Consider the following 72089-nt stretch of genomic DNA (forward strand, 5'->3'; position numbering starts at 1 on the left):
GTTCAGTTGTGGTGAATAGTGATCTGAAAATGTCACTGTATTCTGGGAAAATAACAAAAATGCATCCAACAATAATGGCAGGATCTTAGTAATTATCTTTGTGGCAAGTACTTAAAATGTAATCCAAGATGAAATTCCTCCTATTTTCAGGAAAATTTCATCTGTTGCTTCTGGTGAAGTAGCCAAAGATTTAGATTCATTTTGGAGTGAATGTGAAGCAGATCTCATGATACTAAGACTTACTATGACAGAAAAATGATAAAAACTATTAACTTATAAGAATGGCTGACAGAGTGGGTATCACTGCCCTAGCAAATAAGACATTAAATGCAGGGGCTATTTATTTAGTGGTTAAAAATGTAGTACGAAAAAAAGCTTTTATTGGAATTTTGTCACAGAGAAATTTATTACTAAAGTTAGCAGCTGCTGCAATTAACAGAGAGAACTTCTTACTAAAAGTTTTTTAGCCTGGTTGTCTATGCAGGTGACGGAATTCCACTTTGTTTTATAAAAATAGTACCAAATGTTTTTTAAGTAATTTTATTATGAAAAATAATTACTCATAATAGGAATTAATGTAAATAATAGAAAACTGTAAATTCAGAAGTTCACTAGAGCAGTGTTGCACCTATAAGCAAATTTTACACAAGGAAAAACTTCTTTATCCTTAACTATTTGGGCTCTCTTGATGGATAGAGTATATGCATTTCTGCATATTTTGTAACAAGAAGGAGGGGAGGAGGAGATGACTGAAAATTTTAATGCTGTTCCTACTGAAATTACAGTAAATAAGTACCTGTACATCCAGCATTTCACTTCATTTGGTTTCACCAGACAAATGTACAAATTCACTGTGAAATATTTACGATCGGATTTTTCATAAACAGAAATCATCCACAGATTGTTCTGCCAAATACAGTGGGCAGACCATATGATTAGATTCCGAACCTCACCATAGTAAGAGAAGTGGAATGTGTAAGATTATACAGGGTGTCCCATTCAAACCTCCCTGATTTCAAAGACCCATGGGAAAAAAACCGCAGTAGATAAAACAATGAAAAATGCATCCCATTGTAGAGCATCTCAAAGAATTTACTTATTTATCATCAATACACCTCTACGTGTGAACCATTTTTAGCACAAAAAATATTGAGTCTATATTCAATTTATTGCCAAGTTCTTAGTAACATTTCCTCTGTTATTGTTGCAATCACATTGGTGACACAATGTTGCAACATAGAAATACCACTCTGGTCACATACACGCTTCACAGATCCCCACATGAAGCAATCAGGTGGCATAATGTCAGGTGAACGTGGTGGCCAGACAATGAGTCCTCCGTGTCCGATCTGACGATTGGGAAATTTCCTATCCAGGAACTTGCGAACAGCCGTTGACCATTGCAGCAGGACTCCATCTTGTTGAAAAATGATGTTGGGTTGCAAGTCTTGTATCTGAGGGTACACAAACTGCTCCAACATGTCCAGATACACTACCCATTCACTGTTTGTTCCGCAAAGAAGAACGGTCCAACAATCCTGTCGTGCATTAGCCCGCACCAGACATTTAGCTTAGGGCTATCACAAACATGTTCAATGACAAAGTGTAGATTTTGCGAATTCCAAATCCAAATATTGTGTTATGCCTATTAATCCTTCCTGATAGATGAAAGCTTGCCTGATCTGAGAATAAACATCTTTCCAGGATGCTGGCACCCATATCAATACGCTGCAGCATATCCGCAACAAATTGTTGTCAGCGTAGTTTGTTGTCAGCGTCAGATGTTGCAGAATGTGCACTTTGTAATAAGCACACATACGAAGACATTGGTGAACTACACGATTCAATGTTGATCAAGCTACGTCTAGTTGCCTAGGTGCTTGACAAATTGACTTGCGTGGGCTTCTGAGAAACGTTTGTTTGATTTCCTCCACTGTCTCTTCTGAAACTCCGTAATGTGCACCGCCAGAATGTTTCAGAACGCTTCCTGTTGCCAGAAACTTCCTATATCGTTCCTTAATTGTTTTCACATCAGCTGGATCACTTTCATACAAACGATGATAATTTCTTTGCCCAGTAATCGGCAATTTTGTTTCTGCAAACCACACTACTGCTTGCGTGCGCTGCTGTGGAGTTGTTCACTTCATGCGACCATGCTGCACTCTGGTGACGATACTTTGCACTTCTGATGCTGCAATGTAAATTCTTTGAGATGCTCTACAATATGGTGCATTTTTCATTGTGATATCTACTGTGGTTTTTCTCTCTTAGGTCCTTGAAATCGGGGAGGTTTGAGTAGGACACCCTGTACTTCCGAATGGATAGGCGTATCTGCTGCGCATCTCCTGGCAATGATTTCATGCTAAAACTGCATGAAACCAGTATTACTGCCTACATTATATACTGCCAGGTTGTAAACAGAATGCTGCCATTGATAAAATACAGAAAATGGTTCAATGGTGGACAGAAGAGTACCTGCTGAAGATTGATACACAGCCACATTCATAGCCATTGTTTTGCTTTTTCCGGTATCGGCAGGGCATACACTACATTTTGGCAACACTTCTACACTTGCAGTAGTGGCTTTCTTGTTCTGGAAACTATTCAGTGTGTTTCTTTGCTAAGACTCTCATTATCCATGATTGTGTGAGGCCAGCTGGAATGCTTTCCTCTTTTGTCTTCAAAGGGTAAATTGCTCTTTAATTTGTTGATCAAAACTTGTCTTTGCAAGGTGTAATATGCAAAACATTAAAAAGTGTCTTAATATACGTGTACCTTACCAATTTCTAAAAGCAAATAATATATAAGTGGACAGTGACAATGAGACACACACTTCTGTCCCACATATCTTCATATTGACCATCTCAATGCATGAAAGCTCCGGAAGAGCTGTACCTTATCGTTTGCCAAGAAATCTCCACATGAAAACTTAAAGTGGAAAATTTTTCCTAGAAGAGAAAGAAATCTCATTCACAATATTTTGAATATCTCCCACAAAATTTGTAATATTTAATCGTACATTCAAATGAAAGGAATATGTAAAATGGGAATCATGTTCAAAACATTACAGTTTTGACTAAGTGTTACACTGCTGTATTACTCATAGAACTTGACAATTGAAAACCTATTTGAGGAGAGGCCAAAAATATAACAACTGTATGAATTGCTCACTTTTATATTCCCTGCAAATTTCAGACACTTGGAGTGTATATTTGAGGGAAAATGATTAACACATAGTCATGAACTTGGAATGTTTTTTATTGCATGGTAAAAAGATAGACATTGGTGAAAGAAACATTATTTTTAATTATATTTTTTTACATCCTTAACTTGGTTTATGGCATTGAATACAAGGTGACTATAACTGAACTTTCAAAATGCTGTATAAATAACACCACTGGTCAGAATAATGTCAAATTACAATGGAATATTATCAGAGAAGGGGGAAGACACATAGCGGAAGAAGAAAAAAGAAAAAGCAGTGCAAAAAGAGATCAATAGGTGGCACTGTATGTGTCAGAATACGTAAATGAAAACACCTGTTATGCGCACGACCCAGTGAAGTTGGTATAAACATGCCGGGTACAAGGCTTTTCCTCCTTTAGTGTCAGCAACGTTCGCCATGACTATCTCAATGCAGGTTCATGCTCCGCTTTTAAAGCTGTATTACAAGAATGATAACTGTGCACACATCACTGTGCAGAAGTTCTGGGCACTGAAGGGGTTTGAAAAAATGCGTGGGTCCAATGACTGCCATGGGTCTGTAGAAAATAATTCGGAAATTCGAAAATACGGATTCTTTTGGTGTGCATCTCGTAGGGGAAGGAAATGAATTGATTCGAAGTCAGTGATAGCAGTGGCCACAGCAATGCAGGAGATGAGTGGTGGTGTGCAAACGTGTAGTGCATGGATAATTGCCCAAACTTTGGACTTAACCCGTGAACACGGTGCATAAAATCCTACGAAACATCCTCCTTTGCTTCAGAATGGCCCATGTGCACGAGTTGCTTCCTGTAGACCTGCCAGCAAGAGAGACCTTTGCTTTACAATTTCTTGCTCTCATGGAAGTGGACAAGGATTGGCCATGGAAGGTTCTGTGGACAGACGAAACCCACTTCCATCTGACAGGATATATCAATACACAAAATTGTCGAATGTGGGCAATGGAATCCACAGCAGTACCACTTCATCCTGAAAAGGTCACTTTGTGGTGTGGGTTTACGGCATCATTTATCATAGTGCCATATTTCTTCGAAGAGACAGGTGCTTCCGGTCCTGTTACCTGTACCGTCAGTGTTAAGCACTATGAGTGTCTGTTGCGCAGCCACATCGTTCCAGCTCTCAACAGCATGGATGTGTGGATGGGATCATTTTTATGCAAGGTGGCACACCTCCGAACATTGCAAATCCAGCTAGACAGCTGCTGAAGCGCCGTTTCGGAAATGCTGGAATAATCAGCTGCCATTTACATACAGCCTGGCCGTCCCAATCACCTGCTCTTAATCTGTGTGACTTCTGGCTGTGGGGTTAGCTGAAAGATGTTGTGTCCAGTGTTCCAATTGCAAACTTAGCTGCAGTGAAGGCATGCATTGCACAACACATTCTGAACGTGATCCCAGAAACGCTTCAATCAGTCGTGGAATGTGCTGTTTCTCGATTTCAACTTGTTGCAGAAAACGGTGGACAACTTATGGAACATGTTTTGCCACAGTCACACGGAAATTAATAATCTGATTTGATTTTGATTGATGCTTTTTATGCGAATTTTGGCCACAGGACAGTTAAAAACTGACATGATTGATGCTTTTTATGTGGTTTTTGGCCTCAGGACAATTAAAAACCGATTTTTTCCATCCGATGTGATATGACCTTGCCACGTTCTTACATAACTGACAGTATCACACCTGTACACCCATGTACACTGAGTAGTACAGTTTGTTTAACATCAAACATACACCTTACGCGTTGTTGTATGACTCATTTGTCATTTGTAGTCAGCCACTATTAAATTGTGATGCTTACAGCGCCATCTGTTGCTACATTTTGTAACTATTTCTTCTGCCATACGTTTTCCCCCTTCTCTGGTAATATTCCATTGCAATTTGATGTCATTCTGACCAGTGGTGTTATTTCAATAGCGGTTTGAAAGTTTAATTATAATCACCCTGTATATGACTGAAACTTCATAATCTTTGGAATTAAAGAAGTATAAGGTATATAACTTTTATTGCAATGAAAAAGAACTAATTTTTCTTTCATTATGTTGTTTCCTCTTCTTCTGATTGCGATGCTGTCTCTTCAGGTTGGGAATATCCTGTGAGTAATAAATAAAATGCTGCATCCTCTGGTGATAAGTACTATGTTAGATGTTTCAGATTTTCCAGCTTTTCTGATTTTATGGGTAGTGTATTGGTGTAAAATGTCAGAGTGCTGAAAGTGATCTGCTGGGAGGGATCTTTCATCAAGGAATATATTATGAAGCCTGTTCCTCCCATTGCTTTTGCAACTGCAACTTTTTCCCGATATTTGTATGTGTATTTAAATATTTTATACTTAGAAAATTTCTGACCTCTCTTCTTACTGACATTTTGTAATACTGACTTAAATGTCATTAGTATTCCTGGAAATCACTATCCACATTGAAATGTGCCTCATTTTCTACAGTGTCTTTCTAATCTCTAGGAGTTTCTACCTTTTCTTTCTTTCTTTTAATTTTTTCTATTTTTGCAAAGTTGGCGTCACATGGAAGAAAGCTATGGCCTTTCGTGGGAAAGTAATGACTGATGATGTACTTGACTCTTCCAGAAGCAACTAAAGTTGCTGGATAATGAATCATTGCCATATTTTTGTTCTGCCCAATACAGCCATCAGAGAACAAGTAAAATGTATCAACTTGTGGCGATGATGTACTTGTCATGTACCTGTTTAGACGCAAAATAACTTCATTAACACTCTTATGACCGTGTGTTTCATCCCACATAAACATTGTACTTTTTGTTGTTTTTTCACTCTGAATACTAAAGTTGAATTCTCATAGTTGACAGAGGTATAATATTTCATTCATGGGGAGTAAAGGGTGTGGCAGATTTTGTTGGAAGTCAAAACTGGGAATATCCACCTTATTTTTTTCCTGGCAAGATTTGAGAACTTTTTCTTGTTCTTATGTGTTCACCATCCTGTTAGATTGTTTGAAGGAAAAAAATTGCTACATGTTGAACTGCACTAACTGTATGATGTATCGTGAAAATTAGTAATCCGAAGAGAAAAGACATTATCTTACTTATAATTTCCGAAGATTTTCTATGGGGTCTGCTCTTTGTCTAAGTCCATCCTGGAATATTGCTGGAGTGTCTGGGACCCATACCACAAAGGAGTAATGAGTATATTGAATGGATACAGAGAAGAGCAGTATGAATAGTCACTGGTTTTGTTCAACCTTTGAGCGAGTGTCATGAAGACACTGAAAGAACTAAACTGGCATGTGCCTGATGACACAAACTTGCCCATGAAAACCTACTCATTAACTTTCTAGTACCAACTTTAAGTGATGAGTCTAGGAATATGTTACAACCCCCTATGTATTGCACCCATAGAGATTGTGAAAACAAGATGAAACTAATTACAGTGCATACAGAGGCATTTAAAATGTCATCCTTCTCGTGCTGTACACTGATGAGCCAAAACATTATGACCACCTGCTTAATAGGCTGTTTGTCCTTCTTTGGAATGGAAATACATCACTGATTCTGCGTATCATGGATCTGAAAGTTTGTTGGTAGGTTTGTGGAGGTATGCGGCATTAGATGTCTAGGCACAGGTCACGTAATTCACTAAACAAAGGGCCACTGATGTATGTACATGGTGACGCCCAGTAGCGACACAGTTGGGTTCCATAGAATTCACTTATGACGCTCCTTAAACCACTGCAGCTCGGTTTTAGCTCAGAGACATGGACAATTATACTGCTGAAAGATGATGATGCCGTCAGGGAAAACATCAAGCATGAAGGGATGCAGGTGGTGTGCAACTGCCAGTGTGTCTTTGATTACTACCACTGGTCCCATGCAAGCGCTGGAGAATGTCTCCCATAGCATAATACTGCTCACACCAGCCTACATTCTTGGCGTGCTGCCCGTTTTGAGCTGCCATTCACCTTGATGACAGCATTTGTGGAGACCACCATCGACCTGTTCCCATTGATTGACAGTCGAATCTCGATGTTCCCATGCCCAGTGTAATTGTAATTGACAATGTCGTTGAGTCAACATGTGAACACAATGGATGGACTGCTGTAGGTGCTCCATCTTCAACAATGTACAATGAACAGTGTGCTCCGAAACATTGGTATGTGCACCAGCATTTTGCTCTTCCGGTAGAGGTGCCACACATCACCATCTGCCCTATTTTACAAAGGAGACAGGCCTCCGAACGCTTTAAGTTTTGTGAAGAGCTTGGACGTCCAACTTTTCAGCGTCTTGTGGTAGTATCACTGTCCTCTCTCTTTCTGTAGACGGTAACGACAGTAGCACATGAACATTCGACCAGCTTCGCCGTTTGAGATACTCGTTCACAGGCTTTGCGTGATAATAATCTGCTCTTTCTTGAAGTCACTTATCTTACAATCAGTGGGTTTCCCCATTTGCAGCCCATACTTCCCTATGGAGATCCCCCATCTCTCTCTGCTTCGCTTGCATACTTTTGTTACTGCATCACTTGTCCGCAACGCATCATTCAACGTCACAGTGGGCAGTGGTCATGCTGTTTTGGCTCATCAGTGTATAAGTGAATGGAACTGTATGAAACCATAATAACTGGTACAATAAGACATATCCTCTGCCATGCAGATGTATTTGTCTGCCTTCCTCGCGCAAATAAGCTGCGGTCAGTCAGCACCAGAAGTACCTCAGCAGTTTTAACTTCTTTGACCATCAATGTTAATTTTGTCGCAGGAAAGAACAGATACCTCGTACAAGGCTTTAAACAGATTTGTTCCAGTTCTAATCAAGATTATTACCCGTCTTATCACACACAACTTGTTTCGTGCTTTGTCGAGGCTTTGAACGGCAGGGAAAACTGTGTTTGTCTCCTCAGATAATTGGCTGCTTGGGGAGAAATTGTCCTTGATGTTAGTAGCTAAGAATCCAGTTCAGATAACAAAATTTTTCTTTCCAGTCGGGTATGTATCAAACTAGGCGCCAATTTAATCAGTAATAGTAGGATAGACAGAAGCAAAGATAACTTGGTTCTAAATATTGACTTTAACCATTCAGAATTTCTCGCTGAATATGTGCCACACGGTACCTGAGCCTTGCGTTCAAAGGCAAGAACATTGTCAGTTCACTGAGAGGTCAAACAGTAAGTTGTCAACTCGTCGCAAAAGAAATTGCACATCAAGACTGAATTATAATGATTTCTAAAGGAGGTCTCACATCCATTTCCTAAGCAGTGGCGCACTGTGTTGATAAAGTTCGAGCACATTTTCCCTACTTTCCACGGAGAAATTCCAAAAAGGTGATGGAAAGTCACATATGTTATCAATTCGACAAAATTAACAAAACAGTCATTTAAGAAAATGTGAAGACAGTACTTCTTTTCGGATTATACGTCTAAATAGAAAGGCGAAATGGAGGGCTGTTAAGAATGCTGCAAGAAGAAATCAGTTCTGGACTGCGTCTCTTTTTTTTGGCATTCACAGATTAAACAAACTGCTCTAACAAATATGATGTAAAACATAACTGTTGTGAAAATAGTATTTATGTTGATCTGATAATTATTTTAATTGTTAAACGTACGCAATTCTGTGGGATTAGTAGGCCATCACTGCAACGTTCTTTTAATTTGAGAAGTCTCATTCTATTTTTAATATTGTTAGTTTTGCGTCGGATTCGAAAAACTAGACTCACAGGAGAACGACCATAAGGTGACCGAGGCAGCAATAGACCCTTGGAGACAAGTCGGCTGGAGGGCGATGTATTGAACAATGTAACACATTAGATCCACTGAGGAGAACCGTAGTTAGTTTTAAAATGTATCAGAGCTAAAAGGTATAGCGTAATTGATTATGATCGGGACGACAAATAATTAGAAACATCATGGTTGCCGCCTATAAAAAAAGGACAACAGTGAATTGTAATTCGCAGCACTAATTCTCTGGTGACGTCAACGGGCGCTACCAATGGCAGAGTATGAACCGGGAGTGGTCTACCTGTTGAATTTGTACTGCCTACCTTACGCAGCATAGTAGAGGCATATTTTCTAGGACTAGTATTTATAGCCAATCTGAAATGGCTACCACCAGAGGTCAGCTTTTAGCAGAAGTGACATTTAAAACTCAATACCTTTCTCCAGTAGGTTGCAGTAGATACTGGGAGATGAAGAAGCTTGCACAGGATAGAGTAGCATGGAGAGCTGCATCAAACCAGTCTCAGGACTGAAGACCACAACAACAACAACAACAAACCTTTCTCCAGGCCTGTGTGTCGGTACCCTCATCAGCATATGACTCTTAGAATCGACATACCACTGTGGGACCATATTTATTCTGGTTCCTTTCGGACGAGCCCTGTAGACAGCCTCCTAACGCAAATGATTGTCCTTTTATAGACCGCAAGCGACCAACTACCACTTGAGTATACTCTACACGTTTATTGTTACGTGGAACGTCAGAAACACTATTTCCTTTTCCCAGTAAGGGGATACAAACCTCACAGAAGCGACGCTGATCCAGAATTCTGACATCAGTCTGTGTATAATCTACTCGTTCTGACATACATCTACCTCCACCGAATCCTCACATTTGGCCATTCTCGCAAAAACCTTATGACGTGTACACTGCACATAATGAATCTGGATATATACCTTGTACCGATGGATATTATACAACTATATGCTGTTATGCTCACCGACAATTGTTCCTTTCTCTGTTCGGAAATCATATATACAGATTGCCCAACAGTTCTGCACCGCGTAGGTTGTGTCTTCACATACATCTGCCACATAGATACATATTTTCACAGCAGAATTGCTAGCCATTATTCATTTTCTTTGACATATCCGTAATCAATGACATGAGTTTGTCTGGGTTAGTTCCAAATTCCCTAGATCATATTCACGATAAAATTTACGATAATTAATGATTCAATTGAACAAAGGATTACAGAGGCGTTTATTGTGGCTGGAAATTTGTGCAGAAAACATGGAACTGTCAGGGAAATTGATTTCACTAGAGAAAGTCGCTGAAATGTCGGGTATTCTATAAGGGAACTTCAAAAAGTAAGTTACAGATTATTATGGCAAGCTGAGTAACTTGCTGCATTCTGTACTACACTTCACATTGACAGATACACTACACTGTTTTTCAGCACAGCCACCAATTGTCGGGATGTTGTAAATCGTTCAGTTCCTCGACAACAGAAATCAGCGCCTTGGTCACGGGACCAATCTTGAGCCACTGTGTCAACGCCCTCATCGTCCGAGCATCTACGATAGTTGTAAATCGGTTCCACGATTGCCTGGATATTGTCTGTCGTAAATGTCGATGGGCTTCCTAACCGATCACCATCACCCAAGTCTGTGCGGCGTTGGTCAGGCTGTTGGTACCATGTCACTACAGCTGGTTGTGACGTTACGTTTGGACCATGCGCCACCAGAATTTCACGGTGAATCTGTGTGCAATTTAGACGTTTTGCCCACAAGAATGGTACTGTCCCGCTTACTTCAGCTTTGGAGTAAGTTTCCAGTTGTCGCGACGTTTCATTCCCACGTTGTGATGCACCTGTTTTCCGTACCGCATCAAAAGTGATTCTTCAGGAAACCCACAACATGACAATACGCCACTCTTGGGTAATGGCCTTCATGGGACGACATGTCGTAACTTAACTTTTTGAAGCCCCCTCGTAGGTGACTCCACGAAATTGGAGACACAGGGGCGTTTAGAATCGTTGTTCGTTGACGAAGGAAACGTATTATCATTTTGATATAAATCTGTTGAGATTATGCTTCGTAAACAGTCTGTTTTGTAGTCGCATAGGAAAGGTGAAGAAGCACATTGAATTGTTATATTTCTCGCTTGTCAACTTCGGTCCGCACGCTGACTTCGGGAATCTTCGTGTTAACCCGTCGAGTTCTCCGGCTCCAAGACCGATTCTAGTAGTATGATAGTGAGTGTGAAAAGTTAGTGTGAGAAACTGTCATGTATCGTAGCTATCATTCACATAAAAGCGAGGTAGGCTTTTAATTTTTTTAAATAAAAATACGGATCGTTATCTGAACTTGCATGTTTTGTACAACAGCATTAAATATCCAGGATTCTCACTTCTTTTGCTAATTTATCTTCAGTTTAGTGCTTTGCTATTGTCTCACAAACCATTGCTCACAGATAGCAGTGATCATGGTATGAAAAGCATGTGATTTGAAACATGGTGCATCATTTGCTATCAAAGTCTATTGATGTTTCATTTCAGTGACAACAGTTCGAAGCGTATTCCTGCTGTAACTTCTCATGTAGTTTGTTACCGTATCTCATAGTGACATGGCATGGAATGGCGGCAGCCCACGCTAACGATGGGATATCTAGGGGACATAAGCTTAAGCATGCAGAACTGCTGATAAAACTGCAAATATACTGTTGTTTTGTAAAATTTTTGTACAGCATTCAGAACATCTCGATGATGATTCCGCAGCTGTTGTAGTGGTTTTGAAGGAAACGTCGTCATCAGTTGCACTTTTATTTTGGACTACTATCGGTTTCGACCCCCAAGGCCATTTCTAGTTAACCTGTCAGGCGTCCTGAGACAGCACGGAACCTTAAGGACTGAAACGGATCGTGGCTAAAATATTGTTTTGTATTCATGTTTCAGTATCTGGATGATTATTTAGACACAAACTGCCTCAGGTACTCAAGAATCTAAGTCATCGGTTTTCCAGTCCTGTTTCGAAATGCCTCGTTTTGACAGTAAGGCTGAAAAAATCCTACAGCAGAATTGTTTTTAACGTCCCTATCTGGCGCGGCTCTGTTTGCCTTTGTTGCTCTATGTTTCAAAATGCTTACTCATGAATGCGTTTAGTTTTAAAAATTGCGTAAAATGTCTTATTTTTACCTATGTTCTGAAAAAAGGAAATTGCGTCTGCTGTTGGCGTGATTATTCAATGCTCACGACGAAATTTGGCTTACTTATGTAAAGAAAGTACTTCGGAATGTTTCCAGAAGTGCCTTGAGAATGTGGATGTAAATGGAAAGTTTCAGCATCTGAGCAAAATAACCACAGATCCCTCACGAGGAAATGTGCTTAGAATGCATGAAAAAGAGTCGTGTGACACGCCTGTGAGGCGGCCGCGTTCTACAGCCCCGATTCGGATTAGAGAACAACGGGTGACGCCCGCGCCTGTCTTACTATGCCGGGCCGCAATAAATTACAGTTGATGCCATAATAATCTTGTCCAGGTCTAGACCATGCTGTGCGAGAACTTTAGCTTGGGGCGGCGCACTTAAAAAAGGACACAGTGGACATCCGTATGTGTTAATTAAAAAAAGTAGATATCGTTTTACCCTAACGTACTTTTACCTACAGCACAATAATACTTTAAATCGCTTTTTGAAGCATTAACTAACAAATTAACGTTTAGAAAATGTACCGTGTAGACTACTTTCACGTACATTACTTTTTAAACAAGGCTGACAGAAGGAAAATCAGCCATAAGGACATAGTTCCTGCTATATTCAATACATTTCATATCTGCTTTTCTAAACTGTTCGTACGATAATGCAGTTTATCAAACATTTACTGTTCTCTGTAGTACTTTTAGTCCAAGATCAGGTCATGGAGGAAGACATAATGCAACGTACTTTGTCAGCTCAGAGTTTTGCCACTGAAGAAATTTATGTTAAAGTTGGGCTGCCTCAGAGGCTTTCTTTTTAACAGTTGTGACATAGTATTACAGAATTATTGTAAATTCATTTATATTAATATTTCTATATTAATCCCAGCTGAACTTTGAACAGACACTAATAAATGATGTGGCAACTCCAGAAAAAGAAGAGAGAGAAATCATATGTGCCCATGAAAACTTAGAGTAAAACTTGCCCATATATATTACATAACTTTTTCAGCAAAATTCTGGATATCAATCAGGAAAAACTATTGGTGAGACTAAGTGGCCATCCTATACATATCCCCATGGAAATAAAATATCTGACCAGCAGCAGAAGTGGTTGTAAATGAAGATGTTTCTCCGTATCTAGTATTTGCATACTGCAGAGGAAATCTTTTTAAGGAAAAAAAACTGTAAATAGCCATCATATGCTACATTTATAAGAAGAATCCTCTATAGTATAGGAGTAGTCAAGGAGAGATTACTGTAATCTGCATTTGTGAAAACACTTCCAGTCTGTGGCAGATGTATTTTTGTAAACCCTCGTCCCCAGTTTTGTAAAGGCCTCGTCACTACTGCTGTGGAGGCCGAATGTTGCCATTGTTGTTACGTTACGCCAAGTTTGAGAGTTCGTGAAATGGCTTCTGGTGCAGAACACCACTAAGACAATTTCTACCTGCCGCTATTAGACAGCTATGCCCCAAGGTCGGGTAACAGGATACGAGAGCAAAGGTTGTACAACACTCCAACAAATTAGTAACAAAGTCACACAATTGAGTTAAAAAAGTGAACTTATCTTTGTGATCTGTCGAATAATGAAGCCTGCAACATTGTATGTATGTGGCTAAGTGCTAAGTACATAACAAATGCAATTTACAGCAACTGTCTGTTCACTTCTAAGAGTTCACTAAACAACGTTCCTTGTCTAAGTCAGTCCTGGACGATGATCTATAACCAAGTCGGCGAGAGCTGCTCTTCTATCATCCAAGTAGGCTTCTGTCCATTGTTGTCTGGTCATTAGCAGATTGTACTCAGCTAGTAACTGGCCGAGGCAAAGTTAATATTTTCATCCTCAGTACCACCCGTGGCGCTGGTGGAACTTGCTCAAGTGACGAGTGTCTTTGGCACTGGCACCAGCTTGCATCTTTGCACTTGTGGTGCTTTTGCTCTGTCTGTGTCTTGTTTGAAAGACACAGCACATCTAATTTCTATTAGAAGATTGTTAAAAGTTTATACCTGTGTACTTCCCTTCTTTCTGTGCCAAAATGAGATTCACTAAAGGGGTAACTAATTTATAGATACCCATTAACAGCTTACAGGCTATAACTAACTATTACACCAGAAACTTCTTGATGATGACTATTCATGATCATCTCTCCAACCCACATGTTAACAAGAGGTACATTGTATTCCTCTGGAGTCACTGTTTCATTGGACTACTTAAATCATTTAAGGATCTGTTTGGCTGACTATCCTGTTCCTTCTGGTGGAACCATATTGGTGTGATATCCTCTGCATGTGGGGACCAGTGACCCTGTAGGCTAGCTTAATTAATTCAGGTGATCACATGAGTGACGTGGTGCAAATTTTGTGGAAAAATAAGGCTGGCTTATGGCCCAGTTTTTATTGGCAATCAGCTAGTGACATATATTTTTTTCTTAGTAACAGTCAGATCTGGATTGACATACATACCGGGTTGTTCCATTGTGAAATTTGCCATGCAGGAGAGATCATTATGATACTGAAAAATGATCTCCTTACTTTACAGAGATTTACCGTTTATTGCAAGATGAAGACTGCACAGTTTTTCAAACTGAAGCTTGGTATTGATGTAATCGACATGAGTGGGGATACCCATGTAATCATGGGGTTGCAGAATTAAGAATATTTTGTAGGCTGATCTCAGTGGCAGTATTTGAGTCCATAAAAATGTTCATCTTACGTTCCCTTGCCCTTGTTGCTGCAACACACTGATCAGTGAAGATATTCTACTATTATCATATAATGTAAAATAAATAAGAAACTTGACTGTTTACATTAAGGAACTGTTTGCCATATCTTATTAGTGCAAGGCTTCATAGTAGTTTGTAGAGTATAAAGTGGACATAGACAACATCATATCCCACATTATGGACACACAGGTATGCTGAATACATGTCAGAGAACAATTATTTTACCCATGAGGCAGGTTGTGTGGTTGAAACATATGGTATTCCCAGCAACCAGCCTGTACTTAAATGAAAACATTTATTTTATAATGTGTGTTCAATTCATTTGAACTTTCTAGATAAAGTTCTTGATTTCTTGAAGTTATCTGTTCTGTTCATCACTGTGCTACATTGTGTGGATACAGCTCCACCATTTAGTTTTAGTTACTCCTGGAGGACATAGACAGTGTCCACCAATACACCCATTATTATTTCACCTACAAATAATGAAGTGAGGTTGTACAAGAAAGGAGATAAAATAGATTATGACTATTTCCTCCCCCATTATTACCATCACCACCACCTCCATATACGTTGCCATTATTTCATGCTGATAGCCAGCGTCTAGTGGTGTGACTTTTTCTCAGTCTCTGTGGGAAACAAAGTAAAAGTGGAATATAAGGAAAAGAGAAATGTTACATAGACATTTATACTCTCCAAACTACTGTGAAGTGCATGGCAGAAGTTATTAGAGTTTTTCCCATTCCATTCATGTAAGGAACAATACTAATAAAATTGCTAGAACCATCATTTAAAGCCAGTTCTCGAAACTTTGTAGGTAGGCTTTCCTGAGAGCACTTGCAAGTTTAGTTTCTTAATTGTCTCTGTGACACACTCCTATGGATGAAACAGATCTGTGACCATTCATGTTGCCCTTCTCTGAATGTGTTCAATATCACCTATGAGTATTCTGGGATGGACTGCGCGAGTGATTTGTAAGCAATCTCCTTTGTAGGCTGGTTGCCTTTCCCCAGTATTCTACCAATAAATGGAAATCTACCTACCACCTGCTGTATCCATGACTGAGCATGTGTGACCATTCGCCTTCATATCCCTACAAAATGTTACACCCAGATATTTGTATTAGTTGATGGATACTAATTGTGACATTGATATTGTAGTCATAGGATACTGCATTTTCTTGTTACATGTTTCAAATACGAATTCTTCTATAGACTTGGCTTTTACTGTCTGAGGTTAAACCTGGAAATCTGGTGAGTTTATACTCAAAACAAATTTTAAAATTCGTGTTACACGACATAGTTGAACCATTCAGTGATGTATGAGGTAGAGTGACAGTCATGCCTGTTTGGTAATCCACCTCCCCCCTCCCCAATGAATTTTCTGTGTTGGACACTAAGTCCATGCACTTCTGAACACTGTAACACAAGAGGCTTTACTGAGAGGAAAATGATCTTACCTTCGCCAGTTGTCACCTGTCCTCCTCCTGTGTACACAGTACTACAAGGTATAATCAATAACTATTTATAGTGTACCACAGTGGTATAGAGGAAGTCAAGACAATCGGTTTCATAAGGGACATTTGTAGTTTGTCAGGCTGGGAAACAACCTCAAATTGGCCAACAAAAGATACCTAAGCTGCAGTGCATGCACATTGCTTGAGATTTTGAATATCCTCTCACAGTCCTAAGCCACTGGCGTAGTAGATCGTACTTGTTTGCAACTCATTTATTTTTCTTGCTAAAATCATCCTTGAATATTAAACACAAAGCACAAATGCATGTCCACTAATTCACTGACTGTGAATAATTTATTTTGGTGCCACACTTTTTAGTGGCTCACTCACCATGAGAGGGGCTAATTCGCAGTTTGTGATGCTAACGGGAGAGCTTAGTTTGGACTACTCCATTCTCTCACTCTTTGTAAGGATATTAATGGCATGAAGGCAGAACATTGTGCCACTGTGGTATGTTGCAAAAAGTTATCGTTTACTCCCTATATACTGAGTGGTGATGTTGCAGGCTTGTTCACAACATGGTTTTATTCTGTAAAGCCTGGTGAAAATATTTTGCCAAATACTTGCTTACACAGAGAAATATCTATCAAACCAAACTGACAGGAGGCAGTTTACTAGTTTTGATACATTATATTTTAATTGCACAACTTCATTATTTTAAGAAACTGATATCATTTAATCTCGCTGAGGATGTACACACTCTTTCAACCAATAATATGTGTGTTATTCGCTTTAATATTTTGATCAGTTTTTGTCCTTCTCCATTATTTTTATATATTTATGTACCAAAGTGATAGGATCATCTGTTTTTTTTGTGTGATTTGTCAGCTTCATTTATTTGGCTTTGCATTATATCTTTAGCTCATTCAGAATGGTAGACAATAAAATCTATGCTTAAAGATATAGTTCCATTCAGCCAGAGATGATAGGTGACAGTTCAAATGTGCATTGCATAGTTGCTGTATGTACCTACTACGGCCAATCACATAATGCAATTATGTTTATGTTTCTATAATAGCACAGCCCCACCCCCCATACCATAGACCTTGCCGTTGGTGGGGAGGCTTGCGTGCCTCAGCGATACAGATAGCCGTACCGTAGGTGCAACCACAACAGAGGGGTATCTGTTGAGAGGCCAGACAATCGTTTGGTTCCTGAAGAGGGACAGCAGCCTTCTCAGTAGTTGCAGGGGCAACAGTCTGGATGATTGACTGATCTGGCATTGTAACACTAACCACTAAAGGGCATGCAGCTTTACTGCATGGTTAAATGATTATGGCATCCTCTTGGGTAAAATATTCCGGAGGTAAAATAGTCCCCCATTTGGATCTCCGGGCGGGGCCTACTCAAGAGAACATCGTTATCAGGGGGGGGGGGGGGGGGGGGGACTGGCGTTCTACAGATCGGAGTGTGCAATGTCGGATCCCTTAATCGGGCAGGTAGGTTAGAAAATTTAAAAAGGGAAATGGATAGGTTAAAGTTAGATACAGTGGGAATTAGTGAAGTTCGGTGGCAGGAGGAACAAGACTTCTGGTCAGGTGAATACAGGGTTATAAATACAAAATCAAATAGGGATAATGCAGGAGTAGGCTTAATAATGAATAAAAAAATAGGAGTGCAGGTAAGCTACTACAAACGGCATAGTGAACGCCTTTTGTGGCCAAGATAGACACGAAGCCCGCGCCTACTACAGTAGTACAAGTTTATATGCCAATTAGCTCTGCAGATGATGAAATGGAAGCAATGTATCATGAGATAAAAGAAGTAATTCAGATAGTGAAGGGAGACGAAAATTTAATAGTCATGGGTGACTGGAATTCGATAGTAGGAAAAGGAAGAGAAGGAAACATAGTTGGTGAATATGGATTGGGGGAAAGAAATGAGAGGAAGCTGCCTGGTAGAATTTTGCACAGAACATAACTTAATCATAGCTAACACTTGGTTCAATAATCATAAAAGGAGGTTGTATACATGCAAGAAGCCTGGAGATACTGACAGGTTTCAGATAGATTATATAATGGTAAGACAGAGATTTAGGAACTAGGTTTTAAATTGTAAGACATTTCCAGGGGCAGATGTGGACTCTGACCACAATCTGTTGGTTATGAACTGTAGATTAAAACTGAAGAAACTGCAAAAAGGTGGGAATTTAAGGAGATGGGACCTGGATAAACTGACTAAACCAAAGATTGTGCAGAGTTTCAGGGAGAGCATAAGCGAACAATTGACAAGAATGGGAGAAAGAAATACAGTAGAAGAAGAATGGGTAGCTTTGAGGGATGAAGTAGTGAAGGCAGCAGAGGATCAAGTAGGTAAAAAGATGAGGGCTAGTAGAAATCCTTGGGTAACAAAAGAAATATTGAATTTAATTGATGGAAGGAGAAAATATAAAAATACAGTAAATGAAGGAGGCAAAAAGGGAATACAATCGCCTCAAAAATGAGATCGACAGGAAGTGCAAAATGGCTAAGCAGGGATGGCTAGAGGACAAATGTAAGGATGTAGAGGCTTATCTCACTAGGGGTAAGATAGATACTGCCTACAGGAAAATTAGAGAGACCTTTGGAGAGAAGAGAACCACTTGTATGAATATCAAGAGCTCAGATGGAAACCCAGTTCTAAGCAAAGAAGGGAAAGCAGAAAGGTAGGAGGAGTATATAGAGAGTCTATACAAGGGTGATGTACTTGAGGGCAATATTATGGAAATGGAAGAGGATGTAGATAAAGATGAAATGGGAGATACAATACTGCGTGAAGAGGTTGACAGAGCACTGAAAGACCTAAGTTGAAACAAGGACCTGGGAGTAGACAGCATTCCATTAGAACTACAGACAGCCTTGGGAGAGCCAGTCCTGACAAAACTCTACCATCTGGTGAGCAAAATGTATGAGACAGCCAAAATACCCTCAGACTTCAAGAAGAATATAATAATTGCAATCCTAAAGAAAGCAGGTGTTGACAGATGTGAAAATTACCGAACTATTAGTTTAATGTCACGGCTGCAAAATACTAACGCGAATTCTTTACAGACAAATGGAAAAACTGGTAGAAGCCGACCTCGGGGAAGATCAGTTTGGATTCCGTAGAAATGTTGGAACACGTGAGGCAATACTGACCCTACGGCTTATCTTAGAAGCTATATTAAGAAAAGGCAAACCTACGTTTCTAGCATTTGTAGACTTAGAGAAAGCTTTTGACAATGTTGACTGGAATACTCTCTTTCAAATTCTAAAGGTGGCAGGGGTAAAATACAGGGAGCGAAAGGCTATTTACAATTTGTAAGAAACCAGATGGCAGTTATAAGAGTGGAGGGACATGAAAGGGAAGCAGTGGTTGGGAAGGGAGTAAGACAGGGTTGTAGCCTCTCCCCGATGTTATTCAATCTGTATATTGAGCAAGTAGTAAAGGAAACAAAAGAAAAATTCGGAGTAGGTATTAAAATCCATGGAGAAGAAATAAAAACGTTGAGGTTCGTCGATGATATTGTAATTCTGTCAGAGACAGTAAAGGACGTGGAAGAGCAGTTGAACGGAATCAACGGTGTCTTAAAAGGAGGATATAAGATGAACATCAACAAAACCAAAATGAGGATAATGGAATGCAGTCGAATTAAATTGTGTGATGCTGAGGGAATTAGATTAGGAAATGAGACACTTAAAGTAGTAAAGGAGTTATGCTATTTGGGGAGGAAAATAACTGATGATGGTTGAAGTAGAGATGATATAATATGTAGACTGGCAATGGAAAGGAAAGTGTTTCTGAAGAAGAAAAATTTGTTAACATCGAGTATAGATTTAAGTGTCAGGAAGTCGTTTCTCTGAAAGTATTTGTGTGGAGTGTAGCCATGTATGGAAGTGAAACATGGACGCTAAACAGTTGAGACAAGAAGAGAATAGAAGCTTTCGAAATGTGGTGCTACAGAAGAATGCTGAAGATTAGATGGGTAGATCACATAACTAATGAGGAGGTATTGAATAGAATTGGGGAGAAGAGGAGTTTGTGGCACAACTTGACTAGAAGAAGGGATCGGTTGGTAGGACATGTTCTGAGGCATCAAGGGATCACCAATTTAGTATTGGAGGGCAGCGTGGAGGGTAAAAATCGTAGAGGGAGACCAAGAGATGAATACACTAAGCAGATTCAGAAGGATGTAGGCTGCAGTAGGTACTGGGAGATGAAGCAGCTTGCACAGGATAGAGTAACATGGAGAGCTGCATCAAACCAGCTGCAGGACTGAAGTCCACAACAACAACAGTGGCACCACAATGTTGATGGAGTTGTAGGTGGCTGTTTTTTCAGTCAGTATTGATGGCAGCCTTATGCACTTTGCAGTTGAAAGTTGACAGCAATGTTACCAGCTGTCTTGGGCTTTCTCTTGCTGTATGGAATGGAGTGTCGTCAACAGTTTGGTTAAATGATGACCACTTCACTTATTTCTGGGGGTAGTAACTGCAAGACTACCCAAAGGGGAATTGCTTACTACACAAATTGGAAGTTGATTGCTGGGCATTCACCACCTATATTGTGCAGTGGTATGCTGCACATGACAATACCAGTTAGAAATTTGTTAGTAACCAGCTTGTGACCATTTCCAGGCAACTCACTGCGCAAGTTGCCAGTGAGTTTAATTTCTCTGTTTCAAGAGATCATATTTTTATTGACTCTGCATTTAACATTAAATTGATGATGAAAGTAGAAAAACATCTCTAAATGCACATTCAATCGTTTTTCTTCTTCTGCTTGACTTGTACTTAAGCATTTTTTTCGTATTCTGTAGAATTTTTTTTAGAGATAGATCTCATGAAAAAGAGAACACTTCATCTACTACTGAATAGAATGAAAATGGATGTGACTGTCATTGTACATTAATCTTTATGAAGGTGGAATAACGAGGCCTACATGTGTTATGCACTATTGGATTGTGGAAGCATGAAATTTTCCTCTGTCACTATGTCTTTCAGCATAACCAGTCTGAGTAATTGTAAGTCATCTCGTAGCACTGCAGCTTGCAATTGCATTAACAGAGTAGAGTGGTATGATTTGTAAACAAAGTTCTTACATGCTTGCTGCTCAGTGCATCAATATGGTTTGGAAGAATCCATAACTTATTTACATGTCGTCATTCTTTTGAGTCATCTCCTTTTGGCATGGACGTGTACATTTTGCTGTTTATATTCCAAAATATTTTTGTTGTCTGCGGTGCACTGCATCAAATAATGGTTACCCCTCGTGTGCATCAAATAATGGTTACCCCTCGTGTGCATCAAATAATGGTTACCCCTCGTGTGCATCAAATAATGGTTACCCCTCGTGTGCATCAAATAATGGTTACCCCTTGTGCAAAATACAATGAAAGTGAAACAAATGTGCACTGTTTGGTCAAGTGTTTTAAATGAAAAACTTTACATAAGGTTATATTATATTTATATCAGAATTCTCTATTTTTTTTCCTTTTTCAGTTTATGCAGTCAAAGTTTTGCCTAAATACAAAGAAAAACGGAAATTTTGTTCGGAACATGAAAGCTACACTTATGTACTCTGTATTTAAATTAAGTCAACACTTTCTTAACTCTGAGTAATTCTATGCCTCTGCTATTGCATTCTACATCTACATTTACATCTACACTCTGCAAACCACTGTGAGGTGTATGGCAGAGGGTACGCCCTGTTGTACCAGTTATTAAGGTTTCTTCTTATGAGGCCTGTTCAAACAATTCCAAAACTTTGCCCACAAATTTTTTTCTATGTTGAGCTTTTACGTATTGTGCATTGTTTCTTTCAAAATACTCTCCTCCCAATTGATACAAAACTCCTAACGTCATTTCCGCTTCCAGAAGTAGTTTTGATACGTTTATTACTGGATCACGTGAAGCACAGTCTGCGAATTTTCTTCTGTATTGTCTATCTTTGCAAATCTTCATCCTTCCAATGGGGTTTTAAACTTTGGAAATAAAAGAAAGGCGTCCCCAGGGGCAAGTTCTGGAGAGGACGGAGGATGAGGCAGCACGACTCGTGAACCATCAGACGAACTTGGCAGCAACATAATGCATGCAAAGATGCTGTGTTAGGATTTCATGACATGATCCAACTGAACTGTTACATTCTTCTGCAATCTCTTTAATAGTCAGTCTTAGATTGGCACGCACAATGTCATTGTCGTTCCTGACGTGAGCATTGTCAGTAGACACTGAAGGGCATTCTGAACGAAGGTCACCTTTAACTTCCATCTGGCTATTTTTAATCAATGTGAACCATTCATAACACCGAGTATAGCTTAAGCACTCATCACCATAGGTTTCCTGCATCATTTCATTCATCTCTAAAGGTTTTCTTGAATTTCATACAAAATTTAATGCAGACACGTTGCTCTTCTAACTATGCCATCTTGAAATTCACAAAATGTGCAACACAGCGTTTTACTCAATACAACACTGAACAATAACTAACAGACATACAATAATGGAACTTCCAGCATTTACACATTAAACACAGGCATGTGCAGGGATGTCAATCGCATTTCGCCCCAACACACCATTGGTGCAAAATTACAACTGTTCTGGAATTTTTTGAACTGATTCATATTCCATTCACATTTGGAGCAAAGGAAGAATAATTGTTTGAATGCCTCTGTGCCTGCAGTAATTATTCTAATCAATCCTCACAATCCCTATGTGAGCAGTACATAGGGGTTGTAGTTTATTCCTGGAGTAATCATTTAAAGCCAGTTCTTGAAAATCCCAATAAACATACTGAATCACAGTATGTTATATAGTAATTCTATGCAACACAATGAGTTTCAAATCTGTGTTGTATCACTTACCATGCAGTTTGTTTGTAGTTTGTCCGTATTGATAAACTTGAAAATTTTCATTTTTTCAATAAAAAATTGAAAATCCAGGCTGGAATAATGACAATATTCGAAAAGGGTAGATTGCTTCTCACCTTATAGATGAGATGTTGAGTCCCAGACAGGCACAACAAAAAGACAATTAACATACAAGCTTTCAGCCAGAAGGCCTTATTCTGAAATGGACAACATTCACACAAAACAGCTCACATACACATGACCACTGTCATGGCTGCCAAGGCCAGGCTGTGAGGAACTGTACATGATGGGAGAAGCAGTCTCGATTGTGGGGATAAGGATGAGCTTAGGGTGGGGAGGGGGAGGGATGGCAGTGTAGGGACAGGGAATGATAAAGTGCTGCTTGTGGGAGCATACGGGAACAAGGTGGACAGAGGTAGGTCAGCTGGGTGCAGTTGGGAGATCAAGAGGAGGGCGGGGGGTGGGGAGGAGAGAAGTTAGAAACTTTGGGTGCAGTTGGAATTGAAGACTGTGTCGTACTAGAGTGAAAACAGGGAAGGGGATGGGATATGTGGGTGAAGAACAATGATTACTGAAGATTGAGGCCAGGAGGGTTACAGGAACATAGAATACATTTCAGGCAGAGTTCCCGCCTGCAAAATTCAGAAAAGCTCGTGTTGGTGGGAAGGAACCACATAGCACAGGCTGTGGAGAAGTTATTAAGATTAAGAACATTGTGTTGGGCAGTGTGCTTAGCAAGTGGGTGGTCTAGCTGTCTCATAGCCACAGTTTTGTGATGGCCATTCCTGTGGACAGACAGCTTGTTAGTTGTCATGCCATCGTAGGAAGTCGCACAGTGGCTGCAACGTAGTTGGTAGATCACCTGGCTGCTTTTGCAGGTGGCCCTGCCCTTGATGGGGGCAGATGCTTGTGACAGTGCTGAAATAGGTAATAGTGGGAGGATGTATGGGACAGGTCTTGCGTCTAGGTCTGTTGCAGGGATATGAGCCATGGGACAAAGGTTTGGGAGCAGAGGTGGGCTAGAGATGGACAAGGATATTGTGTCAGTTCGATGGATGGTGGAATACCACTGTGGGGGGATGGTGAGGATAGTGGGCAGAACATTCCTCATTTCAGCACACAACAAGTAGTAGTCAAAACCCTGGTGGAGAATGTGATTCAGTTACTCCAGTCCTGGGTGGTACTAAATCATGAAGGGAATGCTCCTCTGTGACTGAATGGTGGGCTTTGGGAGGCAGTGGCTGACTATAGAGATAAGTCACAAGAGACCTGTTTCTGTACAAGGTTGGGAGGGTAGTTACAGTCAGTGAAGGGTTCAGTGAGTCTCTTGGTATATTTCAAGAGAGATTGCTTGTCACTGAAGATGTGACAGCCATGAGTGACTAGGCTGTATGGAAGGGATTTCTTATTATTAAATGGATTGCAGCTGTCGAAATGGAGGTATTGCTGATGATTGGTAAGTTTGTTGTGGATAGCGGTAATGATGTAGCCATTTTTGAGGCGGAGGTCAACATCGAGGGAGGTGGTTTATTGGGTTGAGGAGGACCAAGTTAAGCAAATAGGGGAGGTGTTGATGTTCTGGAGAAATGTGGACAGGGTGTCCTGATCCCTACTCCATATCATGAAGATGAAGATGTCATCAGTGAATGTGTACTATGTGAGGAGTTGAGGATTCCGTGTGGTTAGGAAGGACTCCTCTATATGGCCCATGAATAGGTGGGTATAGAGTGGTGCCATGTGGGTGCGCATTGCTGTATCACAGTTTATTTTCATTAGTTTGTCATAATAATCTGGTACAATAATTTACTGAGCAGTACCTTGCAGCAATGTCTGATGTACAGGTGATCAATGATCAGCTATTTCTTTCACAAGTAAACATCTTATACTACTCAAGAGTGTGTACATAATATAACTGGAGAAACATGTATTTCACAATCACATTTCAAGTGATGTGAAGTGATCATGTGATAGGCCAACCCAGCTCTGAAACAATGTACCTAAAATTAAGAAAATCAAACAATGGAAAATCTAGGATGTAACAATATTATAAAAAGGATAGTTGCTACTCACCGTATAGTGGATACGCTGAGTCACAGATAGGCACAACAAAAAGACTGTCACAAAATAAGCTTTCAGCCAACAAGGTCGTTGTCAAAAAAATACACACACACACACACACACACACACACACACACACACACACACACACTTACACAAATGCAACTTCTTACACACATGACTACAGTCTCAGGCAGTTTGTGCGACTCAGCAACTATCCTTTTCATAATATTGCCGTATTAAGAAAATTAACAGTGAAAAAGAAAATGCACTCAAAAGCATTAAAAAGTGCATGTATTGTAGAACTGAAGATCAATGTAAAGGAACTAATTATGCAGAAACTTCATTCTCCATTATAAAAATCCAGAACAGCTCTGGGTAAGAACAGTGGTTTGGAGAAAAAACAATAAACAAACATTTATTGCTTGCAAAAAGGCAGATTTCAAACTGCCATGGCCTCGGAACTCATTACCATCTTCGTTAATAAACTATGTTATTAAAGTACTAGTTACCAGGCAGTGATTTAACATTGCCTTGCTTTGACTTCTTAAAATACTTTCTTGTGAATCTGGGTTCTCTCCCCTATTTATTCTGATAAATTGAAAAATACGTTTGAAGTATAAAAAAATAATCACAAATTATCTGAGAGACTTTGTCATGGATATAAAAAATGTTGGTGGTGGAATCAACTAGCCGTAGTTTTGAATATAATTTAATTTAATACTAGTTCTAGTGCAGGATGCTGTTGAATGTATGGGAATGAAGCAGAAAATTGGATTATCCATTACACTCTAAGCTAATGCTGAAATCTACAATGAAATAGTTCATTTTTTAATTTACTTTCCAAGTACCAAGCTGATGCCTTCATAAGAATGTACTTGCTCTTACTACATTTGTGTTCCCTTTTGCAGAAGGTTATAGCTGATGGCATTATGACACCCAGACACTCAAAACGTGTGGCAAGAACTGTACCAAAGACAGTTGCATTCATTGATCTCACAGACAGTCCTTCAAAAATCAATAAGTAAGTAATCACTACAATAGGCGTTACTTAATGTTCAGAGATAACCTTCCTGCATGAAAGGATGAAATAGCTTGTAGAATTTATTTATTATGCTGTGGGATTAGGTGTGAGGCCCTATTTGACCCACATTCTTAACAAGTCTTCAGATGTAACCGCATTTTGTTTTTTTCTTTCATTGCTATTGCAAGGCATGCATTTGTAAGCTTTATAATTCCAGAAATATATACAGTATTTTCTCCTCCTTGGGTGCATACCTATTAATCTGTAATGCTATGCATGATATTTGTGTAGTGTTTCTACAAAAAATGACGAAATACTGTAGACCTGTAATAAAATAGATTGCGTAAGTCAGAATGTGAAACATCTGGTGTGTGTGTGTGTGTGTGTGTGTGTGTGTGTGTGTGTGTGTGTGTGAAGCAATTCCCGGGGCATTGCAAGTGCTACCTACAATTCCTTCTCAGAAAAGAAAGCTAACTACTCACACTGATGGTACACACTGCTTGCAAGACACAAGACATGCTGCCTCTGCACCACTCCTCTCCCTAGCAGCACTTCTACACACGTACTCTGCACTGCCATTTAAAATACACCAAGTTAAAATGTGTACCCTATACTTAGTGTTTGTAAATCGGTTGATTAATGATCTCCTTATAGAAACTAAAAGATTTCAGGCTGTCTGCGCGTTGTGTCCGACCACTGCTAATAATGATGATAATAACAATAATAGTAGTAGTAGTAATAATAATAATAATAATGTGTAGGTACTATAGCAATGTAGTAGTCATTACATATTTACTTTTATTATGCTGTCTATTAGTTCATTTATCTGTTGAGATATAAATAATGAAGCAATTTTTGGATCATCATGAGAGATTTAAGGATACGTGACGTGTCTCACACGGGGAGGCCGCCAATTGTGAAATTCAGATTCGATTCATACAGAGCATAATAAAAGCTCATGGCCAGAGGTGTAATGTGGCAAAGCACAAAGATGCACTTCTCAGCCGTTGTCGAGAAAATCGACAGTTAAAAGAAACCGTTGCGGTGAAATACTCTCTACGATTAGTAATTTTCTACAGCGTGGTGAGGCAGCGGTAAGCGCTGGGGTTCGTAATCCGAAGGTCGCCGGATCGAATCTCGCGCCATGCAACTTTTTTTTTTAGTATTTGTTTTTTGTAATTCAAATGTGTGTGTGTGTATATATATATATATATATAATAGAGGGAAACATTCCACGTGGGAAAAATATATTTAACAAGAAAGATGATGAGACTTACCAAACAAAAGCGCTGGCAGGTCGATAGGCACACAAACATACACACAAAATTCTAGCTTTCGCAACAAACGGCTGCCTCGTCAGGAAAGAGGGAAGGAGAGGGAAAGACAAAAGGATATGGGTTTTAAGGGAGAGGGTAAGGAGTCATTCCAATCCCGGGAGCGGAAAGACTTACCTTAGGGGGAAAAAAGGACAGGTATACACTCGCGCACACACACACATATCCATCCGTGCTTGTGTCTGTGTATATGCGGATGGATATGTGTGTGTGTGTGCGCGCGAGTGTATACCTGTCCTTTTTTCCCCCTAAGGTAAGTCTTTCCGCTCCCGGGATTGGAATGACTCCTTACTCTCTCCCTTAAAACCCATATCCTTTTGTCTTTCCCTCTCCTTCCTTCTTTCCTGACGAGGCAGCCGTTGGTTGCGAAAGCTAGAATTTTGTGTGTATGTTTGTGTTTGTTTGTGTGTCTATCGACCTGCCAGCGCTTTTGTTCGGTAAGTCTCATCATCTTTCTTTTTAAATATATTTTTCCCACGTGGAATGTTTCCCTCTATTATATATATATATATATATATATATATATATATATATATATATATATATATATATATATATATATAAAAACAAAGATGATGTGACTTACCAAATGAAAGTGCTGGCAGGTCGACAGACACACAAACATACACACAAAATTCAAGCTTTCGCAACAAACTGTTGCCTCATCAGGGAAGAGGGAAGGAGAGGGAAAGACGAAAGGATGTGGGTTTTAAGGGAGAGGGTAAGGAGTCATTCCAGTCCCGGGAGCAGAAAGACTTACCTTAGGGGGAAAAAAGGGCGGGTATACACTTGCACACACACACATATCCATCCACACATATACAGACACAAGCAGACATATTTAAAGACAAAGAGTTTGGGCAGAGATGTCAGTCGAGGCAGAAGTGCAGAGGCAAAGATGTTGTTGAATGACAGGTGAGGTATGAGTGGCGGCAACTTGAAATTAGCAGAGATTGAGGCCTGGTGGATAACGGGAAGAGAGGATATATTGAAGAGCAAGTTCCCATCTCCGGAGTTCGGATAGGTTGGTGTTAGTGGGAAGTATCCAGATAACCCGGACGGTGTAACACTGCGCCAAGATGTGCTGGCCGTGCACCAAGGCATGTTTAGCCACAGGGTGATCCTCATTACCAACAAACACTGTCTGCCTGTGTCCATTCATGCGAAAGGTCAGTTTGTTGCTGGTCATTCCCACATAGAATGCATCACAGTGTAGACAGGTCAGTTGGTAGATCACGTGGGTGCTTTCACACGTGGCTCTGCCTTTGATTGTGTACACCTTCCGGGTTACAGGACTGGAATAGGTGGTGGTGGGAGGGTGCATGGGACAGGTTTTACACCAGGGGCGGTTACAAGGGTAGGAGCCAGAGGGTAGGGAAGGTGGTTTGGGGATTTCATAGGGATGAACTAAGAGGTTACAAAGTATGTCTGGTCTTCAAAAGTGAAGAAGTTGTGGGTCAGGATGAAGGTAATGAGGAAAGAGGTTTTAGGTAGGGTGGCAGGTGATCGGCGTGAAAGGAAGTGCTCCATCGAGGCCCTGGATGTGCGGGATATTTGTGTATAAGGAAGTGGCATCAATGGTTACAAGGATGGCTTCTGGGGGTAACGGATTGGGTAAGAATTCCAGGCGTTCGAGAAGGTGGTTGGTATCTTTGATGAAGGATGGGAGACTGCATGTAATGGGTTGAAGGTGTTGATCTATGTAGGCAGAGATACGTTCTGTGGGGGCTTGGTAACCAGCTACAATGGGGCGGCCAGGATGATTGGGTTTGTGAATGCCAACAATTAAAGGGAACAGCCATGGGTACCAGGATGGCCCCTTCGTACGCCAACCTATTCATGGGTCGCTTAGAGGAAGCCTTCTTGGTTACCCAGGCCTGCCAACCCAAAGTTTGGTACAGATTTATTGATGACATCTTCATGATCTGGACTCACAGTGAAGAAGAACTCCAGAATTTCCTCTCCAACCTCAACTCCTTTGGTTCCATCAGATTCACCTGGTCCTACTCCAAATCCCATGCCACTTTCCTTGATGTTGACCTCCACCATGGCCAGCTTCACACGTCCGTCCACATCAAACCCACCAACAAGCAACAGTACCTCCATTACGACAGTTGCCCCCCCATTCCACATCAAACGGTCCCTTCCCTACAGCCTAGGTCTTCGTGGCAAACGAATCTGCTCCAGTCCGGAATCCCTGAAGCATTACACCAACAAACTGACAACAGCTTTCGCATCCCGCAACTACCCTCCCAACCTGGTACAGAAGCAAATAACCAGAGCCACTTCCTCATCCTCTCAAACCCAGAACCTCTCACAGAAGAACCACAAAAGTGCCCCACTTGTGACAGGATACTTTCCGGGACTGGATCAGATTCTGAATGTGGCTCTCCAGCAGGGATACGACTTCCTCAAATCCTGCCCTGAAATGAGATCCATCCTTCACGAAATCCTCCCCACTCCACCAAGAGTGTCTTTCCGCCGTCCACCTAACCTTTGTAACCTCTTAGTTCATCCCTATGAAATCGCCAAACCACCTTCCCTACCCTCTGGCTCCTACCCTTGTAACCGCCCCTGGTGTAAAACCTGTCCCATGCACCCTCCCACCACCACCTATTCCAGTCCTGTAACCCGGAAGGTGTACACAATCAAAGGCAGAGCCACGTGTGAAAGCACCCACGTGATCTACCAACTGACCTGTCTACACTGTGATGCATTCTATGTGGGAATGACCAGCAACAAACTGTCCATTCGCATGAATGGACACAGGCAGACAGTGTTTGTTGGTAATGAGGATCACCCTGTGGCTAAACATGCCTTGGTGCACGGCCAGCACATCTTGGCGCAGTGTTACACCGTCCGGGTTATCTGGATACTTCCCACTAACACCAACCTATCCGAACTCCGGAGATGGGAACTTGCTCTTCAATATATCCTCTCTTCCCGTTATCCACCAGGCCTCAATCTCTGCTAATTTCAAGTTGCCGCCACTCATACCTCACCTGTCATTCAACAACATCTTTGCCTCTGCACTTCTGCCTCGACTGACATCTCTGCCCAAACTCTTTGTCTTTAAATATGTCTGCTTGTGTCTGTATATGTGTGGATGGATATGTGTGTGTGTGTGTGCGCGCGCGAGTGTATACCCGTCCTTTTTTCCCCCTAAGGTAAGTCTTTCCGCTCCCGGGACTGGAATGACTCCTTACCCTCTCCCTTAAAACCCACATCCTTTCGTCTTTCCCTCTCCTTCCCTCTTCCCTGATGAGACAACAGTTTGTTGCGAAAGCTTGAATTTTGTGTGTATGTTTGTGTTCGTTTGTGTGTCTGTCGACCTGCCAGCACTTTCATTTGGTAAGTCACATCATCTTTGTTTTTACGTATATTTTTCCTACGTGGAATATATATCTGTGTGTGTGTGTGTGTGTGTGTGTGTGTGTGTGTGTGTGTGTGTTTGAATTGCAAAAAACTGATAATAAAAAAAGTTGCATTGCGCGAGATTCGATCCGGCGACCTTCGGATTACGAACCCCAGCGCTTACCGCTGCGCCACGACGATGTAGAAAATCATTAATCGTAGAGAGTATTTCACCGCAACGGTTTCTTTTAACTGTCGATTTTCTCGACAACAGCTGAGAAGTGCATCTTGGTGCTTTGCCACATTACACCTCTGACCATGAGCTTTTATTATGCGCAATATGAATCGAATCTGAATTTCACAATTGGCGGCCTCCCCTTGTCAGTTTTACTGTGGTAGATGCATGGCACAAAGTATGTGTGTAATGGGTAGACTACCTGAGGAAGATATTATTACATTTGTTTCAGAAGCTGTAACTTCCACCTCATTGTCGCACATTAATGTCAGCATTTGAAAAAAAAAGTAATTATTGGTAATTGTGTAAACAGTATTACAGTCATTAAACAGCAACAAGTGGTGTTTTAAAAAATATTTAGTATCGTGACCGAAACATAACCAAACCCTTTTGTTTTTACCCTTGAGAAAACTTCATTTTACCCCTTAAGGGGTAATTAACCCCAGGTTGGGAACCACCAGTTTAGGAGAAGTTTGATAATATTTTGTATGCTACTGGCAAAAGTGATACTCTTCTAATCGTTGACACTTCATTTTGACTCCTGTCTTATGTAATCGGTGGATTACTGGTATTTTCCACTTTCCTGGAATCTTCACCATTTTCCAGATGCTCTTAGAGGGCCAGTGCTGATCACTAATCTCTTTGGTTCTGATCATTTCAGTAATTTTGCTGTAATCGAGTCTTGCTCTTTGGTTTTGAGTGATTTGGTTGCTTCATGAATTTCTACCTTTATTGATGGCGGCAAATCTGCCTCAAGATTTTCTGGTATTGCTGGAATTCCAATTTAACTGTTCGAACTATACAGTTTTAAGATCTCGTCAAAAAATGTTACTACTATTTCATAATTTTTCCTGTTATTTAACCTTGTTTTACCATTTTTATCTTTGAAACAAATACTAGATATCCTTTAAGTAAGTGTTTAACAGTTTTGTAACAATTTCTAGTATTATTTTTGCTGTACGTTTCAAGTATTTCTAAAGGCTGAGAGTTTTCAAATGTTCCTGTGATTGTTTGTATTTCTGTTTTTCCCGTAGCTGTTCCGTTGTAACATCATCATTTTTGAGCTCTTTGTTCCAGTGCTTCTTCATGCTCCTCATGTCACATGTCTTCTTTTTATTCTTTGGCCAGTCCTCCTGTTTTCTCTGTTTCTTTAGTAATATGTATCTGGATTTCATAGCAATTACCTTTTTAGTTCTTTCAAATTCTTCTCTGGTTTTTTTAAATGTACAATATTGGCTGTCCTGGGTTCTATATCTACATGATTACTCTGCAATTCACATTTAAGTGCTTGGCAGAGTGTTCCTCGAACCACAATCATACTATCTCTCTACCATTCCACTCCCGAACAGCGCGCGGGAAAAACAAACACCTAAACCTTTCTGTTCAAGCTCTGGTTTCTCTTATTTTATTTTGATGATCATTCCTACCTATGTAGGTTGGGCTCAACAAAATATTTTCGCATTCGGAAGAGAAAGTTGGTGACTGAAATTTCGTAAATAGATCTCGCCACGACGAAAAACATCTTTGCTTTAATGACTTCCATCCCAACTCGGGTATCATATCTGCCACACCCTCTCCCCTATTACGTGATAATACAAAGCGAGCTGCCCTTTTTTGCACCCTTTCGATGTCCTCTGTCAATCCCACCTGGTAAGGATCCCACACCGCGCAGCAATATTCTAACAGAGGACGAACGAGTGTAGTGTAAGCTGTCTCTTTAGTGGACTTGTTGCATTTTCTAAGTGTCCTGACAATGAAACGCAACCTTTGGCTCGCCTTCCCTACAATATTATCTATGTGGTCTTTCCAACTGAAGCTGTTTGTAATTTTAACACCCAGGTACTTAGTTGAATTGACAGCCTTGAGAATTGTACTATTTATCGAGTAATAGAATTCCAACGGATTTCTTTTGGAACTCATGTGGATCACCTCACACTTTTCTTTATTTAGCGTCAACTGCCACCTGCCACACCATACAGCAATCTTTTCTAAATCGCTTTGCAACTGACACTGGTCTTCGGATGACCTTACTAGACGGTAAATTACAGCATCATCTGCGAACAACCTAAGAGAACTGCTCAGATTGTCACCCAGGTCATTTATATAGATCAGGAACAGCAGAGGTCCCAGGACGCTTCCCTGGGGAACACTGATATCACTTCAGTTTTACTCTATGATTTGCTGTCTATTACTATGAACTGCGACCTTCCTGACAGGAAATCTCGAATCCAGTTGCACAACTGAGACGATACCCCATAGGCCCGCAGCTTGATTAGAAGTCGCTTGTGAGGAACGGTGTCAAAAGCTTTCCGGAAATCTAGAAATATGGAATCAACTTGAGATCCCCTGTCGATAGCGGCCATTACTTCGTGCGAATAAAGAGCTAGCTGCGTTGCACAAGAACGATGTTTTCTGAAACCATGCTGATTACGTATCAATAGATCGTTCCCTTCGAGGTGATTCATAATGTTTGAATACAGTATATGCTCCAAAACCCTACTGCAAACCGACGTCAATGATGTAGGTCTGTAGTTCGATGGATTACTCCTACTACCCTTCTTAAACACTGGTGCGACCTGCGCAATTTTCCAATCTGTAGGTACAGATCTATTGGTGAGCGAGCGGTTGTATATGATTGCTAAGTAGGGAGCTATTGTATCAGCGTAATCTGAAAGGAATCTAATCGGTATACAATCTGGACCTGAAGACTCGCCCGTATCAAGCGATTTGAGTTGCTTCGCAACCCCTAAGGTATCTACTTCTGAGAAACTCATGCTAGCAGCTGTTCGTGTTTCAAATTCTCGAATATTCCATTCGTCTTCCGTGGTGAAAGAATTTCGGAAAACTGCATTCAATAACTCCGCTTTAGTGGCACAGTCGTCGGTAACAGTACCATCGACACTGCACAGCGAAGGTATTGACTGCGTCTTGCCGCTTGTGTACTTTACATATGACCAGAATTTCTTCGGATTTTCTACCAAATTTCGAGACAATGTTTCGTTGTGGAACCTATTAAAGGCATCTCGCATTGAAGTCCGTGCCAAATTTCGCGCGTCTGTAAATTTTAGTCAATCTTCGGGATTTCGCGTTCTTCTGAACTTCGCACGCTTTTTCCGTTGCCTCTGCAACAGCATTCAGACCTGTTTTGTGTACCATGGTGGATCAGTTACATCTCTTCCCAATTTGAGGTATGAATCTCTCAGTTGCTGTTGCTACTATATCTTTGAATTTGAGCCACATCTCGTCTACATTTGGATAGTCAGTTTGGAAGGAATGGAGATTGTCTCTTAGGAAGGCTTCTAGTGACACTTTATCTGCTTTTTTAAATAAAGTTATTTTGCTTTTGTTTCTGGTGGATTTGGAAGAAACGGTATTGAGCCTAGCTACAACGACCTTGTGATCACTAATCCCTGTATCAGTCATGATGCTCTCTATTAGCTCTGGATTGTTTGTGGCTAAGAGGGTTGTGTCCGATTATTCTCTAGATTTTCTTTTTTGATTTAGGTGGGAGAAATTTTATTTTAATCTTCAAGAGGATAATGATCGGAATAAAATTCCCTAGTTCTGAACACTTAAACATCTATAATTTCCTTGATATTTCTTTGACATTGCTGTGTGATCCATTTGAAATTATTGTAGATTCAGATTTGAAGGCATGTATGTTTGCCTTTTCTTTGTAGTTTGTGAAAATGTGTTATCAGTTTTAACTGGAACATTTTACACATGTTGATCAATCTTTCACTGTCTACTTTGGTTTGTAAGTGTGCTTGATATTTCCTTACATTTATTCTTAAATTGATTTTCCTTCTCAACGTACATGTTTCTCAAAACTTGGCATGTTTTATATTGTTGATAGTGCTGGTTTCCCTTATAAATTCTGTAATGTTGCATATCAGCTACAGTCTAATCTAAAACTCTTGACTCCTAAAATTGGTATGCGGTTTTTTTGTAGAAATAATTTCAATTCCTTCTGTTTCCCAATTTCAGAGGAGAATTTACATTTAATGTTCCATACTAACAATACTTGTTGAAAAACTCTTAAATCATTTCATCATATTCCTTTTTTTTACTGTGCAAATACTGGGACTTCCCAGAATAATATCTTCAAACGCATTACAAGATGTAATGTTGGATTCGTCATCAGTTACAGCCTGGGGTAGTGCATCTGTTATGCATACTTCCTTGTGTTTTGAACTTGGTGTACACTTCACTTGCAGGAAACTGCAAACTGGTGCAGATTTCAGTGCTGGACCATCAACAAGTGTCAGTGTGCAAAGCATTCAATAAAACTCGTGTACCCTTGATGACTGCATGACACGAAGGTTTATGCCTCGCCTGGATCCGTCAATGCAGACATTGGACTGTTGATGACTGGAAACATTTTGCCTGGTCAGACAAGTCTCGCTTCAAATTATATCGAGTGGATGGACTTGTATGGGTATGGAGGCAACCTCATGAATCCCTGGACCCTGCATGTCAGCAGGGGACTGTTCAGGCTGGTGGAGGCTCTGTAATGGAGTGGCATGTGTGCAGTTGGAGTGATGTGGGACCCCTGATATGTCTAGATATGACTCTGACAGGTAACACATGCGTAAGCATCCTGTCTGATCACCTGCATCCATTCAGGTCCATTGCTCATTCTGACAGGCTTGGCAATTCCAGTTGGACAATGTGACACCTCACACATCTAGAATTGCTACAGAGTGGCTCCAGGAACATTCTTTTTAGTTTAAACACTTTTGCTGGCCACCAAACTCCCCACACATGAACATTATTGAGCGTATGTGGGATGCTTTGCAATGTGCTGTTCAAAAGAGATCTCCACCCCCTCGTACTCTTATGGATTTATGGACAGCCCCCAATAGCACTACTTCAGACCTTAGTTGAGTCCATGCCACAATGTGTGGCGGCACTTCTTGCTTTCAGTCTCTACATGATATTAGGCAGGTGTACCAGTTTCTTTGGCTCTTCAGAGTATTTTTATGAAAATTATAGAGTGCAAACTGAATGTGACATGAAACTTTGAAAAGATATGTTGCTGAATGGGATATTTTGACGATAAAGGAAGAAAGGAAGTATTTCAGTGTCAAATGAGTTCAACTGTTTTTGCAATATGACATGATAGCTCCGAAAGTGTTTCCCAGCTAGGAAAATCCCATCAAGAGGATGGGAACATAGTTCCACCTGAAACTGAAATTAAGAACAGATCTTTGACATGCTTAGTGACACTATAGAGATCCAGAGTCCACAAATTTCTTATAGAGGGCACAGTTCAGTGATGGCAGACAATATTTGTCTTAATAACAGTGTTGTAACTTTGGACTTCCAATGTTAGATGCCATCTAAATTAAATTAGATTATGCACTTAATTATTTAGTTTTCATTTGTTGGTCTGTAAGTGATGGTTACTGTTTTTGCAGTCCCTGGTGATGTAAAAGTTGTCTGTTCAGTACAGAGTGTTCGATGCAAAGATAGTTTTATATCATGTTGAAATTAATGCCCTCAGAAATGGAACAATGATTAAGACAGGTGTGATGATAAGGTTTGGCCATTGTCTTGCTTCCACATTAAATGATTTAGGGCAACCAATGAAAACATGGAGTTGGATGGCTGGGCAAAAATTTGAACTCTACACTTTCCAGATACCTTAATTGCTGCACTCTCTCACTCAATATGGCTGTAAAGTCATAGTAAATCCACTAGAATTATTAATCATTCTCAACAAATGTCTCTTCCATGAAAATGTGATGAAAGTTGAGTTTTTTAATGTTACTTTAGGAGACATTATTTCCTTAAAGTGATAGTATCTGAAAGAGAAAAGAAATATGAAAGCAGGCATAAACATTATTGCTTAGGAACACAGTGAGTTCACAAAAGGGTGTTTTGTGGCAGGTATAATGAAACTAGAAATTACACTGCTAAACCAAAACCACTGTCTGCCATGACACTGGATGACACCTGGTGGCATTGCTGGCATGTGACATAGTAACAAAAGCATATAAGTGTGTGGAGCAGACACAGTTGGGGGTCACCATAATGACAATATGGCTTTCAAAGGGGGAAGTCCATTGAGATAAGTGACTTTGACAAAGGGCAGATTATTATTACGCAGAGCCTGTGAACAAGTGTCTCGAAAGTGGCAAAGCTGGTGGAATGTTCATGTGCTACTGTTGTGACCATCTACAGAAAGAAGTAGGAGGAGTGACACTACCACTATGCACTAAATTGTTGGATGTCCATGACTCTTCACAGAACGTGGGGCTCAGACGAGTGTCTGCTCTGTAAAGTAGTAATTGGTGTTCTGTGGCATCTCTGCCAAAAGAGCACAAAGCTAGTTCATGCACACATTTTGGAGCACACTATTCATCCTACATAGTTGAACATGGTGCTCCACACAGACCACCCCTACATGTTCACATGTTAACACAGCAACTTCGTCAGTTAAGATTGCTGTGGGCAAGGGACCATCAGGACTCGAACGTTCAACCAATGCAAACTTTTTGGCTCTTCAGTTGAATTACATATTTCCTACACTAGGTCATCTGATTTGATCCATTATAAATGGTTTTGAAAGCCTGCGACTGTGAAAGCAATAGTTTTATATATATATATATATATATATATATATATTTATATATATATATTTATATATATATATATATATATATATATATATATATATATATATAAAAATAATTCTTCTGCTATAAGTCAAGATTTTCTTTATTTACTTTTCAGGCGACATGTTTCAGGAAATGATACCCATTTTCAAGTGTGTTTTCTGTATGTATTAGGCCATTCCTATGTGATGTTCCCAATGTGAGAGAGTTTGCTTCATTTCGTTGACTTTACTGCAACATATAAGAAACACGCAAGTTTTTAGTTGGTTATCGATCTTTTTGTGAAGTTAGTAGCAAAATTTAGAGGAATGTTGGTCCATTTGTGCAGAGTCTCACATACACTAAACATCACACACAACTTGCTGTACACTTTAAACATGGAAAATATCTTACATAAACAAAATGGTTACAAAGATGTTCCTACAAGTAGTCCACAGAGATAACATTATAGGTCTTTCACAGAGTATGATGTGCCTTTGTATAGAGGTTATTTATCTTAACAATTTGGATCATAATTCACTTATATCGATTTTACAATTGTGCTTATTTCTGTGTGTTACTATTTTTATCTAAGTATACTATCAAAACAATTGAAGAAATTCACTTTCAAGTTTTTTGTTTAATATTTTATCTTCATATTTTCTCAAATGTGAATATATTTCCAGTTCTTCTAGCAAATCCATTTTATGTCCTTAATTAGGCGGTGGAGTACATTGACATTTTGCTCTATTTTTCCAAATGGGTGTCCTGCGTTATATATGTCTGTTGCTATGGCTGATGTAGTGCATCTGTTGGGTGCTCTGTGTACCTGGTGTTGAAATTTTGGCCTGTTTGTCCGAGGCAGACAATAGAGCATTTGTGGCATGTTACCTTGTACATTCCAGAGTCTGAATATGGATCATTATTACACTTTATATTATGTATTAGTTTTTGTTGTAGCTTATTAGATGTAGAAAACCCAATTTTTACTTTGTGATTTTTGAAAATATTTGCAATCTTCTGTGATACATTGCCAATGTGTGGGATACTAGATATACATTTGTTTTTCTCTTTTTCTTCTGTGGTGCAGTTTGCATCTGGGTATTGTTTCACTTTGTCTAGTATTATGTCAACCATGGAAACATTGTAACATTGGCAACTCCAATCTTTTCATTGTGTTTATTTCTTGTTGCATGTTTTCTTGGTTCAATGGTATTCTGGTTGTCGTACGTAGCATTGGCTTGTATACTGCCTGTTTATGGATATTTGGGTGACATGAGGTTGGAGGGATTGTGGTATCGGTCATTGCAGTTTTCCTATAAATTTTGAATGTGCATGTGGTGTTGTGTCTTGTAATATTTAGGTCCAGAAAGTTGATGCTCCTATTTTGTTCATGTTCCACTGTAAATTTAATTTTCTCATGTAGATTATTGAAGTAATTTAGAATGTCTGTGATGTCTTTGATATCCTCTTTCACTAACAGCAGTGTGTCATCTACATGTCTCCTATAAAGCTCAATTTTCTTTAGGCAAGGTTCTTGCCTCTTAAATAATTTTGTTGTAGGTGGTTTATGTATATGTCAGCTATGATACCAGATATATATGATCCCATTGATAAGCCTTCTGGTTGTTCACAAATGTTGCCATTAAAGGTAAAGTAGTTGTAACTTAGGGTTAGCTGAAGGAGTTCCATAAATTCGACAATCTCTGTGTGTGAAAGTTTTTTCGTGTTTCATAAGGTTCTTTTGTATTACTGTTACAGCTTCTTGTATGGGTATGTTGACATCACCAAGCTTTACTCAAACATGTCAGTGTACTCCACCGCCTAATTAAGGACATAAAATGGATTTGCTAGAAAAACTGGAGATATATTCACATTACAGAAAATATAAAGATAAAATATTAAACAAAAAACTTGAAAGTGAATTTCTTCAGATGTTTTGATAGTATACTTAGATAAAAATAGTAACACATAGAAATAAGCACAATTGTAAAATCGATATAAGTGAATTATGATACAAATTGTTAACATAAATAACCTCTGTACAAAAGCACATCATACTCTGTGGAAGACCTATAATGTTATCTCTGTGGACTACTTGTAGGAGCCCCCAGGGGCTCAGCATTTATTTGCTGGGTACGGGCTTGGCGACCCCGGGGTTCCTGAGCTGGTAGGCGCCACCAGTCCCCCGTCACCGTAAGCTCTGAGCGTACTTCAGCGACCACCGTGCGGCGCGGCGGTGGAACGTTGTGTGTCTCAGGGAATGGGGATCTTGGCTTGACCGCCCGGATCGCGAGGATGGAACAAACCTCTATAAAAAACCCCTCAATCTCAAGGTGTGCTGCGCGCTGATGAGATGCATGGCTGTTGAGGTGGAACAGTCGATAGCGGGCAACCTCTGGGGAACCTGCCGCACCTCAGTTGTATAAAGCTTACCTAGGCACGCGGGGCTCTGTCTAGGTGGACTTCTAGTTCTCTAGCTGCTCGTGGGACCGAGATGGATCCTTCGAACTCCTCTTTTCTTCCTCCCAGCGGAAAGGGTGGGCTGCTGGAAGGTTCTAACACCCAGTCTCTTAAGAGGGCCCGTGTAGTCAGTCCCCCTGACTCCGGCGCTTCTTTGAAAAGTCCAGTCTTAGGTAACAGAATACATTCTGGTAATCCGAATGTGTTTCTCATTGTGAAACGGAAGGAGGGTAGTTTCGAGAAGGTTTCGCCCTTCTATATACAAAAGGGATTGGAGGGAATCTGTGGCTCCTTAAAATCGGTAAAGCGCTTACGTAATGGAACCTTGCTAGTGGAAACTTCCACTTCCCAGCAAGCCACTAAACTTCAGTCTGCTAAATGCCTTGGAGAGTATGCCATAGACACTGAACTGCACAGCACCTTGAACTACAGCAAAGGTGTTGTGACATGCCGAGATCTAGCTGATATTCCCAAGGAAGAACTGCAACGTGAGTGGGCTCAAGAAGGTATCGTTGATGTCCAACACATCATGAAGAGGGTTGATGGCACTCTTGTCAAATCCGACTCCTTTATTCTGACCTTCAGTAGCACAAAACTTCCTGAACATGTTAAAGCTGGCTTCCTTCGCCTTAGTGTGAGGCCTTATTTCCCGGCCCCAATGCGCTGTTTCAAATGCCAGCGTTTTGGGCATACCACCTTAGGCTGTAAAGGCGAAGCGACTTGTGGAAACTGTGGTCTGGCTGCTCATGAAGGAGTTGGTTGCTCGCGTCCGGCAAAATGTATTAATTGCTCTGGGAACCACCCTGTTTGGAGTAGGGACTGCCGCATATTTTTAGAGGAACGCAAGGTCCAGGAAATAAAAACAACCCAGCGTATCCCCTATGGTGAGGCCAAGAAGATCTTTAAGTCGATGCAACCTCCCACATTTGCTACATCTTTTGCCTCCCTGGTTCAGAAGCCTACTCCAAAAGTCGATGCCTCAACGCAGACCGAGGTGGTGAGTGTTGGCACTAACACCTGTAGCTGTCAGTGCACTTGCAACGCACCTAGTGTTTCAGAGCCAGTAGCCCCTACTCGAACGGCAGACAAAGGTACAGTGGCGAACTTGGGCCAGCCCCTAACGCCTCCAACAGCTGAGGCTGTTCCCAAACCCAGTGCGCCAATTCCCACTCCCACATCAGCTCCCCCAAAGTCCACCAAACCACAGAAAGCTACCGTCCAGCAGCAACAGCGCGTCAAATCCCGTGGTAAACCATCGGACCATGCGGATGTTGTTTTACGTGAGGCTTCATCTGACTCTTCCCCAGAGTTGATGGAGTACGATGTATGTGTGGGGCAATCATCTCGTCCCACGCCTGCCCCTACACCTGCTGCGGTCTCCCCGCCCCGTCGGAGAGACAGGATGAAGGTGCTACCCCCATTCAGGACGCATGTGGAGGAACTTCGTCTACTGTCTCAGGGTAGACCACTGTGTCTCTGTCTCCAGGAGACGTATTTCCATCCATCTTACTCCCCTGAGCTACGAGGCTACACACTCCATAAAAAGGACGACCTGCGTGGAGAGAGAGCTAGAGGAGGCGTAGGTATTTTCGTCAGGACGGACTACCACTCCTCGCCTCTCTCACTTACGACGACTTTACAGGCCGTCGCTGTGTCCGTGCACGTGCGTCATCCATTGACAGTATGTTCACTTTACTTGCCCCCACATGATGCTCTTGATGAAGCAGCCCTCACCGACCTTCTTACCCAGCTCCCCCAGCCATTCATTATTTGTGGTGATTTTAATGCCCATAATGTGCTTTGGGGCTCTGCAATTACCTGCCCCAGGGGTAGAGCAATTGAGAGGCTTCTCCTGTCATCCTGTGCCTACTTGCTCAATGGAGGACAGAGTACTCATTTCTCCACAGCGACTGGGTCGTTCTCTGCCATTGATCTCTCGCTTTGCTCTCCGGCTCTTGCCGCCAGTGCTCACTGGGAAGTGGTCGCTGACTTGCACGGCAGTGATCATTTCCCAATCTGGATTCACCTGCCCGATGGCGTGGGCCCCGAAAGGAGACCACCACGATGGGTGCTCAGTGGAGCTGACTGGACACTTTATAGCCAGTTGGCCCAATTCGACCACTGTGCGAATGTTGAGATGTGGGTGGATCATATTACCAAAACGGTCCACCACGCCGCTGCAGCATCCATTCCACAGTCCACAGGCCACCGGAAGAGGCCACCTGTGCCTTGGTGGCCACGACAGGATCCATTACAGTATGCTATGGCACCTCACAGTGCGCAACAAAGAAATCCTCCTCGCACTTTTTAATGCCATTTGGGCGTCGGGTCACTTTCCTGACGCGTGGCGTGAGGCGGTTTTAATCCCTTTTTTAAAACCCGGGAAAGACCGCTCGAGCCCAGGTAGCTACCGTAGCATTGCCCTCACTAGTTGCATAGGGAAGACCTTGGAGCGGATGGTCAACCGCCGCCTTGTCTGGATGTTAGAATCCCGGCAACTCCTTAGTCGCTTTCAGTGTGGGTTCAGGAGGTTTCGTTCCACCTTCGATAACCTTGCCCTCCTGGAGGCGGCTATCCAACAGGCTTTCCTACGCCGTCATCACCTTCTAGGTGTATTTTTCGACATCGAGAAGGCCTACGATACTACTTGGAGGCGTCTCATCCTGGAGCAGCTTCACGAATGGGGTTTTCGTGGTTGTCTTCCTCTTTTTATTCAGTCTTTCCTCTCGCCACGATATTTTAGATACCGAATTGGTGACGTCCTGTCTGATCGCTTTGAGCAGGAGAATGGTGTCCCTCAGGGTAGCGTTTTAAGTGTGACTCTGTTTGCCATCGCTATTAATAGCATTACGTCCATAGTGAAAAGTCCTGTCCAGTGTTCTTTGTTTGTGGATGATTTCTCTTTGTTCTGCTCTTCTTCAAGCCTTGCAACGACAACCCATCAGTTGCAACTTACGATTAGGCGTTTGGATGATTGGGCGAAGAAGAGTGGTTTTCAGTTTTCCACCGAGAAGTTGTATGTGTTCTGTTTAACCGTTCTCGTTCGCTTTTAACCTTTCCTGAGTTGCGCTTGAGGGATACTATTCTTACTTTTAAAGACACGGTGAGATTTCTGGGGCTCATTTTTGACTCGAGGCTCACGTGGTTACCTCATCTTAAAGACCTGAAACGGCGGTCGCTTCAGGCTTTAAGTATTTTAAAATGTCTTAGCCACAGTACATGGGGAGCTGACAGGACTTGTCTGCTCCAATTTTACAGGGCGTTTGTGCGGTCTCGGCTCGATTATGGGTGCACGGTGTATGGGTCTGCGAGGCCTTCTTACTTAAAAATGTTGGACGTTGTGCACCATGAAGGGCTTCGGTTGGCCACTGGGGCATTCCGAACTAGCCCCATCCCCAGCCTCTGTGCAGAGGCTGGTGAACCGCCACTTCATATGCGGCGACGGCTACTTACAGTGCGCCAGGCGTATAAAACTTTGTCCACACCCTACACCCCTGCATACCATACCGTTGCTCAGCCTCCTCTGGCACGATTGTTTCATAACCGGCAACGTGCGACGCAGCCCTATGGGATTCGCGCACAGGATTGCCTCAGTGCGATGTCTATGGCTGGTCTTCGTGTTTTACGTCGCGGTTGGAGCAGATCTCCACCTTGGCTCCTCCGGAGACCCAAACTTATTTTAGATTTGACTAATTTTAAGAAAGATGGCACACCAGATTTTACGTTCCAATCTCTGTTTTTTAACCTTCTAGATGTGCATCGCGGTTTCACTGTCGTTTATACTGATGGCTCCAAACAGGAGACTTTCCTTGGCTGTTCTGTGGTGTTCCCTGCTCATGTTACCCGGATTCGCCTCCCTGCTGAATATACCGTTTTCGCAGCGGAGCTCCACGCGATCCTGACGGCACTGGAGCAGATGAATCGAGTTCGGGGCGATCGATTTCTTCTCTGCTCCGATTCTCTTAGTGCCTTACAGTCACTGCAGAACCTGTGCCCGACTGAAGAGATGGTCCAGCTGATACATGACAAACTGTACTTGCTCCAACGGCGGGGTAAAGAGGTATCCTTCTGCTGGGTGCCTGGTCATGTCGGCATATGGGGCAACGAACAGGCTGATCGGGCTGCCAAGGAGGCCTGCAGAGAGCAGGATGTGGTCCAGTGTCCTATCCCCTTGCAGTCAGTCATCACTGCACTCCACAGGAAGTGCATGGAGTTGTGGGAGGACGAATGGCTGGCGGTGACGGCCAATAAACTGCGGTCGGTAAAGTCGACCACTCGGCCGTGGCGTTCCTCCTGCCGGCTGCTCAGGCGGGAAGAGGTGGCACTCACACGTCTTCGGATCGGGCACTGTCCTCTGACACATAGCTATTTATTACGGCGGGAGGATCCCCCGATTTGTGATGCTTGTGGTGTGCCCATCTCTGTCCGGCACATTTTAACGGACTGTGTTTTATACCATGATGCAAGGGCAGAAGCACAAGTTGATGGGGATCTGCCCTGTGTTTTAGCTAACGATGAGACGTGTGTGTCTAGGGTTTTTAAGTTTTGTGATGTGTCTGGACTCTGGCCTAAACTTTTAGGCTGGCGGTTTTAGTGTATTGCAGAGTGGCTGACTCCTCCCTTTTTTCCTTGCGGTCAGCCAGCCACTTCCATCCGCTCCATTGTTTTAGCTCCCTCTACCTTTTTCTTCCTGTGTTGTCCATGTTTTACTGCTGACGCCCTGCTTCATCCCACGCTTCGGTGTGGGTGAGCACATATTTTTCAATGATTGTTCCCCGTGTTTTATGTTCCGTTTTATGTTGCGTTAGATGTAAATGTTCTGAGTTTTTCCTTGACACCCGTCTCACTATGATACTGAACGGGCGCTGAAGACCTTGTTGTCGTGCGCCCACAAAACCCTTCTACTACTACTACTACTTGTAGGAACACCTTTGTAACTGTTTTGTTTATGTAAGATATTTTCAATGTTTAAAGTGTACAGCAACATGTGTGTGGTGTTTAGTGTGTGCACAAATGGACCATAAGAAAACTGCAAGTACAAAGTCTTCTAAATTTCGCCATTAACTTCATAAAAAGATTGATAACTAACTAAAAACTCACAAGTTTCTTCTACATTGCAGTAACATAAACTAAATGAAGCAGACTCTCTCACATTGACAACATTACATAGAAATGGCATAATGCACACAAAAAACGCACTTGAAAATGGGTACCATTTCCTGGAATGCGACATGTGAAAAGTAAACAAAGGTAATTGTGACTGGTAGCAGAATAATTATTTATAAACAAACCTATTACACTAGGTCAATTATCGTATTCAGAAACGCTGTCATCGAGGTTAACAGTGGCTCGAAATGTGCAGGGTGCAACGGATGCAATTTGGTGGGAACAGCATGATGCTATGGGAAACATTCTCTTGCACTTGCATGGGACCTATGGTAGTAATTGAAGATGCACTGACAGCTACGAACCTCCGGCATCACTTCATGCTTGATGTCTTCCCCAACAGCGATGTCATCTTTCAGGAGTATAATAGGGTGTTTGACTGTTTCCTGGAAATCATCTTAAATGATCATTTACCTCATTTTATGCTCCTAACATGCTTTTCCCCCTTGAATATCAGTAATATTTTATAAAAATCAAAATGAAATCCAAATAATTTGAAAGCCCACTAAAATGCTCTGTTCAAGTCATGTGATGCTTGCGACATCACTAGCTAGCTCGCTGCTCCTACTTTCGTAATGTTAGTTCACAGTGCTGTCTTGTTTTGGAATTTACATTTCAGAAAATGGGTTAAAAATGATGTGTAGTACCATACTGTTCAAATACATCTATGAAAACTTCTGGAAAGATGTTTTTGAGTGTTCTATAGAATGAGAAGATACATAAAATGTGATTGCACTGTACTGGCAAATTGCCACCACATTGATGCACAAGTTCACCAACTTAATTAAAAATGTGTTTCACTGCGAAGTTAACATTAACTTACCTCTGAAATGTGCTCTCCCACTATTACGACAAAGAATAGAATCATTCAGTAACTCTTTGTGAAAATTGTTGTTTTACCCAACTACACCTCAATTATTCAGTAGCTCAGTTGTTAGAACAGTAGACAGTCAATATTTATAATATGATGTCCATTGATCATTTCCAAAAAAGTGAATCGCTTGTTTGCATAGGAAATGCATTTATCCTCTATTGTCCATTTCTCAGACTACGACTAATGTGAAGCTATATATATAATACATCCCACAATTCAAACAACTCTTGCTAACACTATTTTTGTATTTCATGTAAAACTTAAAAACATGTGTCCTATTTATCCACAGTCTCATACACTACCCATTGCACCACCAATCGCCGGGTAGAGGCAGTATCTCTCCTATGTGTGTTAAACACAGGAAATCTGCACTAAGTTTTGCCAAGAATAATTTATTGCGCTTTGGGACATAGCTCATGACTGATAGTTGACAATCTAGTTATAATATACAGACACATTTGCAAAAATTCTATAGTTCCTTAGTTTTGAGTGAGTTTAATGGCTCTAAATGGGTGAAGTATAAATGTATTAACTTTTGCAAGACTTCCACTATCAGCATTCACACAATTCCTTTCTACTGTTACTTAAAAGCTACAATTATTTTTTCCATCACTAAATAAATAAACTGTTTGCAGAAAAAGTACATAAAAACTTCGTAACTTCATTTAAGGCACCTATAACACCCATATAGCTTTGTCTTATTCCTAGTCTGTGACAGCACAGAGCATTAGTCAGTAACGGAGCATTTTCAATCATCTGACCATATCTTGATATTCAATGATATTTTTGCTTTATTTACATGAAAATCACAGATATTTTGTGAGAATATTGATCTTAAATGTTATTAAAATGTTATAATGAATCAAAATAACATCCAAACCATGTTTTTAACATGGGAAAATAGCCTGTTGCCCATGTCTCAGAACCAGAACTATGTTACAGCAGTATGGGGAGCATTATAGTGAATTCATGTTGATGTCTTGGCTATCAAATTTATTTGATGTAAATCCTATGGAACACACCTTGGTTGCTATCAGATGCCATTGCTGCTTACGCAAATCACCGGTCTGTTATTTACACAAATTACATGACCTGTGCATAGTTATTAATGCCACATATCTTCACAAACCTACCAACCAACTGTGGGATCCCTGAGACCCGAGAATCAGTGATCAAAGATGGAAAAGCTATTAAGCAAATTGTCATAATATTCTGGCTCATTAGTGTATAATAATAGTATATTTTGTGATTAATGAATTTTGTTGTAGTTAAGCAAAAGAATGATGATTCTCAAAAGCTGATATCTTTACTCAACAGCAGCAACAAAGACACAAGTGTATCTGAATGCTAAAATTCCCTAGCTCTGGGTATGTATGCACTGGCTTGTGTCCACACTGATGAAGAAATAAGTGTAAAGAATATGAAACATCCCCTAGAGAGCTCATAACCCTAATAGTATGTGTGTGGTGAGCCTGGGGCACTGAGCTATTGCAATACTCCTTTTTTTCCTCTGCTGTAATTGTACTCCCTGATTGTACTATTTCAATGAGTATACCTTTTCTCTGACTCTGTTCATTTTATTGTGCAATAATATCATAAGCATCTCTTGTGATTAGAACACATTTGACACACACAGTCCAACACACGTGTCAGTCTGTTCTGTGAAGGTGGGGAGAGGGGGGGGGGAGGGGGAGGAGGTTGTCGGGTACTTGCTTATTCACAGCCTTTGACAACACTGTGTTGGTGCCAGGACACTATTTATGCATGCCAAGGATTATATACCTTTCGAGTTTGGGGCACGGGTATTTTGGACAACGATTACCATGCTGGGTAGCTGTTGCTGCAGCGAGGTGGCACCCATGGGGAGAATCTCACACTGATGACCACATAAATCCAGCAGTTTCACCAGAGAGAATATATTGTTTCAATACAGAAAGGTATGAGTTCAAGATTTTCCCCTTCCTTGGCAGTGCTAAACTTCCCTCAATACCTTGTTTGTACCTGTACTCATGGTGAGTTCTTTCTGAAAATGAAAATGTTTAGCATCAATTAGTAAAAGATGAAGTGGTTCCATATAATACACCCCAACCCCACCCCCTTATAAGAAGCTCAGTGACATACCTGTCACTATGACATCTCGACAAGACCATCAACATTCTCCAGGGTGTTAATTTGTATCATGATTTCACATTGCTGACACACAAAGAATTGTGTACAAACCTTGAACAACAAGGTGTTCAGTTTATTTACTACACCTAACAAAGACAACAGATAAAGAGTGGAAATTGGTGCTTGTGTTTTAGCTTTTGAAGGGAGAATGTTACTTGAAAAGTTAAAAGTAATGGTATACCAATTTGAGGTAAAAGCCATACATTCCGCCTTTCCAGCTGATGCTTTAATTGTTTTCATTTTGGGCACATATCTCCACACTCACAAATTACCCATTTGTGGAGACAGCAGATGGCTGTAGAATGAGACCAGGTGCCAATATGTATCAGCCATGGAGGGCAATCCTTTGGTCTTTGAAGTTTCTCATTTTAAAGGAGGATACAAAGACATAGGAGTACAAAGCTTTTCACTGTCTTTTGTATTTGGAACCACAGGAAAAATATCATCAAATTCAAATGACAACAAACTTTGCAAATATGCAAGGGTACAGGCACTCACATCTCCTCCAATGCAAGCCATGATAGTCATCTGGTTGTGGGGGCAGATGATCCCCTTCCTCCTGTTCCGCTATATCTGCATTAAGGACTTTTCCCCATTCCCTGCTGCAATGGAGTCCTCACACTCATAACACTCCTGTCCCCATAATGAAAGGTAACCTCTATGTGGTCCTACTCAACAGATGAGCACTGCCTTGCAGAGTTCGATGTCAGCCAGTAATTAATAGAACAGGCTATGGACACCATTGCGTTTAGTTCAGTGTCCCTTCCAAAGGCAAATGGCATTATACAACTATGTTGTGGTGCAGCCTTCATTTTGGGACGGTAGTGTAGTTCGTGTTCAGATTGAATTTTGCTACTTGGTTCCAAGGATTATACCTAGCCTAGAATTGAATACATAAATTAATGCAGGATTGTTCCACTTTAGCATTTGAATTGTGGCTGCAAATTCATATCTTTAGAAGAGAAATGTATTTAGTTTAATCATGTAATATGTGTTGATCAATGACTACAATTGATTCTGTTACCATGTCAACCAAAGATATTCAAACTCTGCAGAGTACCTATTTGCTATAAGTGTCTGCACATGCAGTATCAAAGTTTGTGTAAAATTAATTCAGGATTATTAGCCCTGCATTCAGTGGAGTAGTAATTGTTAGTTTCACCACCAGTTTGAAGTGAGACCATTATCATCTTATCTACTGTATCAGATACCTTCTGTAATTTTATGTACTAAGTGTTGCTTTTCAGGAAACTCTGTTCTGTGAAGCATGCATCCCTATTTCACAGGCATTTTTAATAATAAACTACCACTCACTCCATATAGCTGTGGTTGTATGCATATGGATTTTGCTCTTTGAAATGTCTATATCCCTCCAGACAGGGAGTTGGCATGTGAAGAGATAGTTAACTTGATCTATCAGCTACCCCTGCTTCTCTTCCTGCTGGATGATTTCAAAGCCCACAATCCTTTGTGGGATGGTGTTAAAATATCTGACCTACGCAAACTAATAGAACAAGGGATCACAGAACTTGACCAATGTTTATTATACAGTGCCCCCCCCCCCCTTTTGCAGTGGCATGTGGAACACATTCAGCTATCAATATTTGCTCCTTTACACTCCCCCCCCCCCATCAATTCTAATGGAGAGTACAAAGAGAACTCTCTCCAAGAGTATTCTTTTCCCAATTCTCAAGTCATTTTCCCATATCAGGTTCTTTGCAGAAACCAATTTCTTCCCACATGCTAGGTCCTGAGGGGAGCCCTGCCTTTTCGACCCACACATCTGTCACCTCACTGTAATTTATTACTTTTTATTGATATTTTAACTTGATTCTTCTTCTCGTTGTATTTTACACCAAAGATGAAATGATTAAAGATTGAATTGACTGTGTATCTGCCCCTGAATTGTAGACCTGCATGACATGTATTTATTTCAACCTCTGTATGCTTTTATACAGATCATTATTTCCTAAATTTGTTTCTTATTGTACATTTTTACTATTCAGCAAAGACAGCATTCTGATTTTACAGTGGCTGAGGGTTTGCTGGTCGGGTGGGTGTAAAACTTGACCTTTCACCACAGAACTATCTCTGGGGTTTCAACTTGTTTTCTGTCACCCTCCCTTGCAACATTTTATGTTTTATTACTGCTTATGGTTGTCTTTCCTTGCATATACTTCTACCTAGTTTGGTGCCTCAGATGATAGTAATAAAATTGTCTGTTCACCTGTATCTCCTAACTTAATCCATTAGAGGCTTCGATTTGTAAACTAAGAAGGAACTGATGACCGCTCCATCCAGTCCCTATTAACTTTAATAATCAATCAATCCATATAGAGTCTAAGATGTAGTCAACCTTCTTGGCAGAAGATAGGTAATACATAAAGGGCAGTGATGAGGGTTGTGGAATAATCTCCGGCTCTGGGCATGACTCCCATTCCCCACATGTAATAGAAAATTACGTAGTTAATTTTTTATTCTATTTGCAGGTACATATCTGCCATCCTGGTACATATTTTAAACACACATGCCACAGTTTCATAGCATGCTGCTAGAAGAGCAGACCATTGAGTGGAAAGGGGCTGCGTCATTTTGTTTTGGCTGCTCTATTGCTGTGCTATGACACTGTGGTGTGGGAATTTCAACTTGTACCTGGATTGTCGACATATACGCTCAAAGAGATAAAAATATAATTACTTAACTTGATTCTTTGAGATAATAATTAAATATTTGTGACCACATGTCATACTAGTTTACTTATAAGCTATAGGTTTATTTTAGCCATGAAGTCCTGCATCATTTGAACCTTTTGATGGAGCAGTGGAAAAAGTTATGGTTTTAGTAAAATATTAAGAGGTTACCGTAGTATCGCTTTGTACAGAAACTTGGGCTTCTAACAATACTGTGAAATGCTCTAAACACAAAATAAAATTTTCTCATAATTGCTGCCACAGCCAATGGAGTATTATATAGTTTGAACCCACACTGAAATAATGGGCTCTGTTAATAGATTTTGACAAATGAAAGATGAAATGAACTTACTCGATCAAATAAGAGTTTGAGTATTCACCTGAGTGCAGAACATAATTATTATCAAATTTGAATTTTTTGTTAACATGACATTCTCTTTGTGTTCGCTAATGCTTGGCACTACTGATACTTGAAATCTGTGTAAGAAATTTTGTAAAATTTATGATCATTTCATCCTATGTGTTTGCATCAAAATTTTGCTTCAAATTTTGGAGTTGTTGTTACAGTTTTCCTACGACGTTTCGGAATAATGCTTCATCTGAAGAAAATGTGACTGATGTGAAAAAGTGCTGTCTCCACCACAGTGAGTTCCAGACTGACAAAACAAAGCAGGGTGAAGAGAAGAATAGCTTGGCCGATAGTGCATGCCCAATCTGCCTGGAGAATTTGGAATTCTTTTCACCATCTCAAGGTCGTCAGGTGATGTCAACACTTTGTGGCCATCTGTTTTGTCAGAACTGTATTAAAAGTGTTCTAAAGAGCTCAAAGGAATGTCCAACTTGCTGTCGGCGCTTGAAATTGAGTGATATCCATCCTATTTTCATACCATAAAGATTTATATGGAGGGTTGGGGGGGGGGGGGGGGGGGGAGAGGAGAGAGAGAGAGAGAGAGAGAGAGAGAGAATGTGTGTGTGTGTGTGTGTGTGTGTGTGTGTGTGTGTGTGTGTGTGTATACGTGCATTGGCAGTGCCCTCACTAAATGTGGGTAAGCTCTTCACTACTGTCACTCGGCAGAGTAAACCTATGTAGCAAAATGAGGAAGTATGTAGTAATAAAAGTATATGTGCGTTTTTTAAGTTGTTACTTGGATGACTACAGGTTACTGTAATAAAACTTTTTAAAATTTTAATATTCGTGTCTGAAAATATTGCGTAAATTTCACAGTTTATAAAGATGCTGCTTGCTGGTTGTGTACTGGGCACTCACTACATGCATTTATTTTTAATCTACAGTGTTGTAACATTTTCAGCTTCATAGCCATAATGTAACTGCCTGCTGCTATTCCTTTCATTTATCATTTGCTGGGTTGTGATATGTCACTCTTACAGAAATAAACTGCAATTCCCATAAGTTAGGGTATGAATTGTCACTTCCCATTCATCTGTTGTACAGTACCTTATTTTATTTTTTTCTTGTGCTGCTCTTTCTTGTTCAATAACTGTTATGTAACATATGTTCCAAATTATATTATTATATGTATTATAGTCTTTTCAAGAGTTTGTTGCTATCCTCTTATCTTTTTTCCTTCTGTCAACTTGCACTGCTCTTTATCTCTGGTGAACCAACTTTTAATAATGTTTTCTAAAATCTTTTGTTTGGACTGCTCATACACTACTGTGGAATGGTTTGGGAGTTTAATCTCAATGTGTTTAAATCTTTATTGTATATACATTCATATTAGTGAGGGCTGCTAACTGCAGAATCAGCATCCCGCTGTAATGAGTGAGATGTCCAGCTCATAGAGTTTTGTTGTAAAGTTTTCTAGAAAATAAAAAAAAGAAAGCATTGTAGTATAAAAGTGTGTGTTGAAGTGATATGAGATTTGAATTATTATTAACTGCTTTGTATTACTAGTTATGTAACCTCTACCCTGTGTTACTGAAGTAATCCTTCACTACATAAAATGTACCGGTTAATGAGAACCGTTTTACCCATAATTTGAAATAAGCTTGTTTTCGTACTCTCTTAAAGAACAAAATAAATCTGTGATACTGAAGTCTTTCTATTTTTTACAAAACTATGGCTCTGAACAGCAACAATTTATTACAGTGAATTTTCTGAGAACACTATTGGGTTATTCTTTTTCAATGTGAGTAGACTTAGGCATGTGTGTGTTAAATGATTTTACTATCAGATTACTGTCATTCTCTCGATGTTTTTAAACACACCCACAGAAACGCACAACTTTCTCATATTTCTTGTTTTATTTTGTGTATAATTTCAATTAATCATAATATCAGCAATATGAATGTCTATCCCAGACTGTAAATGAATATTATCAGACAGAAATTGCCTTTCAATTGTATTCTATTGCTCCAGGTAATTCCACAGCAAGGAGATATTGTAAGTTAAATACATATTGAATCTACAGCAAAGAATGTAGCTCCTCATCATATCTTCACATTGAATTGTTTCCAACATGTGTGTCCTTATTTTTACTCAGAATTTGTTAACGGTATCCATGCTTGTGCTCTACAAATGTGATCATTCAAAATTACTTATCACTTGCCTCATTCAATATTAAGAATATGTACATGTTTACATACAAAGTTTTATCCCGAGTGACATTGTTCAGAAATCGTGCCTGCTTCAAGGTGGTGCCACATCAGCCTTGAACTAATTCTTTTAGTTTGTGTTTCACCTTTTCTCAATAATATTCATAATTTATTTTCTTTAAATTTCACATCACTAATTTCGTATTCCATGCTGAGTTATTGTATAAAGTTCTACTTGAATTGTATTCTGCATTGTATGCTCTAGTTATCATTCAGTATGCAAGACTGAGTTCCATGTAACAGAATGTATAATATGTTAAAATTCTATGTCGTTAATGCTTTTATGTAAGTAGTCGTATCTCCAGGTGTAAGTGAGAGAATTAATCTCCTTGAGCACTTCAATTCCTTACTAGTCAGTTAAACACCATCTAATAAGTAGTTCATCCCTCAATGTCTAGATCATACCCCTTTGATTCAACTGATACACCAATATAGCTTTGTGTGTAATCTCATTTGACTCAATAGAGAGAACAGAGCAATGTTACTTGTCATAATCTTCGTAGTTAGTACCCACATGTGCTTCCTTACTCCACCCGACTTCTCTCTTCAATACATTCACACACATACTTAAACATTGGAACAGTGGGGTCCTACTTCAGCTTCTACAACTGTGTTCAATAACACTGTTCGACATGGGTTCTATTTCTGATATTAAAGTATGTGCTTCTAGACCAGTTTACCATGGGAAATTCAAATATGTAAACAAAATATCGTTGTCAGGGATACTTTTTATGTAATATGTATATATATATATGTATATTCACAATTCATGGCAAACACAGAGACGTTATAGAAAAATATGTGATAATTTTTTGTGCAACAGCAGGTGGGAAGAATCAGACATCATTAGGTTATCCCCCGCCACACCTATGTCATTAACATCACCTGAAACATCTCACTAACTCGAACGGCGACAGCCGGTCGCTGCCTCCTAGGGGCAGGTGCATCGAGTTTACAACAGTGGTGTTAGCCGCAATTTGTGTCAGTCTTAACGAGTGGGTGTTTTGGCTGACATGTAACTGTCTGTCATATTTCTGAGCACGATTGAAATTTTTAGTTCCTGTGTGTAAACTGATTGAGCCTGGTGCTGAAGGTAAAACGACTGCTTGTCTTTACACATCAGCGTTCCTCTAGTTCCCTACTATTAATTTAATACAGGTGTATTACCAAAGTGGTATTTTTAAATTTGCAGAAATGCCACGTCGTCGTGGATGTCGATATAAGCCGGACAACTTCTGCTACATCTGTGGAAAGTTCACTTTTGCCAGAAATAGGAAGAAAATTTCTTCAGTCATAAAGAAAGCATGCAAACATTACTTTGGAGTAGAGGTAGAAGACCAAGATAAAGAATGGGCACCACATTTGTGTTGTGCTACATGTTACTGCAAACTAATTCAGTGGTGGAAAAGTAAAGAGAATGTGGCTTTGTTTGCTGTTCCCATGGTGTGGAGGGAGCCTAAGGACCATGTTACTGATTGTTATTTCTGTCTAACAAAAATTCAGGGTTTTACAAACAAAAAGTCTAAGAGGCACATTGTTTACCCAGATCTGCCTTCAGCGAGAATGCCAGTGCAGCATTCCAACAACCTTCCAGTACCTTCAAGAGCTCGAGGTCAAATTCCGAGTGAGAGTGAAATTAGTAGTACTGAAGAAATCACGGATGATGATTCTTTATATCACTGCACAAGTGAATCATCGCCAAATTTGTTAACACAGGTAGATTTAAATGGTTTAGTACGTGATCTAGGACTAAGTAAACAAAAGGCACAGCTGCTTGGTTCAAGATTACAAGAGTTTAATCTACTGCACCAATGTACTAAAATCAGTGTGCTCAGGCACAGAGAACATGCCTTTCTTTCTTATTTTTCAACTGACGAAGCACTGACATTTTGCAATGAGGTTGCTGGCCTGATGAAAGTGCTGAACTTCACTTATATTTCACAGGAGTGGAGACTTTTCATAGATGCATCGAAAACAAGTCTGAAGGGTGTTTTGCTCCATAACGGAAATAAAATACCCTCTGTTCCAGTAGCTTACGCTAGTTTGACAAGAGAGAATTACGAATTCGTAGAAAGGATGCTGAATTCATTAAAATACAATGAACACAAATGGAAAATATGTGCAGATTTCAAGGTAATTGCTATGGTACTGGGAATGCAACAAAGCTACACAAAGTATGCCTGTTTTCTTTGCGAGTGGGATAGTCGAGACTGAAATTCTCACTACGTAAAAAAGAAATGGCCTAGGTGAAGATGGAAAGTTGGTGAAAAATTATGTATAACGTGAAAGTCTGGTAGCTCCTGAATATATACTACTTCCACCGCTTCACATCAAACTTGGCCTGATGAAACAATTCGTGAAGGCCATGGATCCAACAGGCTGTGGGTTTGCATATCTAGCTGCCAAATTCCCCCGTCTTTCAGCTGCAAAAATAAAGGAAGCAGTATTTGTGGGCCCACAAATCAGGGCGCTGCAGAAAGATGCAAATTTTGAAGCATGTTTAACTGATAAAGATAAAACTGCATGGGACTGTTTCAAGATGGTGTCGGAAGAAGAAAAGCTACTAACTACAAAGCAATGGTGAAGGATATGATCAAAGCATATCAGGATTTGGGGTGCAATATGTCTTTGAAAGTACATATGATGGACTCTCATCTGCACTACATCACAGAGAGTTGTAGTGACGTATCGGATGAACTTGGGGAAAGATTCCATAAAGACATTTCTACCATAGAAAGGCGCTATGAAGGGAATTGGGTACCTTCTATGTTAGCAGATTATTGCTGGAATATCATTCGAGAGAAGAAAGATTCACAATACAAGAGAAAAACGTGATGTGCATTACAAGGCAGTGGCTCATTGTTTGATTTTCTGTAATTTCTCATGTCAAATAAATGCTTCAAAGTGTATAGACAAAGGTTACTGTGTTATATGTTAGATCCCACCCTCCATTAATGTGATGAACTTATAACATCATAAAGACGTGCATTTGTTTGTCGAATTTCACCTCACGTTTGCTGCACTATATCAGAAACTGAAAAGAGAAATAAAATTGCGATTACTCATAAACTATCCCTGACCGAAAAAAACCAAAAACAGTTTTCAATTCAGCACTCAAAATACAACTAGGATCACAACATTTTTTATCAGAAATAGAAAAAAGTTTTTTTTGTAGAACAGTGTAATTAATCCTCCATATCATTGGAAGACCTGCTCTTGCATCATTCCCAATGCTATATTACTAACACATAAATGAACTAAAGTGCTTGGCCCCTAATAGGTTAGCCACAACCACACACTCACAATGTCAGCTAGGTACCATCAGCACTCTTATTCTCCAATGCTTACTCTATGTTGTCTTAATGATCTACACAGTATGCACTTATCAAAATTAAAGATGTCCTGAGTCAGACTCGTTCTTGTGATTTGACATGATAATTGCTTTATTTCCTTAATCTAATAACATTTCGCCTCTAGTGTCAGGTGCATTTGTTACTGGTGAAGACTTACCTTCATGAAAATTCTTTTGGCCCTTTATCTTGTAAGTGGTTCATAGAGTAGGCAGTGTGGTGCAGTAAAAATTTTTATCATTCATTTCGTTTCCTTTCCATCCTTGCAGTGATATCTTTGTTTTCAGTTTCCTAGGTTTTCTACTTGTGGCTAATGTGTAAATAATAAGATCTGCATTTTGTGTATTATTGATTATATTATATATAATGCTTTTACAATAACAGGTTCATTCTGCCAGTGATCAGTGCACAAATTTCTTTAAGTCTTTGTGCAGAAATGAAGCTCGCATCTATCCTGGATTTTAATTGACAAATAAACAAGATCCAGGATGTGGAATATTGGTGATCACTCACAGATCTGAGTATAGTAATTGCCACATACAGTTGAATTTCTTTATTTGATTTTTGATGTGTTCTAAGAACAACTTCCCAAATTTGATATTCACAAGTATGTTGTAGCCTTTTGTCAAAGAGTTTTTTCCCCCCTGTTTTGCATTTTCACTCAGATTTATCAGAGCTAGATGAACCTTTTCCTCTTGGGGAACTTCATCAGGTGATATCCGAACTAGGGGTGTAATCCAGGCATCCACTTCAGACTTGCACGACATCAGTTCTGTTATGGTAAAACCTTTGAAAGAATGTGCATAATTTGTTCAAAAGGTGCTAAGTATTTTACAGATTTAGTCTGTTTTGTAGGAATGCATATCCTGATAAAGCTATTGAATTCCATAAAAATCTTTTCCAGAGACTGCTTCCAAATCTAAATCAGAACTAAAATGTGCATTATTTGTTTGTCGTTCAAAAAAGTTTTCCACCTGTAAAATCCAAGATGTTGCCTGTTAAAAGAGCAGTGGCTTTTGCTAACTCTAGGCAAGTAGTGTTCTGAGATCCTTTTAATGGTGGCTGATGTTTATTCTTGGCAGTGTATAACTATTTTGTGAAGACATCTTGTAAAGCAATGACATACTACACACCTGCCCTAGTCTAGGGTGGGGTCCTACAGTATTCAAGGATACTAACTCCAAGGGCTTTGTCAGAATTATAGGATGTAGTTCAGTCAGACAAAATTGGTTTGAAGGGTTTGCTTTCTAGCAAAAAATATACAATTTCAAAACTTGATGACACAATAGGTAAATAACAATAGGCTACTATTTTGTTTGTATGCCTGGAAATTCTGTAATGTAGTATTTATTTGTTTATCATGAGTATTTTGTGGGAGTTTTGGTTTTACAATTCCCCATTAGTGACCCACATCTTGCAGAGGATTCATCTGTAAATAATCAGAATAGAAAGAGCCCTGATGTATGAGTAAAATGAGAAAGTCAGATGTTTGCTCAGTGAGCTGTATGGATTCAGTTGGGCATTTGCTCAGTGATCTCTATAAATGCATTAAGACCTAGTGGAAGATGTGAAAGAGTATGCGCAACAATGTTCTGTTCTCCTTCTATGTATGCAGTTTCAAGTCAAACTCATGAAGAGAGAGGGACCAGTATGCTTAAAAGGAATGACAATGCTTGGTGGCCACAGAAAACTTTGGCATGTTTACGCCACAGGCAATATTTAAATTTCTTGAAAACCCAAGCAGCCGCTATTCCTTCTAACTCTTGTCACTGTATACGATCATTCACATGCTGTGAGAACTCTGCTTGCAAAACTTATTGCACAAGCAGCAGGCTTTCTGTCAACATCTCAAATTTAAAGTAGAAATATCCCTATTCTGTTAAAACACACATCTGCAGCTAGACAAAAATCTTTATTCACATCCGGATGGTGCAAAAGGTTTGCACTGACTAAGGCTCCCTTGATTGCATCAAAATCTTTTGGCATTGACTTGAGCAAAACCAGGTGGAATTCTTACTCAAAAAATGCAGCAAGACATCAGTATTCAAAAGCTGGTCCAGAAAAAATTACTAAAAAAATGACATTAATCCAGGAAATGCTTTTACTTGTCTTTTTGTTTGAGGAACGGGAAAATGCCTGATCACATCAATCTTTCCTTTCTCTGAAAGTATTGCCAGAATAGTGTCAGGCTGTCAGCTGATAGGTATAGCTGCTTAAAGGAAGTCCCTCTAACTAGGGACTCACCTTCCAAGGATGTAATGTTTCCAAGTAGAGAAGGAATTAGCATATTTCATTAAAATATAAGAGGTTTTAGAGATAGATAGTGAACTGCTTATAGATGTTGACTGAAATTATTGGTATATCGGAGCACCACTTAAATAATTTGACAATTCAGAGGCTTCCTTTACCAGATACAGATTAGCTGGCTGTTTCTCAAGGAGTTCCTTGCGGGTTGGGGGAGTGCCTATGTATGTAAAAAAAACAGTATCCCATTTGAGTCCGTAGATAAATCAAGACACTGCACTGAACAGATATTTTAATGTTGTGCAGGGGCAGTTGAACTTAGTGAAACTAAACTTCTAATTGTTGTTGTTTATAGGTAGGAAGTACCAGAAATTAGTTATATGTGGTGACTTCAATATTAATTTTGTATATGATGGTGCAAGAAAAAGGATGTAGGTAGATCTCCTAAATTCATATGATCTGATGCAGACCGTGTTTTTTCCAACTAGGGTGCAGGGGAACAGTACCACAGGCATAGACAATATTTTTATTCATTCTTCATTACTAGATGGGCGTAAAAGCGTGAATGGCACAAATTTAAACTCTAAAAGGCTTTTGTACTCAAACCAATGTCATATTTAATTACAAACTATGTCGGTAAGTTAATCCAATAGGAATCGAGAGTTTTTTTATACCTTGTCAAGGAACAAGAGTGGCAGGATGTTTATAGTGCCGATAACATAGATGATAAATACAATGCTTTCCCTAACACATTTCTCATGTTCTTTGAGAGTTGCTTTCCATTAGAACGTTCTAAATGGGGTACTAGCAGTAACAGGCAGAACGGGTGGCAGACGGGTGGGATAAGGATATCATGTAGAACAAAGTGGGAATTATATCAAAATGTTAGAAACAGTCACAACCAAGCTACAGTAGCACATTACAAACAGTATTGTAAGGTGCTTAAAATGTTATTAGTAAGGCAAAGAATATGTGGTACGCAAACAGAACAGCTAATTCACAGGACAAAATAAAAACCATATGGTCAGTTGTGAAGGAAGTGTCTGGTCAGCAACACAAGGTCGACGAAACGAAGTCAGTTTGCAGTAAAAATATTTGTTACTGATAAATATAGGTACAGTATTTAACAATCATTTTCTGAGTATTGCTGGTGAATTAAATAAAAATTTAGTTTCTACAGGAAATCCTATAACTTTCTTGGCAAATGTCATTCTAAGATTGATGCCTGAATTAATCCTTGTGATACAGACAAGAGGGAGATTGAGTCAATAATTAAATCACTAAAGACTCTCATGGTTATGATGGAGTGTCTAGCAGAATATTAAAGTGCTGTGCTGTACATGTTAGCCCTGTATTTAGCCATATTTGTAATTTTTTCCGTTAGGAATAGTCAGTTTCGTGAGTGATTAAAGTACTCAGTAGTCAAGCCGCTTTATAAAAAGGGAGAAAGGGATAATGTAGATAATTTTAGACCTATTTCTATGCCATCAGTGTTTGCAAAAGTTATTGAAAAGGCTGTGTATGTAAGGATAATTGATCATTTTATATCACACAATTTACTCTCAAATGTACAGTTTGGATTTAGAAGTTGTTTAACAACTGAAAATGCTATATTATCTTTTTTCTGTGAGGTACTGGATGGACTAAAAAAAAGGTTTTAAACACTAGGCAAATTTTTTGATTTAACTAAGGCATTTGATTGTGTTTATCACAAAATATTGCTCCAGAAGTTGGACCATTACGGAATACAGGGAGCAGCTTACAATTGGTTCACCTCTTACTTTAGCAACAGGCAGCAAAAGGTCATTATTCGCATTGTTGATAAAGACTGTGATGTGGGGTCTGAGTGGGGTACGGTGAAGTGGGGGGTGCCCCAGGGATCAGTGTTGGGGGCCACTCCTGCTCCTTATTTATATAAATGACATGCCCTCTAGTATTACAGGTAATTCTAAAATATTTCTGTTTGCTTATGACACTAGTTTGGTAGCAAAGGATGTTGTGTGCAACATTGGCTGAATTTCAAAAAGCACAGTTCATGACTTGTAGAAAATAAACTAACACTAAATCGCAGTAAGACTCAGTTTTAACAGTTTCTAACACACAATTCAACAAAACCTGACATTTTAATTTCACAGAATGGGCATGTGATTAGTGAAACTGAACAGCTCAAATTTCTAAGTGTTCAGATAGATAGTAAACTGTCATGGAAAACCCACGTTCAGGATCTTGTTCAGACTTCCTACTGCCATTTTTACTATTCGAACAGTATCAGAAGTGAGTGATCGTTCAACACAAAAATTAATCTACTTTGCTTATTTTCGTTCGCTTATGTCGTATGGTGGTATATTTTGGCGTAACTCTTCTCATTCTAAAAGGATATTTTTGGCTCAGAAATGGGCAGTTTGGACAATAAGTGGTGTAAGTTCACAAACTTCTTGTTGACCCCTGTTCATGAGTCTGGGTATTTTGACATTGGCCTCATCTCTGCCCAAACTCTTTGCCTTTACAAATGTCTGCTTGTGTCTGTGTATGTGCGGATGGATGGATGGATGTGTGTGTGTGTGTGTGTGTGTGTGTGTGTGTGTGTGCGTGCGCGCGTATACCTGTCCTTTTTTCCCCCCTAAGGTAAGTCTTTGTGCTCCCGGGATTGGAAGGACTCCTTACACTCTCCCTTAAAACCCACATCCTTTTGTCTTTCCCTCTCCTTCCCTCTTTCCTGATGAAGCAACCGTTTGTTGCGAAAGCTTGAATTTTGTGTGTATGTTTGTTTGTGTGTGTATCGGACTGCCAGCACTTTCATTTGGTAAGTCACATCATCTTTGTTTTTAGATATATTTTTCCCACGTGGCATGTTTCCCTCTATTATTTTCATATATATTTTCCTTACTGTAATTTCTTGTTAACAATATTAGCTTATTCCCAAGAATAAGCAGCTTTCACTCAGTTAATACTCGGCAGAAATCAAACCTGCATTTACCTGCATTTGGATCGGACTTCCTAAACTCTTGTGTAAAAAGCTGTGCAGTATACTGCTGCATCCATTTTCAGTAAGCTACCTCTTGAATTCAAAAATCTTAACAGTAATCCACATACTTTCAAATCAAAACTGAAGAGTTTACTCTTGGGTTACTCCTCCTATTCTGTCGAGGAGTTCCTTGAAAAATTACGCTGATTCTTGTTGTATTGTTGACTGTGTGTACTTAAACTTATGGACTGACATTTTTCAGGTTCATAAACATTTATTTTTATCGGTTAACACTTTTCTGTTGTAATTTCATGTACTGACATGTTCCATGACCTTGGAGATTTGCTCCTCAATTTGGTCAACTTGATGTGTAAATAAAAAAATAAAAACGCCCTTGGACAACTAGGAAATCCAGGAAAAACTCAAGAATTTTTTCTTCTGGGAGAAAAATGGAAAAAAAACACGGGAATTTTTCATAGTATTAGTTTTCAGCTAAATTTTTATAATTTTGACTGGTAAGAAATGATGATCTAACAAATAATTTTACTGTGTATCACTACTGCAGAATAACACTGCAGCAATAAAAAACGTAGAAGAGAAAAAATAAAATAAAAAAATAAAATTTATGTTGCAAAGGATATGTGTCATCTACAACACAGTGCACACACACAAGTTTTGCCATCAGCAAAATGTATCAAAGGCTTTAGGATGAAGACTATGCAATACTTCATAACAACAAACTATATCCAATGATAGTGACATCACAACTGTTTACATTACATTCATTTGAGATCTTGCCAGCGAGCTCATGCGCATGCAGTTAAGTCGCTAATGAGCAGTACCTTCTTCCACTTCTGGCTATTAGCTGTTTCAGCAGTAGTGACAAGCAGCTAGAGGCTACCCAGAACATTTTTTCTGACTCACCCAAGTTGCCAAATTCACTTTGAGTTGTAGAGGCGAGGGTTAGTCTCCACATGATTCATGTTTATGTTCATTGATTTTTCTGTCTCCTTGTCTTTTGTAGTTCTCACATCAAATGAAAACAATGACTTTTCCTACTTCATTCTTGAGATGTTGCTTCTTGTCCTTTGTGCAGTATATCTTCTCGTTTTTCTTTCTCTTGTTGCATGGGCCATTCACAGCTGTTCATGCAGCACGTCTGGCCATCTCATGGTCATTCGCCAGCGCACCTTGTTGCCCATGGCACTGACAAGACGGTTTCCCGACTGATGCAGTGATGCGTAAAATTTTCTCATAGATTACTGGAATCAATCACTTAGCATCAGAATTCTGGCAATCCTTATAACACCTCTATTTAACATTTTATTCTTTCAATATGCACTTAAAATTTTCTCAAAAATTATCATTGCCATCAATTTTGGGTTTTAACCAACTTTGTGTACCTAGTGTCATGAGAAGTTCAGACTGTGGCACTTTGTTGTGAATGCTTCAACAGCTGACCACTAGGACGTTAATACGCTCACCCAGGGCATCTCTTTGGATTTTATACTGACACTTCATCACCTACAGCTATTGTTATCTGTTGTGGATGATGGGTAACCTAATCTGGAAAACCCTTGTGTGCATGCCAAACCCAATTAGCTACATGGGTAGCAGCCTTTGATGTGTACTGCACATGATTCCTACAGTACAAGTGCATGAAGTCACATCCTAGCTTGTCACAGAACATCTGGTAGGAAGATTGAGTTTAACATCTCGTTGACATCGAGGTCATTAGAGACAGAGCACAAGCTCGGATTGTGCGAAGGATGGGGAAGTGATTTAGGGAAATTACGGAAAACCTAAATCTAGATGGACGGATGTGGGTTTGAACCACTGTCCTTCCGAATGCGAGTCCTCTGCGCTAACCACTGTACTGCTTTGCTCACTCAGAACATTTGAAGCCTCTGTATCAAGCCTTCCCTAGACTTGGAATGTGGAGGTCACGATCGGTTCCTTGATAATGCTGCTTGTCATGAGCTTTGTTGGAACTCCCTGAGCAAGGCTGGTATTCTCAGTCTTCTCTGCCAGTCGCTGGATTGATCCAAGTAGGACCTCAAAGTTCAGATGACAGGCATTGTTTGTTTCACTGTGTGCCACAATCCACTGTTGGTTGCAACATGTTCCATAAATTGCTACCATAATAGTCACTCATGTTGAATGAGGCCCCCCAGGCCTATTTACTGAGTGCACTTGGGGTTCCTTTCAGTCATTTGCTGACATTTATATTGGTATAGAAGAATGCACACTTCTGACACCAAGTATAAAGAGTGCCTAGATTGTTCTCCACCTGAGATGGCTGTGGGAGCAGCAAAGGAGAAAGTTCGTGGATACAAGTAACTTTTTATTGTAGATTATTACTCCCATTAGTCTTCAGTGCTATTAGTATTGATTCCTGAAATTGGACCAAAAGGTGCCAGGCACAACACACCAAGTGGGTGGTTTAACTCTTGTAACATTTTTTGATTGGTTCCAGTCTATGTTGTTTCCAAGACATAAACAGTTTAGAGGGGAAGAAAGTGGTGATAGGAGATAATTTGTCGTCACACATCACACAAAATGTGCTAAATTTATGCCTGCAAAATGAAATCTATTTTGTGTGTGTGCCCCCCCCCCCCAATAGTACTCATCTTACACAGCCCTTAGATGTTTCTTTCTTTGGACCGTTGAAGAGAAAGTGGAAATGTATTTTATCCCAGTACAAAGACAGCCCAAACAAAATAAAAAAATACTATGCTTTAAAAAACCGGATTTTCCAACAATTTTGAAGGAACTGCAGGAGACCATAGCAGAAAATGCTGCAGCAAATCTGAAATCTGTTTTCTTAAAGTGTGGAATATACCCATGCACTGTTGCACCCCTATTAGCACAACTACCAACATCAAGTTTCAATGCAGAGGACGTTGAAACGAGTTTCACTAAATACCTAGAAGAGAAACTGAAGTCTAGTTATGACAGGTGGAGGGCCAAAACAGGACAGGAAGCAAATACAAGTACAAGCAGGTAAAAGCATTGCCCATGCAAGTGATGGTTCTACTTCGTACTCATCTACTGCAATTCAGACGTCACCATCAGCCGCTAGAAACTTTCCAAGATGATGTTTGGGGAATTTGTTGTCCTCCAGTATGAAGGTGAAATATTTCCTGGGCAGAAACTGAAAGTTAAAGAAGAATGTGTAGTTATCAAAGCAATGCAAAAATTCACCAAATCATGGAAATGGCCAGAAAGGGATGACATAATGGAGTACCAAGGGGAGGATGTACTTGGGAGGAATTAATCCTCCCAAGCAAATATCTAGGAGAGGCTTGTATTCCGACCCAGAAATTGATATGAAGTGATCTGCCAAATTGTTTACATAGATATTTGTGTTATGACGCCAAATAAGTTAACCATATTTTTCTTACTGTATCAACTTATTATTTTTGTATTTCTAAAAGACATTTTGATTTGAAAAATAAAGCACTATTTGACCTGAAACATAATACGTTGATTACTTGTTGATTTTAAGGTGCAATGTATGACTCAGACGGTCAAATAGTGCACCATCTCTCATAAAGTAAAAGCAAAGTTATGTTAGTGGAAAGCAGCCCGTTCCAATGGGTAACTTCACACCATTTTTTAGTACAATATAAAACAAATTTCATTTTTCGAAAATATGACTCATTAATCATGTCCGTAAATCCTTCTGGAGGTTTACAAATAAATTTAATCTAAAAATTCTAACTACAAGTATCTCATTTTGCCCAAAAGCAAATTTTTGACAAAGTGGTACAAAGAAACCTCATATCAGTTTCATCTTGCTGTAAAGTGGTGACAAGAACTTGAATTTGCAGTATGATTGATGAAATGCTCACTTGAGAACTGCCTAAGCTTCTAGTAATTTCTTCGGAAGTTTTCATTACTTCTACAAATTTTTGAACATTTATCCAGTCGTCAGTGGAGATCATTGTAATTGGATTTGAACGTAAGTGCAAAATTAGCGAACCCTTGAGCTTTGAAAATTGCTCCATCATATAGAACGTGCTATTCCAATTGGAAATAGAATAAATTAAATTAGCAGAAAGGATTTTCATAACAAAACACACAATACTTACACTAAAGATATATTATAAAACTAAAATTCATTTATATATATATATATATTTAACAATATGTACCAAGCTGGGAAATTCTGAATAACAGATAAAACAGGTTGATTAAGGCTCTCCTTTGAATTTTTGCCTGCTTGGCTTGTGTGACCAAGTATGATTGAAATGGATGGCGATTTTTCTCAATTTAGCAGTTAAGTTGTAGGCACTCCTGTGATTCCACAGCAGCTCAAATACAAGGTTGAATGTGATGTGTTACACAATTCACATAATGAAAGACAGACAACTGCAATGGCTTAATCATGTTAGAACCAATGTCACGAACAATACAACACACAGCCTGATGATTTATGCTCCATTCTTGAAGTATCGTTTCAGATTTTGTCGATATTGCGTCACCAGTATGGCGCCCAGTCATGACTTTGCATTTCAAAATTATAGACATCTTGTGAAAATCCTTTGAAATACGAGGGTGGTATGAAAAGTTCTCGGAATCACAACAAGAAGTCGGCAGGTACTATCGCAACAAGTTGTTCACATGATATTCATTGGACTGTTGCCTGTAAACACGTGCCATGTGAGTGCTCTTGGAAGAGATCTGTGGTGGTGATGTGGCTCTGTTGTTGTTCCTGGGTAGTGATCTGCAGAGAATGAAAAAAAGAGAGATTTGAGCAGTGATTAAGTACTAAGCAAAGAAATGTACGAAAGCAAAGGACATTCATGCCGATTTCCACAATACACTGGGGGACTCTGCTCCTTCTCATTCAACTGTTACCAAGTGGACAATTAAATTTAAATTTTGTTGGAAGGATGATGATTCATGCAGCGGGCGGCCAAGATGTGTCACTACTCCAGAAATCATTGCAAAAGTGCACAAAATGGTCAAGGAGGATCGCCGATTGAAAGTGCGTGAAATTGATCACGCTTGCCAGATGTCATCTGAAAGGGTATATCACATTTTAACTGAACAATTAGAAATGGAAAGAATTATCTGCAACATGGGTGCCGCAATTCTTGATGTGTGCCCACACACGAGCCATCACCATAGCAAAATTACACGAACTAAGGTCTGAATTGTTGCAACATCGCCTTATTCACCCAATATGGCTCCGTCAGACTCCCATCTCTTCCCAAAATTGAAAATTATTCTTGGTGGATGAAGATTCACTTCAAATGAAGAATTGATGGCTGGAGTAGACAACTATTGTGCAGGCCTGGAGGAAACTCATTTTCGAGATGGGATCAAGGCACTGGAACATCGTTATACCACGTGCATTAATCTACAAGGAGAATACACTAAAAATTAAGAAAAGGTTTCAGTGATGTAAGTACTTTTTCTTCCATTCCGAGAACTTTTCAAATCACCCTTGTATAATGAGAAATCAAACTAAGTTATGAAGTTTCAGAATGTAAATCAGACCATTTGTCAGTTGTTAAAGGTAATTTTTTCAAATTCTGCAAGTAAATTTTTTGTTTTTTCTTGCCCGCTTATTGTAAACGCTACGACACAAATATGAAGGAAAAAAAAATCACGACCTGAGAACTTATTCTTTCAAAGAGCAGCATTTATTACTCTGCGAAAGTCGGTACCCTCAACAAAATTAAAGGATACGTTCTGGAGGCCAGTCATTTCCGTAATCACATGATCCACTTGTTGAGACTTTAGGTGTGAGGAATCCCTATAATCATGCAGACTATGTTGCAATATAAGTTGTTGCTTAGCACCTTTGGCCGGAAGGAAAAGAAACCTATAATGGTCACACAATGAAAAGAGTAAAGTACCACAAGAAATTAAATTCGTAAAAATTAATACAAAAATGAAATTCTAAGTTATTAAGTACAGCAAGTCAATAATTTTCAGCGCGCCCAGCTAGAGCGACAATTGTAAAAGAAACGTTTCTGAACCAGTTGCTGCAGTTTCTCAGTAGTAGTTTACAAATACTGGATTTTATTCTTCATATTGCATACTAGGTTTCAGTAACTTATTTGTCACCATTAGTGATTATTTTAGAAATGATGCTGGTACAGAAGTTAGAGACACTTGGTATACAACATGGAGAATAAAATGTAATAAATAAATTAACATTCTACAGATTTTTCTGTAGATAAATGAAAGATAAAATTCTTAGAAACGTTTTTATATAGACTGCGATAACTTTTTAAAATGCTCACCTCAGATTGAATGAGGGGCAGGTAAAACCAGTTTAATTTTCGTGCAGTGCTGCCAACATACCCTCCTGTGCAGTTCACGTCCCACAGTGGTGTATTTATTCCGTGTTACAGATGTAATATTCTTATATCGTGAAGTGCTGGCAGCAACGAGAAAAGACACAGTTCTGTCAACCTGTACCAGCACTACCAGACCGGAGGGTTTGGTGAGCTCTTGTGAATCATTTGGATAAAACAGCTTTGCACCAGCAGTGGACAGAGCTCACCCTATAATAATCTAACTATGTTACTGGTACCAATTACGTTATTATATAAATATTGTCTAACCTTTTGGTTTTCGCCTCCATTGGAAGTTTGTTCATCTAACTTTTCAAATTTCTCGATATATAAACACAAGTCATTAATCTCCACGAAATAGTTCCAGCTAAGAGTTGTTATTGGTTTCACTATTGCACTCTTATCTTACATTACACAACAAAACTGTTGACTAAAAATCACTGTTCAATATAGTAAAGTTATACAACACAAAGTAGACCGACGAGTGAGAAAACGCTTCTTTTTTGCGGTGGTGGACATACATCACCGCGTAATAATCCTATAAACGGAACAATAGGTACATCCCATTCAACGAACTCCCGACTGCGCAGCAGTTGGTCCAGTAAGCGCACATCGACAACCCCGCCATTTTTGAGAGATCCGAAATAAAAATGCGGAAGCGGCTGTGTAAAAAAAAGTGTGGAACTAAGGCAGTTGCGGAAGCATAGGTCGGCCGCAGCATGCTTCCTACTTCATCGCAACTGCATATGCGCAGTAACCCCTGGTGCTGTCTGGCAACTGCTCAAAAGAACCTATTTCTAATAGGTTGCGGGAAAATATTGTGAATGGCAGTTTGAGAAGCGTTATTCCTTAAACCGTGGAGCGTTTGACTACCTTCCATAACTTAATACTTTGCAGACCAAACACTTACAAAAATTTCAGGGGGAGAAGAACACACATTTACGTCCTCATTTACCTTAAAGGGTAACACATGCAAAAAAGGCTTCCTATTTGTGTTCGCACTACATAAGTGATGTTGCTATTTGCTGACTACATCACGTGTCCTATGATCTGAATATCTGCTGTCATTGGCTAGTGAGGTAATGTGACAGGAGCTATGATTGGCTGACGAAAGCAGATTGCAACCACGACTTCAGTGCTTTGGAAATAAACGTACTGCATTTGGTGGAATTTTTGTTTATATTTTTGTCATATGAAAATATGCAGCGTACATGTTGCTGCGCATCGAAGATCTTGCTGAAACACGTTATTTTTTGCTGGCTTTCACTTCCCAAAGGCTTAGGGAGTTCTACGCCGGTATATAAAACTTTTACTATTCAAAGGATTGACAAGTTTTACAGTTCCGAGGAAAGAATACTGTCACTTAACACGGAGAAGGTGTAGTTTCACCCGGGAAAACTCTTTTTTCCCTTGTCCACGTATAAAATCTGTTCCAACAGATTCCCTTTATTAATTCCCTTTAAGAACTGAAGCAATTAGTATGAAAATGAGTTTTCTATTAAGGAAACAGAAAAGCATGCGATGAAAGTTACCAATTTCCTGGAACCTTTGTGAGGTTATGGGTGCTAACAAAAGTGAAAATAGCGTTAATTTACAACAATAATGTAGGCTTACTGAAACAGAAAACCGGTATGTTATTTATAATATGCGCTATAGTAACTGAATTGCAACTGCCATTTACCACGAAATATGTTATGGAAAACATCCACAACGGCTGAAAAATGTTTGTTTATTCACATTGATATACACTGACAATGTTGTTGTGGTCTTCAGTTCAGAGACTGGTTTGATGCCGCTCTCCATGCTACTCTATCCTGTGCAAACTTCTTCGGCTCCAAGTAACTACTGCAACCTACATCCTTCTGAGTCTGCTTAGTGTATTCATCTCTTGGTCTCCCTCTACGATTTTTGCCCTCCAATATTCAATTGGTGATCCCCAGATGCCTCAGAACATGTCCTACCAACCAATACCTTCTTCTAGTCAAGTTGTGCCACAAACTTCCCTTCTCTCCAATTCTATTCAGTACCTCCTCATTAGTTATGTGATTTGTCCATCCAATCTTCAGCATTCTTATGAAGCACCACATTTAGAATGCTTCTATTCTCTTCTTGTCCAAACTATTTATCAGCCATATTTCACTTCCATACATGACATGGGGTGTACTCCATACAAATACTTTCAGAAACGACTTCCTGACACTTAAATCTATACTCGAAATTAACAAATTTCTCTTCTTCAGAAACGCTTTCCTGGCTATGACGTTTACATTTTGTATCCTCTGTACTTCAACTTCATCAGTTATTTTGCTCTCCAAATAACAAAACTCATCTACTACTTTAAGCATCTCATTTCCTAATGTAATGCCCTCAGCATCACCCAATTTAATTCGACTGCATTCCATTATCGTTATTTGCTTTTGATGATATTCATCTTATATCCTACTTTCAAGACACTGTTCATTCCGTTCAGCTGTTCTTCCAGGTCCTTTGCTATCTCTGACAGAATTACAATGTATTGGCAAACCTCAAAGTTTTTATTTCTTCTCCATGGATTTCAATTCCTAATCTGAATTTTTCTTTCGTTTCCTTTACTGCTTGCTCAATATACAGATTAAATAACATCAGGGATAGGTTGAAACACTGTCTCACTCCCTTCCCAACCACTACTTCCCTTTCATGCCCCTCGACTGTTATAACTGCCATCTGGTTTCTGTAAAAATTGTAAATAGCCTTTTGCTCCCTGTATTTTACCCCTGCCACCTTCAGAATTTGAGAGTATTCCAGTCAATACTGTCAGAAGCTTTCTCTAAGTCTACAAATGCTAGCAACGTAGATTTGCCTTTTCTTAATCTATTTTCTAAGATAAGTCGTAGGGTCAGTATTGCCTCACGTGTTCCAACATTTCTACGGAATCCAAACTGATCTTCCCTGAGGTTGGTTTCTACTAGTTTTTCCATTTGTCTGTAAAGAATTCATGCTACTATTTTCCAGCTGTGGCTTATTAAACTGATAGTTCAGTAATTTTCACACCTGTCAACACCTGCTTTCTTTGGGATTGGAATTATTATATTCTTGAAGTCTGAGGGTATTTCGCCTGTGTCATACATCTTGCTCAGTAGAGGGTAGAGTTTTGTTAGGCCTGGCTCTCCCAAGGCTGTCAGTAGTTCTAATGGAATGTTGTCTACTCCCGGGACCTTGTTTCGACTTACGTCTTTCAGTGCTCTGTCAAACTCTTCACGCAGTATCATATCTCCTATTTCATCTTCATCTACATTCTCTTCCATTCCTATAATATTGTCATCAAGAACATCGCCCTCGTATAGACCCTCTATATACTTCTTCCACCTTTCTGCTTTTCCGTCTTTGCTTAGAACTGGGTTTCCATCTGATCTCTTGATATTCATGCAAGTGGTTCTCTTTTCTCCAAAGGTCTCTTTAATTTTCCTGTAGGCAGTATCTATCTTACCCTTCGT

The 72089-nt window shown here is 39.8% G+C and overlaps 1 protein-coding gene across 1 annotated transcript; it reads left to right on the forward strand.

The window, feature by feature from the left end:
• Positions 1-11165: 11165 nt before the first annotated feature.
• Positions 11166-52051, forward strand: LOC126101080 (uncharacterized). The gene is made up of 3 exons (XM_049911759.1): positions 11166-11224; positions 26131-26243; positions 51695-52051. The coding sequence occupies exons 1-3, from the start codon at positions 11192-11194 to the stop codon at positions 52017-52019; spliced, it is 471 nt and encodes a 156-aa protein (XP_049767716.1). The 5' UTR covers positions 11166-11191; the 3' UTR covers positions 52020-52051.
• The last annotated feature ends 20038 nt before the right edge of the window (positions 52052-72089 follow it).

Source organism: Schistocerca cancellata, chromosome 9 (assembly GCF_023864275.1).
Source record: "Schistocerca cancellata isolate TAMUIC-IGC-003103 chromosome 9, iqSchCanc2.1, whole genome shotgun sequence".
Taxonomy (NCBI): Eukaryota; Metazoa; Arthropoda; class Insecta; order Orthoptera; family Acrididae; genus Schistocerca; species Schistocerca cancellata.

What these genes read in the sequence shown, in the direction of transcription:
- LOC126101080 (XM_049911759.1), top strand. Translation starts at nt 11,192, where the DNA reads ATGTATCGTAGCTATCATTCACATAAAAGCGAG. An exon ending in ATCATTCACATAAAAGCGAG is followed by an intron (nt 11,225 to 26,130) that starts GTAGGCTTTTAA and finishes TCCCTTTTGCAG; the next exon opens with AAGGTTATAGCTGATGGCAT. An exon ending in AGTCCTTCAAAAATCAATAA is followed by an intron (nt 26,244 to 51,694) that starts GTAAGTAATCAC and finishes TTGTTGTTACAG; the next exon opens with TTTTCCTACGACGTTTCGGA.